Raw genomic sequence first — 72,089 nt, forward strand, 5'->3', positions numbered from 1 at the left:
CCTATGAAAAGATGAAAACTATATTTGGACACCCCATGAATGAAAAAGTGGAATCCACATCTCTTTTGCTCTCTTATCAAAACGAATCTATCAAAGAGATAAAAGCTAGCTTAGATGCAAATTTCCGCAACGTGCTTAATCTTTCTTCTACCATTAATAGTCACGTGCTTTATCAAAATAGAAAGATTAATTCCGTAGATAACAAGTTTGCCCTTTTCTTCCCTAAAACCAAAGATGGCAATACCTATATCTATCCATGCTTTCATGCCTAGCTAGGGGCGTTAAACGATAGCGCTTGTTGGGAGGTAACCCAATTTTATTTTTAGTTTTTTGCTTTTTACTTCTGTTTAGGAATAAATCTTTGATCTAGCCTCTGGTTAGATTTTCTTTTATGTTTTAATTAGTGTTTGTGCCAAGTTAAACCTATAGGATCTTCTTGGATGATAGTTATTTGATCTTGCTGAAAATTCCAGAAACTTTCTGTTCACGAAAACAATTGTTAAAAATCACCAGAACGTGATAAAATATTGATTCCAATTGCTGCTGATCAATAAACAAATTTTATAGGTCGTCCTATGTTGGCTGAATTTTTAGAGTTCCAGAAGTTTGCGTTAGTTACAGATTACTACAGACTGTTCTGTTTTTGACAGATTCTGTTTTTCGTGTGTTGTTTGCTTATTTTGATGAATCTATGGCTAGTAAAATAGTTTATAAACCATAGAGAAGTTGGAATACATTAGGTTTAACACAAATATAAATAAAGAATGAGTTCATTACAGTACCTTGAAGTCATGTTTTGTTTTCTTTCGTTAACGGAGCTCACGAGATTTTCTGCTAAGTTTTGTGTTGTGAAGTTTTCAAGTTTTGGGTAAAAGATTTGATGGATTATGGATCAAGGAGTGGCAAGAGTCTAAGCTTGGGGATTCCCATGGCACCCCAAGGTAATCTAAGGACACCAAAAAGTCAAAGCTTGGGGATGCCCCGGAAGGCATCCCCTCTTTCGTCTACTTTCATCGGTAACTTTACTTGGAGCTATATTTTTATTCACCACATGATATGTGTTTTGCTTGGAGCGTCTTGTATTATTTGAGTCTTTATTTTTTACTTTGCCACAATCATCCTTGCTCTACACAACGTTTATCAGTGTGGAACGACACCTATGGGATCAGAAGAATCCCTACTACGGTTGCCGGGGCGCAGGGTTGCGAGAAGAGCAGGATTAGTAACCAGCACGAGGATCGTTTACCCAGGTTCGGGCCGCGAGGATGCGTAAAACCCTAGTCCTGCTTTGGTGGGTGTATTTCAGAGAGTTCTTGAGCTCTCGAACTAGCTATGGTGAGTGCGCGGTTCGAAAGAGCCGAATCCTTCTCCAGTACGCCATGGGCCTCCTTTTATAGTCGAAAGGGGCTGCCACAGTGGCATACAGGAGGTGGAAAGGCGTACAGTATTGCGAGCTTTACAGGACAAGACGCATTTAATGCGCCGCTGAGGTGTCCCCTAGCTTTATCGGGGACGGGGGCGAGGCCCGTCCCGTCCATCGCCGCTCCTCCTCGCTTCGACACACGCCCCGGCCAGTGATGCATGCGGCGCCATGTAGGCAGGCAGGCAGCTGAGGTGGCGTGGTGGTGGAGCCTCCACGAAGATCTGCATGCCGCCACGCAGGTGCTTGACGAGTTGGCCCGGGAGCTGCTGTTAGGGAACATAGTAATTTCAAAATTTTCCTACGCACACGCAAGATCATGGTGATGCATAGCAACAAGAGGGAAGAGTGTTGTCCACGTACCCTCGTAGACCGAAAGCGGAAGCGTTAGCACAACGCGGTTGATGTAGTCGTACGTCTTCACGATCCGACCGATCAAGTACCGAACGTACGGCACCTCCGAGTTCAGCACACGATCAGCCCGATGACGTCCCTCGAACTCCGATCCAGCCGAGTGTTGAGGGAGAGTTTCGTCAGCACGACGGCGTGGTTACGATGATGATGTTCTACCGATGCAGGGCTTCGCCTAAGCACCGCTACAGTATTATCGAGGTGGACTATGGTGGAGGGGGGCACCGCACATGGCTAAAAGATCAACCGATCAATTGTTGTGTCTCTAGGGTGCCCCCTGCCCCCGTATATAAAGGAGCAATGGGGAGAGGTGTGGCCGGCCAGAAGGGGCGCGCCAGGAGGAGTCCTACTCCCACCGGGAGTAGGACTCCCTCCCTTTTCCTTGTTGGACTAGGAGTGGAGGGGGAAAGAGGAGGGAGAGAGGAAGGAAAGGGGGGACGCCCCCCTCTCCTTGTCCTATTCGGACTAGGGGGAGGGGCGCGCGGCCCTGCCCTAGCCGCCTCTCCTCTCTTCCACTAAGGCCCACTATGGCCCATTAAGCCCCCGGGGGGTTCCGGTAACCTCCCGGTACTCCGGTAAAATTCCGATTTCACCCGGAACACTTCCGATATCCAAACATAGTCTTCCAATATATCAATCTTCATGTATCGACCATTTCGAGACTCCTCGTCATGTCTGTGATCACATCTGGGACTCCGAACAACCTTCGGTACATCAAAACATATAAACTCATAATATAACTGTCATCGAAACTTTAAGCGTGCGGACCCTACGGGTTCGAGAACTATGTAGACATGACCGAGACACGTCTCCGGTCAATAACCAATAGCGGAACCTGGATGCTCATATTGGCTCCCACATATTCTACGAAGATCTTTATCGGTCAGACCGCATAACAACATACGTTGTTCCCTTTGTCATCGGTATGTTACTTGCCCGAGATTTGATCGTCGGTATCTCAATACCTAGTTCAATGTCGTTACCGGCAAGTCTCTTTACTCATTCTGTAATACATCATCCCGCAACAAACTCATTAGTTGCAATGCTTGCAAGGCTTAAGTGATGTGCATTACCAAGAGGGCCCAGAGATACCTCTCCGACAATCGGAGTGACAAATCCAAATCTCGAATATGCCAACCCAACAAGTACCTTCGGAGACACCTGTAGAGCACCTTTATAATCACCCAGTTACGTTGTGACGTTTGGTATCACACAAAGTGTTCCTCCGGTAAATGGGAGTTGCACAATCTCATAGTCATAGGAACATGTATAAGCCATGAAGAAAGCAATAGCAACATACTAAACGATCGAGTGCTAAGCTAACGGAATGGGTCAAGTCAATCACATCATTCTCCTAATGATGTGATCCCGTTAATCAAATGACAACTCATGTCTATGGCTAGGAAACATAACCATCTTTGATCAACGAGCAAGTCAAGTAGAGGCATACTAGTGACACTCTGTTTGTCTATGTATTCACACATGTATTATGTTTCCGGTTAATACAATTCTAGCATGAATAATAAACATTTATCATGATATAAGGAAATAAATAATAACTTTATTATTGCCTCTAGGGCATATTTCCTTCAGTCTCCCACTTGCACTAGAGTCAATAATCTAGATCACATCACCATGTGATTTAACATCAATAGTTCACATCACCATGTGATTAACACCCATAGTTCACATCATCATGTGACCAACACCCAAAGGGTTTACTAGAGTCAATAATCTAGTTCACATCGCTATGTGATTAACACCCAAAGAGTACCAAGGTGTGATCATGTTTTGCTTGTGAGAGAAGTTTAGTCAACGGGTCTGCCATATTCAGATCCGTATGTATTTTGCAAATTTCTATGTCTACAATGCTCTGCACGGAGCTACTTTAGCTAATTGCTCCCACTTTCAATATGTATCCAGATGAAGACTTAGTGTCATCTGGATCAGTGCCAAAACTTGTATCGACGTAACCCTTCTATGACGAACCTTTTGTCACCTCCATAATCGAGAAACATATCCTTATTCTACTAAGGATAATTTTGACCGCTGTCCAGTGATCTACTCCTAGATCACTATTGTACTCCCTTGCCAAAATCAGTGTAGGGTATACAATAGATCTGGTACATAGCATGGCATACTTTATAGAACCTATGGCCGAGGCATAGGGAATGACTTTCATTCTCTTTCTATCTTCTGCCGTGGTCGGGCTTTGAGTCTTACTCAATTTCACACCTTGTAACACAGGCAAGAACTCTTTCTTTGACTGTTCCATTTTGAACTACTTCAAAATCTTGTCAAGGTATGTACTCATTGAAAAAACTTATCAAGCGTCTTGATCTATCTCTATAGATCTTGATGCTGAATATGTAAGCAGCTTCACCGAAGTCTTTCTTCAAAAACTCCTTTCAAACACTCCTTCATGCTTTGCAGAATAATTCTACATTATTTCCGATCAACAATATGTCATTCACATATACTTATCAGAAATGTTGTAGTGCTCCCACTCACTTTCTTGTAAATACAGGCTTCACCGCAAGTCTGTATAAAACTATATGCTTTGATCAACACATCAAAGCGTATATTCCAACTCCGAGATGCTTGCACCAGTCCATAGATAGATCGCTGGAGCTTGCACATTTTGTTAGCACCTTTAGGATTGACAAAACCTTCTGGTTGCATCATATACAACTCTTCTTTAATAAATCCATTAAGGAATGCAGTTTTGTTTATCCATTTGCCAGATTTCATAAAATGCGGCAATTGCTAACATGATTCTGACAGACTTAAGCATAGATACGAGTGAGAAACTCTCATCGTAGTCAACACCTTGAACTTGTCGAAAACCTTTTTGCGACAATTCTAGCTTTGTAGATAGTAACACTACTATCAGCGTCCGTCTTCCTCTTGAAGATCCATTTAATCTCAATGGCTCACCAATCATCGGGGAAGTCAATCAAAGTCCATACTTTGTTCTCATACATGGATCCCATCTCAGATTTCATGGCCTCAAGCCATTTTGCGGAATCTGGGCTCATCATCGCTTCCTCATAGTTCGTAGGTTCGTCATGGTCAAGTAACATGACCTCCAGAACAGGATTACTGTACCACTCTGGTGCGGATCTTACTCTGGTTGACCTACGAGGTTCGGTAGTAACTTGATCTGAAGTTACATGATCATCATCATTAGCTTCCTCACTAGTTGGTGTAGTAGTCACAGGAACAGATTTCTGTGATGAACTATTTTCCAATAAGGGAGCAGGTACAGTTACCTCATCAAGTTCTACTTTCCTCCCACTCACTTCTTTCGAGAGAAACTCCTTCTCTAGAAAGGATCCATTCTTAGCAACGAATATCTTGCCTTCGGATCTGTGATAGAAGGTGTACCCAACTGTCTCCTTTGGGTATCCTATGAAGACACATTTCTCCGATTTGGGTTTTAGCTTATCAGCATGAAACCTTTTCTTATAAGCATCGCAAACCCAAACTTTAAGAAACGACAACTTTGGTTTCTTGCCAACCCACAGTTCATACGGTGTCGTCTCAACGGATTTAGATGGTGCCCTTTTTAACGTGAATGCAGCTGTCTCTAATGCATAACCCCAAAACTATAGTGGTAAATCAGTAAGAAACATCATAGATTGCACTATATCCAATAAAGTACGGTTATGACGTTCGGACACACCATTACGCTGTGGTGTTCCAGATGGCGTGAGTTGCGAATCTATTCTGCATTGTTTCAAATGAAGACCAAACTCGTAACTCAAATATTCTCCTCCATGATCAGATCGTAGAAACTTTATTTTCTTGTTACGATGATTTTCCACTTCACTCTGAAATTATATGAACTTTTCAAATGTTTCAGACTTTATGTTTCATCAAGTAGATATACCCATATCTTCTCAAAACATCTGTGAAGGTATGAAAAATAACGATACCTACCGCGAGCCTCAATATTCATTGGACCACATACATCAGTATGTATGATTTCCAACAAATCTGTTGCTCGCTCCATTGTTCCGGAGAACGGAGTCTTAGTCATCTTGCCCATGAGGCATGGTTCGCAAGCATCAAGTGATTCCAAAAACCCATCAGCATGGAGTTTCTTCTTGCGCTTTACACCAATATGACCTAAACGGCAGTGCCACAAATAAATTGCACTATCATTATTAACTTTGCATCTTTTGGCTTCAATATTATGAATATGTGTATCACTACGATCGAGATCCAACAAACCATTTTCGTTGGTGTGTATGACCATAGAAGGTTTTATTCATGTAAACAGAACAACAATTGTTCTCTAACTTAAATGAATAACCGTATTGCAATAAACATGATCAAATCATATTCATGCTCAACGCAAACACCAAATAACACTTATTTAGGTTCAACATTAATCCCTAAAGTATAGGGAGTGTGCGATGATGATCGTATCAATCTTGGAACCACTTCCAACACACATCGTCACTTCACCCTTAACTAGTCTCTGTTTATTCTGCAACTCCCGTTTCAAGTTACTAATCTTAGCAATTGAACTAGTATCAAATACTGAGGGGTTGCTATAAACACTAGTAAAGTACACATCAATAACATGTATATCGAATATACCTTTGTTCACTTTGCCATCCTTCTTATCCGCCAAATACTTGGGGCAGTTCCGCTTCCAGTGACCAGTCCCTTTGCAGTAGAAGCACTTAGTCTCAAGCTTAGGTCCAAACTTGGGTTTCTTCACTTGAGCAGCAACTCGCTTGCCGTTCTTCTTGAAGTTCCCCTTCTTCCCTTTGCCCTTTTCTTGAAACTAGTGGTCTTGTCAACCATCAACACTTGATGTTTTTCTTGATTTCTACCTTCGTCAATTTCAGCATCATGAAGAGCTTGGGAATCGTTTCCGTTATCCCTTGCATATTATAGTTAATCACGAAGTTCTAGTAACTTGGTGATAGTGACTAGAGAACTCTGTCAATCACTATCTTATCTGGAAGATTAACTCCCACTTGATTCAAGTGATTGTAGTACTCAGACATTCTGAGCACATGCTCACTAGCTGAGCAATTCTCCTCCATCTTGTAGGCAAAGTACTGTCAGAGGTCAAATACCTCTCGACACGGGCATGAGTATGAAATGCCAATTTCAACTCTTGGAACATCTTATATGCTCCGTGGCGTTTCAAAACATTTTTGAAGTCCCGGTTCTAAGCCGTAAAGCATGGTGCACTAAACTATCAAGTAGTCATCATACCGAGCTTTTGTCAAACGTTCATAACGTCTGCATATGCTCCTGCAATAGGTCTGTCACCTAGCGGTGCATCAAGGACATAATACTTCTGTGCAGCAATGAGGTTAATCCTCAGATCACGGACCAAGTCCGCATCATTGCTACTAACATCTTTCAACTTAGTTTTCTCTAGGAACATATCAAAATAAAACAGGGGAGAAAAACGCGAGCTATTGATCTACAACATAGATATGCTAATACTACCAAGACTAAGTTCATGATAAATTTAAGTTCAATTAATCATATTACTTAAGAACTCCCACTTAGATAGACATCCCTCTAATCCTCTAAGTGATCACGTGATCCAAATCAACTAAACCATGTCCGATCATCACGTGAGATGGAGTAGTTTCAATGGTGAACATCACTATGTTGATCATATCTACTATATGATTCACGCTCGACCTTTCGGTCTCAGTGTTTTGAGGCCATATCTGTTATATGCTAGGCTCGTCAAGTTTAACCTGAGTATTCCGCGTGTGCAACTGTTTTGCACCCGTTGTATTTGAACGTAGAGCCTATCACACCTGATCATCATGTGGTGTCTCAGCACGAAGAACTTTCGCAACGGTGCATACTCAGGGAGAACACTTATACCCTAATAATTTAGTGAGAGATCATCTTATAATGCTACCGTCGATCTAAGAAGAATAAGATGCATAAAAGATAAACATCACATGCAATCAATATAAGTGATATGATATGGCCATCATCATCTTGTGCTTGTGATCTCCATCTCTGAAGCACCGTCATGATCACCATCATCACCGGCGCGACACCTTGATCTCCATCGTAGCATCATTGTCGTCTCGCCAATCTTATGCTTCTATGACTATCGCTACCGCTTAGTGATAAAGTAAAGCATTACAGGGCGATTGCATTGCATACAATAAAGCGACAACCATATGGCTCCTGCCAGTTGCCGATAACTCGGTTACAAAACATGATCATCTCATACAATAAAATTTAGCATCATGTCTTTACCATATCACATCACAACATGCCCTGCAAAAACAAGTTAGATGTCCTCTACTTTGTTGTTGCAAGTTTTACGTGGCTGCTACGGGCTTAGCAAGAACCGTTCTCACCTACGCATCAAAACCACAACGATAGTTTGTCAAGTTGGTGTTGTTTTAACCTTCGCAAGGACCAGGCGTAGCCACACTCGGTTCAACTAAAGTTGGAGAAACTGACACCCGCCAGCCACCTCTGTGCAAAGCACGTCGGAAGAACCAGTCTCATGTAAGCGTACGCGTAATGTCGGTCCGGGCCGCTTCATCCAACAATACCGCCAAACCAAAGTATGACATGCTGGTAAGCAGTATGACTTATATCACCCACAACTCACTTGTGTTCTACTCGTGCATATAACATCAACGCATAAAACCAGGCTCGGATGCCACTGTTAGTGAACGTAGTAATTTCAAAATTTTCCTACGCACACGCAAGATCATGGTGATGCATAGCAACGAGAGGGAAGAGTGTTGTCCACGTACCCTCGTAGAGAGAAAGCGGAAGTGTTAGCACAACGCGGTTGATGTAGTCGTACGTCTTCACGATCCGACCGATCAAGTACCGAACGTACGGCACCTCCGAGTTCAGCACACGTTCAGCTCGATGACGTCCCTCGAACTCCTATCCAGCCGAGTGTTGAGGGAGAGTTTCGTCAGCACGACGGCGTGGTGACGATGATGATGTTCTACCGACGCAGGGCTTCGCCTAAGCACCGCTACAGTATTGTCGAGGTGGACTATGGTGGAGGGGGGCACCGCACGCGGCTAAAAGATCAAACGATCAATTGTTGTGTCTCTAGGGTGCCCCCTGCCCCCGTATATAAAGGAGCAAGGGGGAGAGGTGCGGCCGGCCAGAAGGGGCGCGCCAGGAGGAGTCCTAGGACTCCCTCCATTTTCCTTATTGGACTAGGAGTGGAGGGGGAAAGAGGAGGGACAGAGGAAGGAAAGGGGGGCGCCGCCCCCCTCTCCTTGTCCTATTCGGACTAGGGGGGAGGGGCGCGCGGCCCTGCCCTGGCCGCCTCTCATCTCTTCCACTAAGGCCCACTATGGCCCATTAAGCCCCCGGGGGGTTCCGGTAACCTCCCGGTACTCCGGTAAAATTCCGATTTCACCCGGAACACTTCCGATATCCAAACATAGGCTTCCAATATATCAATCTTCATGTCTCGACCATTTCGAGACTCCTTGTCATGTCCGTGATCACATCCGGGACTCCGAACAACCTTCGGTACATCAAAACATATAAACTCATAATATAACTGTCATCGAAACTTTAAGCGTGCGGACCCTACGGGTTCGAGAACTATGTATACATGACCGAGACACGTCTCCGGTCAATAACCAATAGCGGAACCTGGATGCTCATATTGGCTCCCACATATTCTACAAAGATCTTTATCGGTCAGACCGCATAACAACATACGTTGTTCCCTTTGTCATCGGTATGTTACTTGCCCGAGATTCGATCGTCGGTATCTCAATACCTAGTTCAATCTCGTTACCGGCAAGTCTCTTTACTCGTTCCATAATACATCATCCCGCAACAAACTCATTAGTTGCAATTCTTGCAAGGCTTAAGTGATGTGCATTACCGAGAGGGCCCAGAGATACCTCTCCGACAATCGGAGTGACAAATCCTAATCTCGAAATATGCCAACCCAACAAGTACCTTCGGAGACACCTGCAGAGCACCTTTATAATCACCCAGTTACGTTGTGACGTTTGGTAGCACACAAAGTGTTCCTCCGGTAAACGGGAGTTGCATAATCTCATAGTCATAGGAACATGTATAAGTCATGAAGAAAGCAATAGCAACATACTAAACGATCGAGTGCTAAGCTAACGGAATGGTTCAAGTCAATCACATCATTCTCCTAATGATGTGATCCCGTTAATCAAATGACAACTCATGTCTATGGCTAGGAAACATAACCATCTTTGATCAACGAGCTACTCAAGTAGAGGATACTAGTGACACTCTGTTTGTCTATGTATTCACACATGTATTATGTTTCCGGTTAATACAATTCTAGCATGAATAATAAACATTTATCATGATATAAGGAAATAAATAATAACTTTATTATTGCCTCTAGGGCCTATTTCCTTCAGCTGCATGTTGCCACGCAGGTGCCTGCCCAGCTAGTTGAGCTGGCAGCTGCATGCGAACGGCGGTGGAAACTTGGTTGGTGCGGGCCTGGCAGTGGCCCTGCTGGCGTCCTCGGTGAGAGCCTTGCCGGGTGGTCTTGCCATGGCGCGCTGCCGTCCCCGGCAAGGATCTTGCCGGGGGTCTGGTGGCCTTCCTCGGCAAGGATCTTGCCGAGGGTCATCGTCTTCTAATCCTCATCTGATCTTGAGTGTTCCTTGTCTTCACAAAGATCTGCATGCCACCACAGAGGTGCCTCCCGAGCCCTGGCCCAACGTGGTTAATGGTGTTGGGGACGTGGGCTCAAGGGTGGCTCGCTCTGTTGGTGTTTGGGCGTGCTGCCCCGGCAAGGGTCTTGCCGGGCTGCTGAGGCTGCCCTCGGCAAGGGTCTTGCCGGGGGAAACTGCTCCGCCCCTCTGCTCTTTGTGGTCTTGGTCTTGGCGTTGCTTTGGCTGCCTCGGTCTTCGGTTTTACCTTAGTTCACCTCCCCTGCTCTGCTTGGTGTGGCCGCGGGCGCGGCTCCGACTGCCCGTGCACAGGTAAAGGGGTACAAAGGTGTGCCCCTTCATTTGTACACCGACACCTTTTGAGAGAGACACACATGATTCGGAATTTATTAGAATACTCTATGTGCTTCACTTATATCTTTTGAGCTATATAGTTTTTGCTCTAGTGCTTCACTTATATCTTTTAGAGCACGGTGGTGGATTTGTTTTATAGAAACTATTGTTCTCTCATGCTTCACTTATATTATTTTGAGAGTCCTACAAAACAGCATGGTAATTTGCTTAAATTGAGAAAGTAGTCCTAAAGTAATAAGCATCCAAGATAAGTAAAAAAAAATCTTATGAGTGTGTTGAATACTATGAGAAGTTTGATGCTTGATAATTGTTTTGAGATATAAAGATGGTGATATTAGAGTCATGCTAGTTGAGTAGTTGTGGATTTTAGGAATTCTTGTGTTAAAGTTTGTGATTCCCGTAGCATGCACGTATGGTGAACCATTATGTGATGAAGTCGGAGCATGATTTATTTATTGATTGTCCTCCTTATGAGTGGCAGTCGGGGATGAGAGATGGTCTTTTCCTACCAATCTATCCCCCTAGGAGCATACGCGTAATACTTTGCTTTGATAACTTGTAGATTTTTGCAATAAATATATGAGTTCTTTATGACTAATGTTGAGTCCATGGATTATACGCACTCTCTTCCTTCCATCATTGCTAGCCTCTCTAATACCGCGCACTTTTCGCCGGTATCATACACCCACCATGTACCTTCCTCAAAACAGCCACCATACCTACCTATCATGGCATTTCCACAGCCATTCCGAGATATATTGCCATGCAACTTACCACCGTTCCGTTTACTATGACACGCTCCATCATTGTCATATTGCTTCGCATGATCATGTAGTTGACATCGTATTTGTGGCAAAGCCACCGTTCATAATTCTTTCATACATGTCATTCTTGATTCATTGCATATCCCCGGTACACCGCCGGAGGCATTCACATAGAGTCATATTTTGTTCTAAGTATTGAGTTGTAATTGTTGAGTTGTAAGTAAATAAAAGTGTGATGATCATCATTTTTAGAGCATTGTCCCAAGTGAGGAAAGGACGATGGAGATTATGATTCCCCCACAAGTCGGGATGAGACTCCGGACGAAAAAAAGAAAAAAAAGAGGCCAAAAAAAAGAGAGAGAAAAGGCCCAAATAAAAAATGAGAGAAAAAGAGAGAAGGGACAATGTTACTATCCTTTTACCACACTTGTGCTTCAAAGTAGCACCATGATCTTATGATAGGGAGTCTCCTATGATATCACTTTCATATACTAGTGGGAATTTTTCATTATAGAACTTGGCTTGTATATTCCAATGATGGGCTTCCTCAAAATGCCCTAGGTCTTCGTGAGCAAGCGAGTTGGATGCACACCCACTTAGTTTGTTTTGTTGAGCTTTCATATACTTATAGCTCTAGTGCATCAGTTGCATGGCAATCCCTACTCACTCACATTGATATCTATTAATGGGCATCTTCATAGCCCGTTGATACGCCTAGTTGATGTGAGACTATCTTCTCCCTTTTTGTCTTCTCCACAACCACCATTCTATTCCACATATAGTGCTATCTCCATGGCTCACGCTCATGTATTGCGTGAAGATTGAAAAAGTTTGAGAACACCAAAAGTATGAAACAATTGCTTGGCTTGTCATCGGGGTTGTGCATGATTTAAATATTTTGTGTGGTGAAGATAGAGCATATCCAGACTATATGATTTTGTAGGGATAATTTTCTTTGGCCATATTATTTTGAGAAGACATGATTGCTTAGTCAGTATTCTTGAAGTATTATTATTTTTATGTCAATATTAAACTTTTGTCTTGAATCTTTCGGATCTGAATATTCATACCACAATTAAGAGAATTATATTGAAAATTATGCCAAGTAGCATTCCGCATCAAAAATTCTGTTTTTATCATTTACCTACTCGAGGACGAGCAGGAATTAAGCTTGGGGATGCTTGATACGTCTCCAACGTATCTATAATTTTTGTTGGCTTCATGCTATATTATATTCTGTTTTGGATGATAATGGGCTTTAATATACACTTTTATATTATTTTTGGGACTAACCTATTAACCGGAGGCCCAGCCCAGAATTGCTGTTTTTTTTGCCTATTTCAGTGTTTTTTGCAGAAAAAGAATATCAAACGGAGTCCAAACGGAATGAAACCTTCGGGAACGTGATTTTCGGAACAAACGTGATCCAGAGGACTTGGACCCTACGTCAAGAAAGCAACCAGGAGGGCACGAGGTAGGGGGGCGCGCCTACCCCCCTGGGCGCGCCCTCCACCCTCGTGGGGCCCACGTTGCTCCACCGACGTACTTCTTCCTCCTATATATACCTACGTACCCCCAAACCAACAGAAGCATCCACGAAAACCTAATTCCACCGCCGCAACCTTCTGTACCCGTGAGATCCCATCTTGGGGCCTTTTCCGGCGTCCTGCCAGAGGGGGCATTGATCACGGAGGGCTTCTACATCGACACCATAGCCTCTCCGATGATGTGTGAGTAGTTTACCTCAGACCTTCGGGTCCATAGTTATTAGCTAGATGGCTTCTTCTCTCTTTTTGGATCTCAATACAATGTTCTCCCCCTCTCTCGTGGAGATCTATTCGATGTAATCTTCTTTTGTGGTGTGTTTGTTGAGACCGATGAATTGTGGGTTTATGATCAAGTTTATCTATGAACAATATTTGAATCTCCTCTGGATTCTTTTATGTATGATTGGTTATCTTTGCAAGTCTCTTCGAATTATTAGTTTGGTTTGGCCTACTAGATTGATCTTTCTTGCAATGGGAGAAGTGCTTAGTTTTGGGTTCAATCTTGCGGTGTCCTTTCCCAGTGACAGTAGGGGCAGCAAGGCACGTATTGTATTGTTGCCATCGAGGATAACAAGATGGGGTTTATATCATATTGCATGAGTTTATCCCTATACATCATGTCATCTTACTTAAACCATTACTCTGTTCTTATGAACTTAATACTCTAGATGCATGCTGGATAGCGGTCGATGTGTGGAGTAATAGTAGTAGATGCAGGCAGAGTCGGTCTACTTATCACGGACGTGATGCCTATATACATGATCATACCTAGATATTCTCATAACTATGCTCAATTCTATCAATTGCTCAACAGTAGTTTGTTCACCCACCGTAATACTCATGCTCTCGAGAGAAGCCACTAGTGAAACCTATGGCCCCCGGGTCTATTTTCCATCATATTAATCTTCCAACACTTAGTTATTTTTATTGCCTTTTATTTTACTTTGCATCTTTATCATAAAAATACCAAAAAAATTATCTTATCATATCTATCAGATCTCACTTTCGTAAGTGACCGTGAAGGGATTGACAACCCCTTTATTGCATCGGTTGCGAGGTTTTTATTTGTTTGTGTAGGTGCGAGGAACTTGTGCGTGTCCTCCTACTGGATTGATACCTTGGTTCTCAAAAACTAAGGGAAATACGTACGCTGCTTTACTGCATCACCCTTTCCTCTTCAAGGGAAAACCAACGCAGTGGTCAAGAGGTAGCACCTTCTTATCTGCTAAGTACTTGGGGCAGTTCCGCTTCCAGTGACCATTTCCCTTGCAATAAAAGCACTGAGTCTCGGTCCATTCTTTGTCTTCTTCCCGGCAACTGGCTTACCGGGGGCGGCAACTCCCTTGCCGTCCTTCTTGAAGTTCTTCTTACCCTTGCCTTTCTTGAAACTAGTGGTTTTATTGACCATCAACACTTGATGTTCCTTTTTTATCTCCACCTCCGCTGATTTCAGCATTGAATATACCTCAGGAATGGTTTTCTCCATCCCCTGCATATTGAAATTCATCACAAAGCTCTTGTAGCTAGGTGGAAGGGACTGAAGGATTCTGTCAACGACCGCGTCATCTGGGAGATTAACTCCCAGCTGAGACAAGCGGTTGTGCAACCGAGACATTTTGAGTATGTGCTCGCTGACAGAACTATTCTCCTCCATCTTACAACTGTAGAACTTGTCGGAGACTTCATATCTCTCGACCCGGGCATGAGCTTGGAAAACCATTTTCAGCTCTTGGAACATCTCATATGCTCTGTGTTGCTCAAAACGCTTTTGGAGCCCCGGTTCTAAGCTGTAAAGCATGCCGCACTGAACCAGGGAGTAATCATCACTACGCGACTGCCATGCGTTCATAACGTCTTGAGTTGCTGGGAAAACAGGTGCTTCACCTAGCGGTGCATCAAGGACATATGCTTTCTTGGCAGCTATGAGGTTGATCCTCAAGTTACGGACCCAGTCCGTATAGTTGCTACCATTGTCTTTCAGCTTGGTTTTCTCTAGGAATGCGTTGAAGTTGAGGGCAACATTAGCGTGGGCCATTTGATCTACAAGACATATTGTAAAGATATTTAGACTAAGTTCATGAAAATTAAGTTCATCTAATCAAATTATTTAATGAACTCCCACTCAGATAGACATCCCTCTAGTCATCTAAGTGATATATGATCCGAATCGACTAGGCCGTGTCCGATCATCATGTGAGACGGACTAGTCATCAACGGTGAACATCTCCATGTTGATCGTATCTACTATACGACTCATGTTCGACCTTTCGGTCTCTTGTGTTCCGAGGCCATGTGTGTACATGCTAGGCTCGTCAAGTCAACCTAAGTGTTTTTGCATGTGTAAATCTGGCTTACACCCGTTGTATTCGAACGTTAGAATCTATCACACCCGATCATCACGTGGTGCTTCGAAACAACGAACCTTCGCAACGGTGCACAGTTAGGGGGAACACTTTCTTGAAATTTTAACGAGGGATCATCTTATTTAAGCTACCGTCGTTCTAAGCAAATAAGATGTAAAACATGATAAACATCACATGCAATCAAATAGCGACATGATATGGCCAATATAATTTTGCTCCTTTTGATCTCCATCTTCGGGGCGCCATGATCATCATCGTCACCGGCATGACACCATGATCTCCATCATCATGATCTCCATCATCGTGTCTTCATGAAGTTGTCCCACCAACTATTACTTCTACTACTATAGCTAACAGTTAGCAATAAAGTAAAGTAATTACATGGCGTTTTCATTGACACGCAGGTCATACAATAAATTAAGACAACTCCTATGGCTCCTGCCGGTTGTCATACTCATCGACATGCAAGTCGTGATTCCTATTACAAGAACATGATCAATCTCATACATCACGTATATCATTCATCACATCCTTTTGGCCATATCACATCACACGGCATATGCTGCAAGAACAAGTTAGACGTCCTCTAATTGTTGTTGCAAATTTTTACGTGGCTGCTATAGGTTTCTAGCAAGAACGTTTCTTACCTACGCCAAAACCACAATGTGATATGCCAATTTCTATTTACCCTTCATAAGGACCCTTTTCATCGAATCCGATCCGACTAAAGTGGGAGAGACAGACACCCGCTAGCCACCTTATGCAACTAGTGCATGTCAGTCGGTGGAACCTGTCTCACGTAAGCGTACGTCTAAGGTCGGTCTGGGCCGCTTCATCCCACGATGCCGCCGAATCAAGATAAGACTAGTAACGGCAAGTAAATTGACAAAATCGATGCCCACAACAACTTGTGTTCTACTCGTGCATAGAAACTACGCATAGACCTAGCTCATGATGCCACTGTTGGGGATCGGTGCAGAAATTAAAATTTTCTACGCATCACCAAGATCAATCTATGTAGAGACTAGCAACGAGGGAGAGGAGAGTGCATCTTCATACCCTTGAAGATCGTGATGCGGAAGCGTTACAAGAACGCGGATGAAGGAGTCGTACTCGTAGCGATTCAGATCGCAGTTGATTTCGATCTAAGCGCCGAACAACGGCGCCTCCACGTTCAACACACGTGCAACCCGGTGACGTCTCCCACGCCTTGATCCAGCAAGGAGAGAGGGAGAGGTTGGGGAAGACAACTCCAGCAGCAGCACGACGGCGTGGTGGTGTTGGAGCAGCGTGGTACTCTGGCAGGGCTTCGCCAAGCACCGCGGAAGGAGGAGGAGGTGTTGGAGAGGGGGAGGGCTGAGCCTTGGATGTGGTGCGGCTGCCCTCCCACCTCCCCTACCCTATAGGGGCAAGGGAGAGGGGGGCCGGCCCCCTCCAGATGGATCTAGAGGGGGGGCGGCGGCCAAGGGGGTTAGGCTTGCCCCCCAAACCAAGGGGGGCGCCCCCTTTAGGGTTTCCCCCCAACCCTAGGCGCATGGGCCCTAGGGGGTTTTGGTGCCCAGCCCACCTAGGGGCTAGTTCCCCTCCATATTCAGCCCATAGGGCCCTCCGGGGCAGGTGGACCCTCCCGGTAGACCCCCGGAACCCTTTCGGTGGTCCCGGTACAATACCGATAAACCCCCGAACACTTCCGGCGACCGAATAAGGACTTCCCATATATAAATCTTTATCCCCGGACAATTCCGGAACTCCTCGTGATGTCCGGGATCTCATCCGGGACTCGGAACAACATTCGGTAACCACGAACAAACTTTTCCTATAACCCTAGCGTCATCGAACCTTAAGTGTGTAGACCCTACGGGTTCGGGAGGCATGTAGACATGACCGAGATATCTCTCCGGCCAATAACCAACAACAGGATCTGGATACCCATGTTGGCTCCCACATATTCCACGATGATCTCATTGGATGAACCATGATGTCGGGGATTCAATCAATCCCGTACTCAATTCCCTTTGTCTACCGGTATGATACTTGCCCGAGATTCGATCGTCAGTATCCCTATACCTTGTTCAATCTCGTTACCGGCAAGTCTCTTTACTCGTTCGTAACACATCATCCCGTGATCAACTCCTTGGTCACATTGAGCTCATTATGATGATGTCCTACCGAGTGGGCCTAGAGATACCTCTCCGTCACACGGAGTGACAAATTACAGTCTCGATTCGTGTCAACCCAACAGACACTTTCACTACTAGAAAAACGGCTATAGCTAATATGGACATTAATGGCGCACCATGTATGTGGTGCTCCACTGCTATATAGCAGTGGCGCACCAGATACAGGTACGCCATTATTGACATATTACTAATGGCGCACCTGGTGTGTGGTGCGCCATTACTAGTTTTGGAAAAAAATTGTTAGCAGTAGCGCACCAGGGGACAGTGCGCCATTACTAGTTGACATACTAATGGCACACCTGTACAAAGTGCGCCATTACTATGTGTATGACTGGGTCAAACATTGGTCAAACTTAGTAATGGCGCACTTTGCATAGGTGCGCCATTACTATGTCAAACTTAGTAATGGCGCACATATACAAAGTGCGCCATTACTAACTTTGACCAAGGTTTGACCAAGTCATACACATAGTAATGGCGCACTTTGTGAAGGTGCGCCATTACTAACTTTCTTTGCACCCCCCCTATGGACCGCCTTTTCAGTTCAAAAAAAATAAAATAAAATGATGGAAATGTCAAAAAAATAAAAGAAAATAAGTTTCCCATGTGATATGTGGTCTAGTTGTTGGGAAAATTTACAAATATGAATTTCAACTTTATTTGCAAAATTTCTCTGGAATTTAATAAAATGGGCATAACTTTTGCATACGAACTCGGATTAAAAAGTTTTTTATATGAAAAACCATCTACTCGAAAAGTTACATCCGAATTCAACTGGGGGAACCCCATTGAAGATTTTCAGAATCCCCAAAAACCTAACAGAACGAAAGATATGGGGCTTTTAAGATCTAGAGGGGGGAAAATGGAAAAAGTTTCAAACTCAGTAATGGCGCACCATTTGCTAGGTGTGCCACTAGTAACAAAAAAAATTGGTTTCAAAATTTTTTTTTTGGAATTTTTTTTTCAAAATATGATACGTAATATAACCGGGAAGTTTGAAATATTTTTCAAAATTTCATCACACTCATGAACATGAACAAAGTCCTAGACATCAACAAGGTTTAATAGGATTGATATGATGATATATCAACAATTGCCTGTTAAGTGAGGTGGTGCTGGGGTTGCATAGAACTGCGAAGTTAAGCGTGCTCGGGCTGGAGTAGTGTGAGGATGGGTGACTTTTCGGGAAGTTTGACCACGGAGTGCGATTTGACTTGAGATTAAGCATATTGACCCGAGATTAAGCCATAGTGACCCGAGATTAAGAAAAAAATTGAAAAAAAAATTCTGAATTTTTTTTGAAAAAAAATGTTAATAATGGCGCACTTCTATGTGGTGCGTCATTACTAAGTCAGAAGTAATGGCGCACTTCTAGACATAGTAATGGCGCACCAAATGTGCGCCATTACTATTTGTTAATAGTAGCGCACCTATAGTGCGCCATTAATGGCAAAAATAGGTGCGCCACTAACAGGCCTAGCATTCCTACGGTATCCGGGAGTTGCACAATCTCATGGTCTAAGGAAATGATACTTGACATTAGAAAAGCTTTAGCAGATGAACTACATGATCTTGTGATATACTTAGGATTGGGTCTTGTCCATCACACCATTTTATTATTGCCTCTAGGGCATATTTCCAACACCCCTTAGTTGGCTGGTATGTCCCCTCCTATGGCCCATAAGGCCCATACACTTGCCGGGGGTGTCCGGAACCCCTTCCGGTGAACTGATGACTACCCGGTGCACTCTAAAACTATTCCGGTGTCCGAATACCATCGTCTTATATATCAATCTTTACCTCTCGATCATTTCGAGACTCCTCGTCATGTTCGTGATTTCATCCGGGACTCCAAACAACATTCGGTCACCAAATCATATAACTCATATAACACTATATCGTCAACGAACGTTAAGCGTGCGGACCCTACGGGTTCGAGAACTATGTAGACATGACCGAGACACCTCTCCGGTCAATAAACAATAGCGGAACCTGGATGCCCATATTGGTTCCTACATTTTCTACGAAGATCTTTATCGGTCGAACCGTTATGACAACATACGTAATTCCCTTTGTCCATCGGTATGTTACTTGCCCGAGATTCGATCGTTGGTATCTCTATACCTAGTTCAGTCTCGTTACCGGCAAGTCTCTTTACTCGTTCTGTAATACATCATCTCGTAACTAACTCATTAGTCATTTGCTTGCAAGGATTCTTATGATGTGTATTACCAAGAGGACCCAGAGATACCTCTCCGATACTCGAAGTGACAAATCATAATGCGATCTATGCCAACTCAACAAACACCTTCGAAGATACCTCTAGAGCATCTTTATGATCACCCAGTTACGTTGTGACGTTTGATAGCACACAAGGTGTTCCTCCGGTATTCGGGAGTTGCATAATCTCATAGTCGAAGGAATATGTATTTGACATGAAGAAAGCAATAGCAATAAACTGAATGGTCATTATGCTAATTAAGCTAACGGATGGGTCTTGTCCATCACATTATTCTCCTAATGATGTGATCCCGTTATTAAATGACAACACATGTCTATGGTTAGGAAACCTTAACCATCTTTGATTAACGAGCTAGTCTAGTAAAGGCTTACTAGGGACACTGTATTTGTTTATGTATTCACACATGTATTTAAGTTTTCGATCAATACAATTCCAGCATGAATAATAAACCTTTATCATGAATAAGGAAATAACAACTTTATTATTGCCTCTAGGGCATATTTCCTTTACCTTATGCTTGGCAAGGGCAGTATAGGGGCCATGTCAGGGCTTGCACTGTGATACTTGAGGCCATGGCCTCACAAGATCTCTGGATCTGGCACTCTTTCTTTGGCATGACCGGATCGCACAATGATATCAATGTGCTTCAACGCTCGCTGGTGTTTGCAAGGCTTGCCGAAGGCAACAATCCGCCAGTCAATGTTAACATCAACGGCCACAACTACAACAAAGGATATTACCTTGCTGACGGTATCTATCCTCAGTGGACCCCTATTGTGAAGACAATCCCCAACCCTGTTGGAGAGAAGAGGAAAAGATTTGCCCAATATTAAGAGAGTGGTAGGAAGGATGTCAAGCGTGCCTTTGGTATTCTACAATCTCGATGGAGCATCATTCAGCATCCTGCTAGAACTTGAAGCACCAAGAAGTTGTGGGAGGTGATGACTGCTTGTGTGATCATGCACAACATGATTGTAGAGGATGAGCGTCCGGAACATATCTACGATCAAGGTTTTAGTTTCGGGGTGACATTGTTGTGCCTGAGCACGGAGGAGGAGCGGCAACTTTTGCACAGTTCACTCAATGTCATTATTAAATGCGTGATTGGGAAACTCACATTTAGCTGCAAGATGATTTGGTTGAGCATATGTGGGCTCATGTTCTGACAACCAATAGATATATCTTCTTTTAAAATGTATTTGGGACAATTTATTTTTTATTCGGATTGTAAACTATGATATATTTATTTGGGTTGTGGAACTATGCTACTTTTTGTTTGCTTGGGAAACTATGCAAAATGTGTGTATATTTGTGGAAAACGGTGACAAGCCGGCCATACGGGCAAATATGGGTCGGCGCGTCGGGCGCACTGCCGACCAAAATCAAAAAAGACAGACGGCCGATCAAAACAAACAAAAAAGGGACAAAGCATGCGTCCGTTCGGGTCGGCGCCTTGGAGTTTGCTCTTATCTCTCAATGGGCCACCGAGAAGTACCCCAGTTCCTTTCATTTTCATCGGAGAACGAAACGACGTGGGCCGGTCCGCCGGCGACGGTGCGGCGCAGCGACTTGCCCACGACACGGACACGTCGTCGCAGCACCGCCGTGACTCCGTGTGGCGTACACTGCCATGCTGCTGCCTGTCGAGGCAAACAGCAGCAGGCAGCGGGAGGCGCGCCCGCGCGGGCGATGATAATGGCCCCCACACAGTACCCATCCCATTCGGCCTTGGAAAGCTCGGCGCCTGTTTCTTCTGCCATCGTCTCGGGGCCACCCACCCCCATCGCCCTCCTTCCTTTGCTCCCAGTCCACCACGCCCAGGGGCTGGGGCTCCGGGCCTCGTAAAAAGTTGGCTCTGCGCTGTGCTGCGCTGCTCTGCTCTGTCTGCCGCCTCGGCTGCCACGGCCGCGGCACGGCGGGGAGGAAGCAGCCGAAGCCCCAGCGCGGAAGGCGGGCAGGACCATGGCCGAAAAGGCGAACAGCAACAGGACACGGCGCAAACGCCCGCCCGCGGCCTGCGGGCGCGCGACCCCGATGATGGTGATGGGCCGGTGATTCAAACGCCTTGTTGTTGCCTCGTCGTTCCGCGCGCGTGCATCAATCACGCGGCATCATCGAGATGCCTGCGTGCTTGCTTGCTTGCCTGACGCCGGCGTGTACGGTGCCCGGAACCCCCCGACGAGTCCGTGCGATACTCGTACTCCACTCGAGAGCTACGTGCGTGCGTGCGTGCGTACAAACGAGGGCGCTACTCTACAAAGCAGCTGGTGGGCGCGAGGTGAGGCGTCTTCTTCGGGGGAAAAGAAGGCGTACTTATACGAATCCAATCAACCAAATACGGCATTTTCCTCCTTCTGGAAGACAGTGAGCGCACCGATAAGTACATTGCAAATACTAGTAGGTGGCAGCGGTAGTGCTGCTCTTTTGCAAGCACATCTGAAAATGAGAGCACCGCGTACCCTTTTTCTTATTATTTTTTTAAAACTTCTAATTTATTTATCTTTAATCATGGTAGTACAACGAACACTAGAAATAATAAAAATTACATCCAGATCCGTAGATCATCTAGCGACGACTACAAGCACTGAAGCGAGCCGAAGGCGTGCCGCTGTCATTGTCCCTCCCTCGCTGGAGCCGGACAAACGTTGTTGTAGTAGACAGTCGGGAAGTCGTCGTGCTAAGGCCCCATAGAACCAACGCACCAGAATAGCAATCACCGCAGATGAAGAGTGTAGATCAAAAGGATCCAACCTGAAGACATACGAACGAAGATGAACGGCGAACAGATCCGATCAAATCCACCAAAGACAGATCCGCCGGAGACACGCCTCCACATGCCCACCGATGATGCTAGACGCATCATTGGAACAGGGGCTAGCGAGGAGACCTTTATTCCATCTTCAGGGATCCGCCGCCGTCTCTCCTCCCTGAGTAGGACATAAACTCTAATAAAGCTTGAAAAAAGATCTAAACACGGACCCCTCCCACCGGCAAGGGCCGAGATCCGCTCCGCCTCCATAGCCCTAAGGCCACTGGAGACACGACGGACCGGCGCCGTCGCCGGCGGGAGACAGAGGACCTTAGTTTTTTGGAGGCGGCGGTTGGCTAGGTCAAGTGCCCAGACCCTTGTAGCGTCACAAAGATTAGGACGTATCATTTTTCTTCACATGAAGAGAGCAGTATGTCTAACTTTTTTAACGTCTTACATTTGTTTACGGAGGGAGGGACGGTGTGTTGCAATTGCAATGGATCATAGATAAATGTTAAGTTAGATTAGCCCATGATTCACATGCCTATATTAGCGTGATCGCGTAAAAATAGAATTTAATTTCATTAGAACTTTTTTGACTTAGTATATAACAAGGAAAAATTTATTCGGCAAGTCAGTATGAGGTGGGCCAGTTGAGACGGTTTTTAGAAAGAAAGAAAAAATCGATGAAAAAACCAAAAATGGGAGGGCAGAAAATCAAAACCATGATTGAAAGAAGGGTGGGCGGACGACAAAACCTTTTTCTTATTATTAGTTTGATTTTTGATTTTTTGATTGTTTCTTCATGCTGCCACGGTGAGCCTTTTTTTTTGTGTGTGTGATGGAGCTGCCACCTTTTGATTCACCTCCGATCCTCCTCCTCTCTCGGCGCCGTTAATCCAACAACCAACCCCTCCTCCCCTCGCTGTCTCCCCTCTCCTCTCCTATCCGCTACGATACAAAAGCTCAAGAACCCACGCACGCGCGCACCCCCACCCACCCCACCACGCCTCGCTCGCTCCCTCGCTCTCCCCCTCCCTCCCCACGCAGCGCCGGTGGGGCACGGTTGCCGGCGACCGGACGCGACCACTGCCGCCGCCGTCGTCGCCCTCGCCGCCGCACCGCCCTCTCCACACTGCCGAACCGGTACGCACGCCCTCTGCTCCTCTCGCCTCGCTGGCTCCTTCTTCTCCCTGGCACGCTTGATCCGGCCGGCCCCTCCGCGGGTTGGTTGCTCGCCGTTGCGGAATTGCGGCGGAATTGGCGCCAAGGAGGGCGGGATCTCGCCGTCCCGGCCCCCTTTTCGTCTCGTCTCGTCTCGTCCTCCTTTTTTACTGCCTTTTCTGCGCTGTTGCTCGTACTATTCCCGGCCACGAGCAGCAGGGCAGGGCGCGCCCGCAGCCGCACGGCCTCCTCGTCGTTCAAACTATCTTCTCCTTCCCCACGGTTTTAGCTCGGGCGTCAGCTTCTAATCCGCCAGAAAATCTCCATTTCCGCGGCCTCTGTTTGCTCGCTTGATTTTGATTTTATTTTTTTACATGTCGCGGTTTCTCATATTTCGTGACTTGTTTTCACTTCCTGCTCGTCTTCTTCTCCAGGCACACTGGCCGTAATCTGCTTGGAGGCGATTTTCCCTGCAGCTAGCTGGTGCTGGTGGCGGTGGGTTGGAGGAATAAAGAAATGATCAATCTGTTCGATTTGAGCGCTGGAGCCAGCGCCAGGGTCGCCACCAGAGATGGTAACGTCATGCAACGACCCAACTGACCATGATTTTTTCGGATACATGATTGGTTAACTCCGCGATGATTTTTCGTGGCGAAGAGAAGACCTCTTGTATGATTGTTCTTCGGTTAGTGGAAGGTGTGTGAACTGGGTGTCCTAATTATGGATCTCCTCCTTCCTGGCAGGTTCTCCGGTGAGAGGAACACAGTCGGACCGGAAGGAGTACGCCGATCTCAAGTCGACGGTAAGCACATATATTTTTCGTATTGGCTTGAGATCAGTGTCAAACTGTCAAATCTCAACTTTTTACAGTCTGCTTATCACTGCATGATCCATGTGTGGCGCAGGTGACTGGCAGCATGAGGAGGAGCTCGTCGGACAGATCCGGCGGTACGCCCATGAAAACGCTGATAGCGCAGGAGATGGCAAAGGAGGGGGACACAAATCAGAAGAACACTAATGTTATAGCAAGGCTGATGGGTCTCGACGAAGGTGTGGCCTTTCCCAAGCCTGTTCAACCTTCCAGCAGGAGGAGATCTCCAGAGTGCCATTTATCAACCACGATGGCAAGGGTCAACAACCAAATGTCATTCGACAAGCATGCGAGCTCTGTTGAAAATGTGGAATATAAGGATGTCTATGAGGTGGGATACCAGCCACAAAGGTGTGAGCATTTGAGCGACGATTCTTCACACGGAGGGAGGCCACATGAAGATCATGACAAGAAAAGAATGGATCTCGTCCGGCAGAAGTTTGTTGAAGCAAAGCAGCTAGCCTCACATGAGAATCTTCTCCAATCGAAAGAATTCCATGATGCTCTGGAGACTTTGAATTCAAACAGGGACTTGTTTCTCAAGTTCCTCGAAGAACCCAACTCGCTCTTTGCAAAGCAATCTGGTGAATTCTATTCCACGCCAACGTCACCACAGAGGAAGCAAATAACCGTGTTGAAGCCTGCTAGATCAGTGGAGCTGAAGAGTGAAAATGCACTTAAAAGGCAGCAAAACCATGCAGTTCAAGGGAGTAGAACAGAGAAAAGCAATCTTTGTAGGAAGCCCAATGCTGGTCATGCCAGAGCAGAAAGGCGTCCACAGCACACCCGGATAGTGGTCTTAAAACCTACCTCCGCAATCACAACAGCAGAGCAGTTTCAACAAAATGGTCATGGTAACTCTGATGATTCTGATGCTCCTGATGTATCAAGGCATGTGAGTGATGAGATACACTGGTCAGCACACGGCATGTGTCACCAGCATGATGAGTGTTTGCAGGGTAGCGTACAGTCAAATATGGTCGGGCGAGATAGATCATATTATGATCGCGCTGAAGAAGGACGGAGTAGCTTCAGTGGCTCGGAGCTTGGAAGTCCAACATCATGCCATTCTTGGGATTACATCTACCGGTTTAGCAATCCTTATTTTGGCTCATCTTTAAGCCATGCTTCTTGTTCTCCTGAGGCACATGTAGCTAGGGAGGGTAAGAAGCATACCTCTGATAGGTGGCCAAGTGCATCTTCCAATGAGATTATCCGAGAAAACGTGCCGATGCGAAGGAGCTTGAGCACGCTTGGTGAAATGCTTGCCATGTCTGATATGAAGAAAGAAGATGTTGTTGATCAGGTGGCCACTAATGCCAGCAGCCAGTTGTGTGGCAACGAACCAAGAGTCGCCGTACCATCTAATTGTTCTGTTGATGGTGCGGAAGGAGAAAGCTCAAGCAATAAAATTTCAAGGTCAAAATCTGTTCCAGTCTCTTCATCAGCCTTTGGCAGCCTGCGTTTAGATGCTAGATCTTCAGATTCTCAACATAGAGAAGCCACAACCCCGAAGGAGGCGGCCAAGCCTAGGAGTGGGAAGTCATCTCTCAAGGGAAAGATTTCGAGCTTCTTCTCAATGCGTAGGAAAGCCGGAAAAGAGAAGCTCATCACATCTCCCTCGGGTAGCCTGAATGGCAGAGTTCCTGTGGACAGTGATGTAGTAGTTGGTGTATCACAGTCGGCCTGTACTGGCCTACAAGACGATGTTGCTTCAGAGAATTTAGAAGATAAGTATCAGTATGCAACAATAGTACTTCCGGTCAAGGAATCAGAGGCACTTTCTTCTTCTAAGGTACAGTACTTACTTTTCTACATTTTTGTTTACCTAGATGTAAATATAGCTATATTTTAACACATAAAAGTGGTAGATTTGTTAACTTGGACGGATAATTTTGCAGGCACTAATTTCTTTTGAGAAAGCACACTCATTTGAGATTCGGAATTCACACTTTGATGAGCCCAGTCCTACATCAGTTCTCGATGCGCTGTTTGAGGATAGGAATGAAAAGTCTGCCAGTTCATCAGAAAGTGCAATTACCGCTAAACAAGGTAACACTTTACTATGTCTGTCGTGTAATAATTTTCTGGCAATGTGGCATGTTAACTTTTCTGCTTCATAACTAACCATTATATAGACATAAAAGGCTATAGTGGTAGGGTAGTAGTCTAGTAAGTACCAATAAAGTGTACTTAATCTTTCTGGGCAGGCCATGAAAGATAATAAAGTATAATTAACTTTTGTGCTTCATAATTAACCATTATTGGCACCACTCTAGGCTTTTATTGTGGGACATAAAATTAGGCTATAGCAGTAAGTAGCCATGATGTGTACTTAATAATCTTTTTTGGCTAGGCCACAGTAGATAGCCCCTTCTCTGAATCTCAACATTTATCTTGCTTGCAGAACCTTTATCGAGATGTCTTCCGATCGGATCGGTTGCGCGGACGTTATCATGGGATGATTCCTCCGAAGAAGAGGCCGCGCCGTGCTCTAGCAAAGAAGAAGATTCCCACGAGCAAGAGCAGTACGAATTCGTCGAGAAGATCCTATCATCCGCCGGCCTCTGCAACGGGGCGACCAGCAACGTCTTCGCCCGGTGGCACTCGCTCGACAGCCCTCTGGCCCCAAACGTGCCCGACCAGTTCCTGGAGCGCAAGGTGGAGGACGCCAAGTGCAGAGAGCGGCGGTCGAGCCAGAGGCTCCTCATCGACTCCGTCAACGCCGCGCTGCTTGACATCGGCCAGAGCAAGCTCTGGGGCGCATACCCTTGCACCGCAGGGCCGATCATCATCAACGTATCGCAGCGAGACGAACCGGTGGGCGACGCGGCATGGAGGCTGGTGAAAGGCTGGCTGTCGGACGACGAGGCGGGCAACGGGCTGCCGGACAATGTGGGCGCCGCGGCGGACCGGGTCGTCGGCGAGGAGATCGGGGGCAGGGGGTGGTCCGAGATGCTGCGGCTGGAGGTGGACGACATGACCAAGGAGATATGCGGGGGTGTCCTGGGCGAGGTCGTTGAGGAGGCGCTGTCAGAGCTCGCCGGGCGCCGTTGATGGATGCTCCTCTTCATTTTTTGCACTGGTTGTTGTGGTGTCCACCGGTGGCTTTTATTTTCCGATCTGGTGGAGACCGTTTGATGAGGCCCCGGCGCCTGGCTCCTTGTGTGTGTGTGTGTGTGTGTGTGTAGTCCCTCTTGACTGTCCTGTATGCTCCAGTCAAGTGTGCGTGCGTGCCCACTCCCTCTCTCTGTCACGCCACATGCCGTTACAGTTGATACATTCTATTCTACAGTAATAATGATCATGAATGATACGAATGAGTGAATGAGTACAGCTGCGTTTCAGAATCCTTGGCCACGAGTTGGTATCATCTTTTTGTGTAAAGACAGGAGAGAAATGGAGGCGCTGGAGATGATGACAGCTCTGAGAACTCTGTGCAGGCTTGTTCATGGAGAAAGATGGGCTTATATTCACTAGCTCCCAAGCAAGAAGTAGTACTGTATTAGTGTATTATGCTTACAAGTGCTGCTGCTACTACTGTTAACAACTGTGTGAGAGTCCATGTGCTTCCTTCCTTGAAAGGCTACAACAGTCCAAGGCACCACCTTTTGTTCCACTTTGTTTACTGCTCACCTTGTCCTCCATCCACCAACTCAACTTGCACCTGCACTGCACTGAATCTGAGGAGGAGGTTGAGTTAAAAATGGGCACGCAAGCACCAAAGTGCATTGACATTCCTGGGGAATAACAGCTTTTTCTTCTTCTTCTTGAGGTGATGATGATAGGCATCCCTGACTTCTTTTGTGGATCCAACGCCAAAGTGCTCAACCTCCCAATGTGTGCTAGTACTGCGTGCCTTTCATCAGTAAGATAAGAGGCTTTGCTCCTTGCTAATTATACTGCTGCTGCTGCTGCTGCTGACTTGTGTGTGTGTGCCAGCTTTGCACACGATGATGCAGTGGTCCTTTGAGACGAGATGAACTGCAGAAATGACCTGTCTGTCTGTCTGCGCGTCCACCTCCGGCCGCCGGGCCTCCTCGCGCTCGCGGTCCATGCATGCCATCCATGCATGATGAATCAGGATTCAGAAGCCACGGAGCTTCCTTCCTTTCTTCGTTGCTGGTCAACTTGTCTGCATCTTTTAGGTGCAACGACATCCCAAAACAAATCTTTTAGGTGCAACCAGCCGGCAACTAACCATGCATCATTAGTGCCCTGGTGCGTGGTTAACCGTCCCTCTGCGCTGCTGCTGCTGCTGCTGCAAAAATAGTCGCAGCAAGCTACCGATTAGCTTCTCTCTAGTGCATGAAGCTCTCTCACATGCTATGCTCTCTTCCTGCTTCTTGGAAAGTTGCGGGCGAAGCCTACCTGACTTGGCCTGTAGTTTTCGATAACTACAGAGGAGAGAGGAGCGTCCTCTCTGTCAGTCAGTCAGTCAGCCCGCCTCTTCCGCCGGTGGCCCGGTGCAACATGCATCCCTTTAATTAGTTTTTCTTCTTCCCGGGCTGCATCGCGGTTCAGTTAGAAGAAGAAAAAAAAGGTTGCTTGCTTTGGCAGGTTCGCCTCCATTACTTGCCTTGATCTCAAGGCACCTCCGCTAATTAACTGGCCCGCACTTGTCTTCTCTATGCAGGGAACTCTCGCTCCTGCTGCTCGATCTCTTGGTTCTTGGAAGCTTTGCCTCCTGCCCTGCATGGCCTGTTATTTCCGATGACTAGTGATGTCTTCCTATTTTTCTAGTAAAGTGCACCCTTCCTCCCCATCGGCATGTGGTTGTAAAATAAAATCAAAAACAATAAACGTCGGTAAAAGGGCGCCCCTGTTCCTAAATATTTGTCTTCCTAGAGATTTCAACAAGTGTCTACTTACGGAGCAAAATGAGTGAATCTATCCTCTAAAATATGTCTATCCATCCGTATGTGATGGTCCATTTAAAATCTGTAAAAAGAAAAATAGTATTTAGAAACGGAGGGAGTATATGCTTTTATATTTGTTTACGGAGGGAGTACTAGCTGGTTCTACTGCTGTATAAGCTTTCAGGCAGTTGCGAGTACAGGGCGTTCATGCTAGTTACTGTATGTTTCGGGCCGTTGGGTCATGCATGCATGCCACTCCCGTGAAGTGGCTTAATGGGGGTGGAGCACTTATTAATGCATGATGATCATTGATCCATACGTGGAAGCATACGTATGTACGTACGTACAGTATAGTACTTCTTTACCGTAGTATCTACTCCCTCCGTTCCTAAATATTTGTCTTTCTAGAGATTTCAAATGGTTACCACATACGGAGTAACCATTTGAAACCTCTAGAAAGACAAATATTTAGAAACGGAGGGAGTATCTAGTTACTAAGCTAGTAAGCTCCCATGATTTCGTGGCCTCTGGCGGCTTGGGGGTTGTGGACGGCATTTCTAAGCCCGTTCGTGTTTGTACCTTTTTTTCACTTGAAACTAATGGCATGATGTGCAACAGCTTTGCAATGCCCTTTACCACTATACCACATGCTGCATAGTCAATAATTAACAGATCACTTGCCACATGCTGTACAGTCAATAATTAACAACTCAATTACTACATGCAATAGTTAATGCTCCAATTAATGCTTAACTAAATAGAAAAAACAGCAGATTATGTGATGCTTATGAGCCAATTAGTGATATACATGCGTACTATACCAGTAAGATTGTGACTTGTGCCTTTAGAGCATCTCCAATAAAAGATGTAAATGAAAAAATAACTAACTTTTTCATCTTTTAGGTTCAAAAAGCCATCTCCAGCAGGTGATGTAGATATAAAAAAAATTACATCCCCTGGCCTAAGTGATGTAAAATACAATATCTGGAGAGGTTGCATCTCCACCTCCAAGTCATGTAAAACAGCTGGTCGCTCGCCAACCGTTGTTCATTTCTCCCTCCGATCGCACGTCTTCTTCCTCCTGCCGCCCGCCCGCCCACCCACCGCACCATGCCGTCATCGCCCCGCGCTAGATCTGGCTGCCAACCACCTCCGTTGCCGGTTCCGCGACTCCGCCGCCGTCGCCACCCGATTCTCCACCGCCCCCTCCCCAAGCCCCCACCCCACCGCCGCCTGCCACCAACCCCCCGCACCGAGCCCCCACGCCAGCGCCGCCTCCCGATTCGCCAACGCTGCCACCGCCCGATTCTCCACCGCCGCCGCCCGATTCACCGCTGCGAAGCCCCCGCCCCGAGCCCCCACCCCAGCGGCTCTCGCCACCAAGCCCACGCACCGAGCCGCCACCCCGCCGCCGCCTCCCGATTCGCCAACGCCGCCACCACCAGATTCTCCACTACCGCCACCTAATTCGACGCCACGAAGCCCCCGCCCCGAGCCCCCACCCCACCGCCTCGCACGGCCAAGCCCCGCCCCAATCCCTCAACCCACCACCGCCGCCCTGCCGTCACCATGCCGCAGCAGATGACCCCGAAGAGCAAGACGAGTTTCTTCAGCATGCGGGCGAAGTCGTCCGGCAACTTCGGCATGGAATTCTACGATGAGGGACACCTCTTCTGGCTCGGCACGTGCTCCACCGCTGACGAGGCCGCGCGTGCTTACATTGGAAGCAAGGAGTCGATGAGAAACATGCAAAAGGTTAGCAATTTACTCTCTTGCATCCAACCAGAGTGTAACTATGATTATAGATTTACCATTATATTCTTTCATTTCTCTAATATTCCTTGTAATAACCATTGAGCAAGAAATTAAGCTCGGACGTATTGAACGAAGCTCACACAATAATTGTTCATTAATTTCGTTAGACGGATACTTTTATAAAAATGTTTAAACATGATCGCCATTACTATATAGCACAACTAAATGACAATTACACACAGCGAGCCAACCAATTGGGATAGACCGTATACAAAATAAACATAGGGGACTTAACCCACGACCGAAGAATAGGCGCGGCAAAGCGCGCGTCATGCTCTAGTACTTCCTACTGCCCCTGCACTTGCTATGATAATATTTCGTTAATAAAGCTCCAAATTTCGATGCAAAGAAAAAAATGAGGTTCAGCTGCCCGCCAGGAAAAAAAATTGAGGTTCAATTATTAACCGTTTCGTGTGTCCCGGGGAGCAAAGCCGCGTGGATTACCGATCCCCCGAAGATTTCGAGAGCTCTCCCACTCCTCCCCGTACGTGTAGCTCGTAGAGCAAGTATAATAAGATACATTCAGCGGGCTGTAAGGATTAAAATATTATATTTTTACTGAGTTGGATAAGAGAGAATAGGAGAGAGAAGAGAAGCAGGCTGCAGATTAACAGTCGGCTGTAGCACAGGCTCCAACATACAATGTGAGGATGTAAAATGGGTCATGTATTAATAAAGTACTATTCCCTCCATCTCAAAATAAATGACTCAAGTTTGTACTAACTTTAGTACAAAGTTGAGTCACTTATTTTGAGACAGAGAGAGTACTTCTTAATAACTTGCTACTATACGTGTTGGCTATTAGATCGACTATATATGACATGGCAACTCCATATAGCCGATAGTTGGCTATACTATTAACCATGCTCGTATACGTCGCTCTCGCCTGTGGTCCTCGCGGTCTTCTTCTTCTTCTTCGGGTGAGCGGCTCAACTGCTCGGTCCGATCGTTTTGCCCCGCGACCTCTCGTGCTCGACTGCTCGGCAGTTCTCGGCGACCGCCCGTGTTGTCCCGTCCTCCGTCCGCACCTGCACGGATGCCGTTGCGTTGGACTCCAGGCAGACACGTACGTACGCACGCAGCGCCTTGTCCCTTTGTCGATACGCGTCGGTACCGGCACATGCACGGTGGGGCTTCGTCTCCCTCGGAGTCGGAGGATCGACGAGCGTCGGTACGGGTTTTTTGGCCGGGACCGATGGAGCTCGGCTGGGCTGGATCGCCGTACGCGCAGCAGCCGTTGCGCCGGTCTCCCTCCGGGCTGGACCTGGCCCCCGACCGGATCTGCGCAGCACGAGCGAAAGCCGCATGGATCGGCAGCGACAAATTCTCCAGGCGCAGTGGAAAAACGGGGCGAGAGAAACTACCAACGATCGTACCGTTCTAGTTATATCCCGCGGTTTTTTTTCTGTTCTACGCGAGAAATTAACCTTTCAGCTCTAGCTTTTGCTTGGCGCAGCTATAGCTAGCGCACAGCCGTATACATCGCTTGCTTCTCAAAACAAAAAAAGTTATACTCTACTACGAAAACTACTATAGATCGTTTGGTCGACACTAGACCACACGGGAAAAAGTCCAAAATAAACCTTGAACTTGTAGACGGAACTTAAATCAAATCCTGAACTTGCAATCTCGGAAATTAGCACACCGAACTTTTTGATCCCGGTCTATTTTAAACCTTGAGGGTGTTTAGTTGGGATTCGCTGACGTGGCAAGCATCGTTGACTGTTTTTTTTTTGAGAAAAGAATCGTTGACTGGTTGGCTGGACATTAGGACGAATTGGGCTGGCCCATAAATGCAGTCGCTCGCGCGCTCTCTTAGTTTTTTTTCATTTTCATTTTTTTCATTTCCGTAATGATAATAACTTCTTTCAAATTTTCGTAATGAAAGCAAACATTTTTTTATGTACCCACTTGTGTTCTACCAGCCAACCACAACTCAAGTAACGAAACGGCTACGCTAATTTTCGGGCTGAAACGTTTAGTGCCCAAGATTATAGGAAGGAGGGAGTATTAGGATTTAGGAGCGACAAAATTAGAAGCAGCCACAATAAAATAGGCTTGATACTACTCGAACTCAGGACGTCGCACTCGCAGAGGACTGACCTAGCCAATCGCCCTGAAGTCTCCTAATAATTATATTTAGCGTGTAGTAGTATATAAGAACAGATATAATTGTGCCGGCCCTGTCGCGACCGCTCTCAACGATCTCTTTAGGTATTTTCACTTTGCGTTTGCGAAAAAAAACTTTTCCCGTCTGTTGGGCCGGCCCAGTCTCGACTGCCGTCGACAATCCGGGATTCGACGTGCGAGGTCGGTACTTCCTGTTTGAGAATACTCTCGAGGTTTAAAATAGACCGGGATCAGAAAGTTCGCCATGCTGATTTTCGGAATTGCAAGTTCAGGGTTTGATTTAGCTTTCGTCTACGAGTTAAAGGTTCATTTTGAACTTTTTCCGACCACACGAGCTACACCGGGCAGCCGGGCAGGGGTACGCACGTTATGCAACCTGTTGGCTGTGGCGGTGTCTCATCGATGGCCAAATAATGGGCGCACGCACGAATGTTGGCTGTGGCTTTGTGTCGCGATGGCAACGTACGTCTCCTAGCTCCCGCATTGTCCCGTCCTCTGCCCGCACCTGCACCACGCGCCGTTGAAGATTCCGCCTTGTCCATACGCGTCGGCACCGGCACCGGCACGGTCGTCTTCTTCTGCTCCGAGACGGTCGGTACGGTCCTGGCAAGGGGGCGCGCTGGACCGACGGATGGATCGCCGTACGTGCGGTCGTTGCGCTTGCGCCTGTTCATCTCTCCCCGGACTGGACCGGCACCCGACCGGATCTGCACGCACGAGCGAAAACCGCAGTCTGGTTATCGCTTTCTCTGGGCGACAAGTCAATCCAGTGATCCGCATGCATGGAGCTAGCTAGCTGTTTTGTGCCAGCGAACGAGTGCTTGACTAGGAGCAGAAGTACAGAACACGGCGAGTACGTGCTAATAACCTTATAACTTTCGTCCCGGTTTATTAGCCCCACTCGTATTTAGGGTCACATTTTGAGCATGGTTTTAACTAATAAAACATACTCCCTCCGTCCTAAATTACTCGTCGCTGAAATGGATGTATATAGAACTAAAATACATCTAGATACATCCATACATGCGACAAGTAATTCGGTACGGAGGGAGTAGACTATGTATAGCAAAAACAATATAGTTGAAAACTATGTTCAAATCTGAATCCAACGGTATAATTTTTTGTTAAATACATCAACATTTTGTTAGCTAAATCTATTATCGGAATTTGGCACAAAGTATGAAAAATGACCAATAATCCAGGATGGATGTGGGACTAGCAATAAACTTTGGGCCGTGATAAGTGCAAGACGTGTGGCAGGACCACACATGACAACTCCGAACGTTTTTTATGACAAGTTTAGTGACGCGAGGACGGCAGCTTTAGTTGTCAAGCATGACAACTTTTTTTTTACGGCGACTTTCAGTTTCTTTGGGGGGTTGGTTTTTCTTTTCAGATGACAATTTTAACTGTAAAAACCATTAGAACTGGAGTGCTTCGTGTGACAGGTGTGACATTTATCATTTGGGTAAACTTTACTATGTACCGATCGATCGTGTGATTTCGCCTACCTATTACTCCATCTGTCCGGAAATACTTGTCGTCCATTCTTTCGACAAGTATTTTCGGATGAAGGGAGTAACTCCGAATTAGTTAAAGCTTGGAAGCATGTGTCGAGGGCTAGCTAGCATACAGGACTACGCTACCCTACACGGCAGGACGCGTCGATCGGGAGTAGTGCGGTACCATCGATTGGCGAATCATGGGCCGGAGCCTGGACCTGCATCGCACGCAGGTGCAGATCGCCTTTTACAGTCGAACCGGCGTGAGTCGAGCAGTCCTTGCGGCGTCGTGATGCACAAGCAGAACGCGCGGGCCATGGCAGCGATTCACCGATCGAAGCAGTCTCACATGCGCGCTGCCCAGACCGTGTCCGGCATCACTGCACTGCGCTGCACGCACATCGATCAATAGGCTTGCTAGGATGCAGCGACAGGGGAGTACGTGGCCAGGCATAACATAACTGCAGCTTTTCCTTCTTCCGCGGCTGCAGCCTGCAGGCCAGGCCAGAGGGTCTGTAAAAAGTGATGTTTAACGCATTCTTTTGGTGCTACCTGACCAGCTTTTTCTTGTGTGAAGAGAAAAACTTGAGCATATAACTAACCAGGCAGGCGTGCGTGATGAGCGTAAAGTAGGAGTACTACTCCTATTGTTTTTTTTTTCCTATTCAGATTCAGACAATCTGTTCATTTGTTCAGACTTCAGACGAGCACCTCTGCTCGTTTTTCTTTTGAGTAACAGTCTGCTCGTAAATCGGGTCCTGGATTTCCGTCGGAGCTCCATCTCGCCGCTACTGGGCCGGTCCATTAATGTGGCTGTGGCGCCAAGTTTTTCCTCTGCAGTTTTCTTATCGGGTTTTCATCGTTCCTACATAAAATACAATTTTGCTTGTCTTATGACCTATTTTTTTTGTTTCTTATGCCAAATTTACGTAATGAATCAATATGAATGTAATTATTTCTATTCTAAATGTAATTTATTTATCAAACGATCGTAAGATTACCACGGGTGAAGAATAAATTATTCTGCACCCTGGATGATGAATAATATAATATAATATATTATTATACATATATATATATATATATGATACATGTTAAACATTTTTTAAAATGTACCATACATTTCTTGAAACCCAGGAACATTTTTAAATGTCACAAAAAAATTAATGGTATCAACATTTTTTAAAATTACACTAACATTTTTTTACATTGTGTTAATATTTTTCCAATTTGAGGTAAATTTTTTGAAAAACTGAAGTACATTTTTTTGGAATATATGTATTTGAATTTTTTCACAAATATAAAAATAAAGAAATAAAACAAGTAGCAAAAACCATAAAAAAAACTACGATAGAAACACTACTCCCTGTGTACCTTATAACTGGTCACGGGTGACTTTAATTATGCCGCTAACGAACCGCTTCGCTCCTGGAACCGCTCCACACAGACGATACATGAAGCAATCTTCTTGCTTTCCTCGACACCGGCAACGCTGGGTCCTTGTCCGTCTCCGTCTGCCGCTCCAGCCAGGGCCGGTCCTGAGATTTTGGGGGCCCGGGGCGAGACTAAAATTTGGGGCCCTTAATACAGACATCATAACAATAAAAATGAATATAAGTATATATGAAATATCTCTACTCCTAATGTCTCAGTTGGTAGAATAGCCTTCGCGGTTTTTTTCGTCCCACCACTTTCGTCCATATTTTTTTGTTGGTTTTTTTTCATCCCTTCCCTCACTCCACCGGTTTATTTTCTTCTTCACTATTTCCTTGTAAACTAACACTTTCCTACCGTACAAAAAGTCACAGATCCAACTTTTCTAGTTTACCCTAATCAACCGATCCATCTCATCAATGCAATTTGCTTTAGTAAACAAATAACGGATTTTAAGGAAACAAATAAAAGGCTTTAAGGGAAAATCCAATTGACTAATCGACAAATATGTATCTGAACCTTCCTTCTTCAAAACTCCACTGCGGTCGTGATGGTAGGTATCGACATTGTTTCGTTCGTCCGCTCGTACTCCTTGAGTAGCTCCTCCTGCAAACATGTAAAAAAGGAAACTCCTCCCGCAAAATAGCCACGATTCACGGACGCGAGATCATTCCCCACCACGATTCCCATCCCTCCCCAAATCTACACGTCGACACTTTCCCATTCAGATTCAGGCGTGCGTGATGAGCGTATGTAGAGAAAAACTTGAGCATAACTAAGCAGGCAGGCGTGCGTGATGAGCGTATGTAGTACTCCTATTGTTCTTTTTTCTATTTAGATTCAGGCAAGCTGTTCACTTGTTCAGACTTCACACGAGCACATGCACCTCTGCTCGTAAAATCGGGCTCTGGATTTCCGCCGGAGCCCCATCTCGCAGCTACTGGGCCGGTCCATTACTGTGGCTGCGGCGTGAGTTTTTCCTCTGCAGTTTTCTTATCGGGGTTTCACCGTTTGCAACGGTTTCATTTGTTTTGTCTTCTTCTGTTTTTTGTGGTTTTCTTCCTTTTTTATTTTTATTTTTATTTTATTTTTAACACCTGTTTACATTCGAACACATTGTACATTTTCCAGATATATGATTAATAATTTTGTATACACGCTTAATTTTTCAAACACATGATCAATTTTTTCAAATATTTGTTTTGATGTCTACTTTGTATTTTTTTACATACACAATGTGCATTTATGGTATATATATGAAATATTTTTTACAAATGTTAAACATTTTTTAAATGTAACATATATATTTTTGAAACCCAAGAACATTTCATCGCTTGGCGCCGCCGCTTCCCCCCTCCACCACTTGAGCCGGATTAGCCTCCTCGCTGCGGTCATACCACCTTGTTTTTCAATTTTCAGGGCTTGTTGAGCTGTGCCCTCGGCAGAACCCTTTTATACTATTTGTTGTGCTACTTCTCTCTGTGTGTGTGGACCTATGTTCAACTTTGTGGCTGTGGTGGTTTGATTTATATATAAAGCGGGGCGAACGCCTTCTTCGGAAACCCACAAACATTTTTAGATGTCATGAATTTTTATTCAATGCTATCAAAATTTTGTTGAATTACACTATTTTTTTACATTGTATTAATATTTTTCCAATTCGAGGTTAATTTTTTGAAAAATTGAAGTAGATATTTTTTGGAATATATTTATTTATATTTTTTCGAAAATATAAACAAAAATTAATAAATAAAAAAGTAGCAAAACCCAGAAAAAACCCTACGATAATAACACAGCAGGCCTAATCTCCCCTAAAAAAGCACGGCCCAATCTGCAGAACTGGGCTCAAAGTAGCGACAGCCCAGTCAGCTCCACCGGACTGGATGGACCGCTGGTCCACGACGCGGCGGAATCATTTCGTTCGTTCACTCGGTAACTCGTCGTAACGGACGAACGCCGTGCCGTCGTCCTCTCTCTCCACTTTCACTTCGAGTACACTCCACGCCTTCTCTCTCCGTTCACCCCTCTTTACTCCACCGTCCGTCCCCACGGCGTACGTCGTCAGTCGTCACAGCTCAGCCCACGGTCCGACACGAGCTGGTGGTGCATCTCCTCTCCCTTCCCACTACTTCGCCACTTCGCTCCCACCCACTCCGGCCCACCGCCGCGCACCCCTCCTCCCCGGCGCCCCGCCCGCGTCCGCATCCGCCGGCGGTGCGGCGCCATGGCCATCCCCGTCGAGGAGGCCATCGCCGCCCTCTCCACCTTCTCCCTCGAGGTAAAACCCCCGTCCAGGCCCGCTCCTCCCCATCCCCCCGTTCCCAGCTGGCGCCCGATCTGCTCCTCGGGCCCGGGCCAGCAGAAGCGCTGCGCGGGGAAATGCGGTGCTCTGCAGGGGCTTTCCGCTTTCGGCGCTGCGAATTTGACGGTGGTAGCCTCAGCGCTGGCCGTCCTGCTGCTTCAGTTGAACCCCACTAGAGGAGTGTAGAGGCATGCTTTGCTGCCGCAGTTCAACTGTAGTCGAGTGCTGGTCTGCTGTTAGGTGCCCTTTAATTTAGGCTAGGTTGAGTTTCCTTCCAGTTCTATGTAGTTCAAATGTTGGATGAAGTGACTGCTATTTGAGCTGCTTTACATGTGAGTCACTTGTCAACTATTGTTCTTATCGAGCTCATTGTCAGCCTAGTTCCCAGGTTAAGGTAATCTAGTGTCAGTTCCATTGTTTTCGTAGTTCGCGGGTTTGCAATGGCTTGAATTGTGATATGTAGAAGTTCAGTTTGATGGGTTATTGGGAGGCTGTTGTGGACTCTGCATAACCATTTTTGACTTAGGTTAGGCAGTCTGCCAATGTGGCTATTCACTTTACATAGGTAGGAATATGTTGTTGCAGGGTGCAAACTTCAGATTCTTGTGTAATCAATTATGATCTTTTTTGTAGTAATGTCTGCCCTGCTCTGCTCGACCCTGAGTTTCTATTAATTAGTTATGTTTTAAATTTCAGGACGAGCAGCCAGATGTGCAGGGATTAGCCGTGCTCCTGTCAAGTGAAAGATACGCAACTAGTAGTCCTATCGGTATGTGAACGCGATAAATGTCTTTCATCTCATGGATGCTTTGAAGTACATTGTTATGCACAATTGTTGTGCTGATGCCTGATAGGCAGATGCCACTCACAGCCACATCCACAAGACATGAATCTACCCATCCCATTGCATGCCTTGTGATTAATTTTCCATGTTTTCCTGCTCCCAAAAGAATCGTTGAACTATCCAACAAAAAACTCCAGTATTTCAATTAATGTTAAATTGAGTATTGTAATAGAAAATTGCACTTTTATGTTCAGAGTACAGCGATGTTGCTGCTTATCGTCTATCATTAGGGGAAGATACAAAAGCAATCAACCAGCTGGTATGTAACTGCTAGTTTCTTTGCTGTTGCATTGTGCACGATCTTCTCTTTCTGATCAATATATATTCGCTCCCTTTTGGTTGCCAATTATTTTTCTTAAAGTGATGTCCCTGCGAATATCTAATAACTATGCCATCTTTTGATCTATAACTATTTAGTTCCTTTTTTTGGGGGAAATTCTTGTATTTAGGTGAGGTGCATCTGAATAACTGATATATGTACCATTTTACTGCTACTGATCTATATGAAGTATAAAATTTTAACTTAAGAAGCAACCTCAGTCATTTAGTTCTATACTCTTGCTGCCTAGCCAAAACATCCCCTCTTTACATGGACGTGCACTCAAACATGTGCATACATACTTTTTTTCATGGCACCATCATCATACTTGATTCATCGTAGGTATATGCTAGTGTATATACTATCTACCTTTGTCTCATCATGACTACTGTCAACTTTCCATTTACCTGCTATTTTCTCACCACTATACTGATCAACACTATATCACCACAAGTCCTCGATCACTATCTTCTCTATTACCACTATTATTAACAATAACTGCACTTTCTTTTGTTCCTATTTATTATTGAAAATAATAATAATCACGTAGCCAAGATTCCTGAGTTAAAGGGGTCTCAGCTCTGTACTTAGTCCTAGCAACTGTTGTAGTAATGGTTTAGGTGAATGTACCCTTAATATAATATAAATCACGAGAAAAAAACTTGTAGTTTTAAGGAGCAAAATGGATCTGGAAAGGATTGTATATTTTGGTAATATCGTAGCTCAGTTATTCTAATCCCATTTCCCCTCTTTTGTTCCTTTCTCCTATCTATCTTCTTACTGTAAATACGTTTCTGCATGTTGCCTTAACTGGAAAATGCTTACTTACTTTCTCTTTTTCACTGTCTTGTGGATGAACATGAACTGCAGAATACTCTGATTCAAGAGGGAAAGGAAATGGCTTCTTTGCTGTACACATACCGTAGCTGTGTTAAGGCGCTACCTCAGGTTAACTTCTCCTTACTCTGTCCATCCATTTATTTCCATCTAAATAATCGCCACATTATACCATAATGCTGTGGATGTCTCAAAAGAAATTTTGCATTATTCTTTTTCTCTTCCAATTCCACAACATATGGATATTAAAATCACCGGTAATTCTGCAATGTTACTGACAACGTCTGTAACTAATGTTTCTCCTTTGAATCACTGGTAGTTCTGTCATTAATTTGTAAATTTAATCTGCTAGCACACAGCTACTCCCTTTTTCCACTTTCCACGACGGTCAATCAAGATATATGCAAACTTCTGTTAGTTGTTATGTTGATCGAACCACATCCTCACTGCACCTGGCTCTGATTTGAGCTGATTAGTTTTCTGAAGTTTCATCTTGTGGATTCTGAACCCAAATATCTACCACTGCACTAATAGCCCGTCGCGCGCTCCTCCCAGAGTATTGATTCTTTCCCAATAAATGTAGACTTTTTTTCTGTAAATACTGCGTATTTGATTCCATCCATAAATCGACTTTCCCTCCTATACTCCGAGTTCCAGTATCGATAAAAATATCATAGGCACGGACACTTCCTTTAAGAAAGCCGTACTCTCATCAGCTTTCAAGTAGATAAAGAAGTTAAGGCTAGTGACATCAGCTGTCGGCTATTGGCCTTTGTGAAAGCTTCTGTTCAATATGTTTTATGCTTTCTCACTTTTTGATTAGCTTATCTGGTACTTGTGCATTGAGTCTTTTCTCTAATGTTGATATAATAGTGCATAATTCTCTTAGTGCTGTATAAATTCTCTACCATGAAGTACATAATTCTCTACTGTAGTCTTCACTGAGTATCATGGACTGTCGAACACTGAATGCAGCTGCCAGATTCAATGAAGCATAGCCAGGCAGATTTGTACCTAGAAACATATCAAGTTCTTGACTTGGAAATGAGTCGTTTACGTGAAATTCAGAGGTGGCAAGCATCTGCTGCTTCAAAGGTAGGACCCCCAATGTGTCTAGCAATTTAGTTTCTTCATCATACTTGTCTCTTATAGAGTACCTGCTTCCATACGGCACTGATGGCTACTTTTCACCAAAGATTCTTATATGCTATTGTTAATGCAAAATTGAGTAAAACCTGTCTGACAACCCCTGGAACTTTCTTGAAATTGAAGTACATATGATGTTTTACATTAGGACAAGTGTCCTGTCATCTTTGCTACCAATCAACTAGGGTTTGGATCTGTGTCATCGTCACCATTTTTCTTGTGGTACCATAGTAATGTTTAGCATTTGCCAGCAGTGCAAGACCTTCAGAAATATTTCAGCATCATTGCAGATTTTAACAGCATTTTGTTATCTGGTGCAGCTGGCAGCTGATATGCAGAGGTTTTCTAGGCCCGAGAGACTGGTTAATGGACCCACAGTCACTCATTTTTGGTTTGTTCTTTTGCCCTGGTGTCTGTTCTTTAGCTTTCTTTTCAAGAAATACTATGATGTCTATGATTACGATTTCACAAATTGAATATCAACTGGACATTCGTTTACTACTCGAAATAGTAAAACTAGCTGGTTCTAATTGTCAACCAACGAAACAATACATCTAAACCAGAGGAAAAGCATTCTGGTAACAGTTTCCAGAACTCTGTCTCTGGAGTATCCACTTATTGGTTAGCAGACATGGACATAGATATTCGATGCTACAATTGTGCTGCTATAAATGGGATCTATTTCATCATTCTGGTTCCAGATGAATCGGTGTATGTTTGACTTCTGATTACTTCGTCAGCCTGTAGAGGGAAAATAGAGCTTCCAAACTTAACCTAATTTTGTTAATCTATTTCTTAGAGTAGCATTGTTAAGTCCATGTATTTTCAATTGAGAATCTAGTTTATGGTTTTATTTTGATTTTAATGCAGGTCTATGCTGAAATTGCTTGATGTCCTACTACAGCTTGATCATCTTAAGAATGCAAAAGCAAGTATACCTAATGATTTTTCATGGTACAAGAGGTATATGGTCATGCCTTAACTTTTAATTCCCAGACCACGTACCACAAAATGAAGAAATGCGTTGATGAAGTAAAATTGGTTGGTTGCCAATTGATTTTCTCACTATTCAATAGCTGTGAACAAAACTCTCTTTTTGGTAGGGACATAGGCATGTAGGGTAACTAGCAGCAATGAATCATGGATTGTAGTCCACATTCACCTTCAGTTAATTATTCGCTACTTGCTTCCAATAAGTAATTAGTACTACATGCTAACGTTTCCATGTTTTGCATGTATGCTTTAAGGTGAGGTATGTATTCGCTAGTTTAGAGATCAAATACTCACCCGATTCTAAGGGAGTTCTACTAACCTACCGAAGAATAGTGAGCAGATTGCACGAATGGTTGGGACTGCTTGCTTTGAGTGGCGTGTGTAACTGAGTAACTCTTGCAACTTCCAACAGGCTGCAGTTACTGTACCTATATATATTAGCATATCACAAATTTATGATTCTACTCTCAACATAGTTTGGTGCATGCTGTAGTTATTACTGATTAAAAAGAAACCATTTATTAGATCTGCATTAGTTACTTAGGATCAGCCTACCATGGCCAATTTACTATTTAAAGATTAAACTACTTTGCTACCTACCTATAAGAGCATAAACATGTACCAATATTTGCAGAAATTGAATATTTTATGGTACATGCTTTTTTGTTATGATTTATGGCTTTGAAGGTGCATCCATGTTAGTCTTGGTCCACATAGATGCTCCGAGAATTTATTAGTCCTTACACTTTGATGCAGAACATTTACTCAAGTAAGCACCCAGTGGCAGGACACCGACACTATGAGAGAAGAGCTGGATGATCTTCAGGTTGCTGATTTGTCATATCATTGAAAATCTAAGTCACCATGATCATGGTCATTTCTGCATTATATTATAACATTTCAAGTATTGCTTCGAGAATGGACACTCTTCCACTTTTAGTTAGGAATGGACTCTGAGGCCAATACCTCTCATTGAGTTGTTTGCCATAAAATCTATAATGGTGTAACCATGCATTTAATTTGATTTTTGCTACTATTTGCAGATTTTTCTGAGCACCAGATGGGCCATCTTGTTAAATTTGCATGCTGAGATGTTTCGGACAAATACGTATCCTACTATCCTGTTTTCTTTCTTAGACATGACTATGCATGCTCAGCAGTAGGAAAATAATGCGCGTTCAAAATATATAGTATCTTTGATACATCTACCAGATCACCACAAGAATTTTGCTGCCCATAGTACAAAGATTTTCGAGCCATAGGAAAAAGTAGAGTCTGCCCATTCAAAAAATATATAGGATCCGACTGAGGGAAAATATGTCACCTTGGTTAGAAGATTGTGGGGATGCAGTTCGGCATTTGACGTCGTTGTTTATAAATCATGCACTTGAACAATTTTCTGTTGATGTCTGATGGTCATGTACAATTTTAGATGGCTTCTAAATCTGCTTATTATTATGTACCTACTACAACTACTGTTCTTGCGTGTTGCTGTTATTTTCTTTGTCCATGGCAGTTATGATTCCCTTGACTCAAAGAATAGTGTTGAGGACATTCTACAGGTCCTTATAGTATTCTGCGTGGAGTCATTGGAATTAGACTTTGCTCTTCTTTTCCCTGAGCGTCACACCCTACTTCGTGTTCTCCCAGTTTTGGTTGTTCTAGCAACCTCATCGGAGAAAGAGAGCGAGTCACTCTATAAGAGAGTCAAGATAAACCGTCTTCTCAATATTTTTAAGGTATGATTATCATCTTCTAGCTGTTCTGTTAACCTATTTTTTTAGAAAAAGTTTAATCTATCTATTTGTGCTATTTAGGTTATATTTACCATTTATTTACTATTACTCGCACCTATTTTGCAGAATGATCCAGTTATTCCGGCATTTCCAGATCTGCATTTATCCCCTGCTGCAATGTTGAAGGAATTGTCATCATATTTTCAAAATTTCTCCAGTCAAATTCGTCTTCTTACTCTTCCAGCTCCCCATGAAATTCCTCCTCGTGAGCTACAAGAATATCCTTTCTGCCAAGTCTTCTAATCATGTTTTTGTCAACGGGGCAGGTTGAGGATGCAACAAATGTTGGCTACTACCCAAACAGATGTGACTATTGTCTAAGCAAATCAATATTCCAATTAAAGAATGATATAAAATCAAACAGATTTTTCTTGGGGATGATAAACATCATGAATTAACAAGCTATATAAAGTGGTTAAAAAAATGAGCTATATATATATATATTTACATATGGAAAGTACTATCGTGCTTTAAATTCCTTAACTGAACCACTTATCAGAGACATTACCTGATTCTGAACCACATGGGAACTATAAGAGCTGAGCATGATGATTTCTCTATACGTTTTGCCTCTGCAATGAACCAGGTGATGTTATTATCATTTTGAGTTACCAAAGTAATCACTGTCACAAACATTGTCTCAATCGTTTCTGCTAATTGTACTCATTGAGCTTAAATTGATGCAGCACATGTGGTTATTCCTGGAGATCTAAATTAGCAATTTTTTTTTGGAAAAGAGACTTAATTTCTCTAAGCTAATGAAGCTTATTTTAATTTGGTAGGCTGTGAGCTGCATTGATATTGACCTGTACTGTACTTTCAGATGATAACATTGAAGTCATCAGATGGTGCAGATAATGATTGGTCTAGGGATATTAAGGGGAACATGTATGATACTGTTGTGGAAGGCTTCCAGCTTCTTAGTCGATGGACTGGCAGGATCTGGGAACAGTGTGCTTGGAAATTTTCACGCCCTTGCAAAGAGCCACCTATTTCAGATTCTCAACAAGATTCAGCGACATTTTTTGACTACGAAAAGGTCTACCTTTTTGCTTTGCAAGAAGTATTTGTAGCATCCATTTTCTTCTTGTTTGTTTATGCAATATACAACACTCAATTGCATTATTATCATTTAAGTGAGGGGCATTGAAGTGGCCATGTTGGAAAAAGTTGACTCACCTTGTGAATGACGTACTTGACTGAGTGCTGTTCTATCTCGTGTATCCACTTTGTCCGGCCCTTTTAACATCCTGAATGCATTTCAAACAGAGCATCCTAAATGTCTTCAGTGCTTAATTTCATTTAATTGGGCTTAGTAATTTGAAGATGCATGTTCTAGTGCAGACAACAGTTTTCATCTATTCACCGCTTTCATTTTGTAAATGCTGACCAAATTGGTCTTGATGCAGCTATGTGCATGAGCCCCTATCCCTGAACCCTTGACTTGCCTGTGCATTTTAATTGAGTTTGAGACATGTGGGCTCACAAATGTTTCCTCTCCCAGTTCGTCATTCTGGAACTAACTGATTAAGTGTTTCTGAGCATGTGCTACGTTTTGTCTTCTCAGCCTTAGGGTGGCTATTAACTGTCGTGTTCTCTCTCAAACAGATAATATTAGCGGAAATCTTTTGCTATCCATGTTTGTAAAATGATCTCTGTATTTCATAAGCTGTAAGACTGATTTGATTTTTTTTTGTGTTCATAACTTATATTTAGTGACTATTTTGCAACTTGCATGCAGGTAGTACGTTGGAACTATACTGCAGAAGAAAGAAGGGCCCTGCTTGAATTAATCGGTTATATAAAGAGTATTGGATTGATGATGCAACATTGTGACACCTTGGTGTCTGAAGCTTTGTGGGAAACAATACATATGGAGGTCCAGGATTTTGTACAGGATAAACTAGATACAATGCTTCGCACAACATTTCGGAAGAAGAAGGACCTTTCTCGGTAATTTGTTCTGCCTCAGCCATCCTTGTATTTACTTTATACTGAGATTTACCCTCCATAGCTCCAATGGTCTCAGATAGGTTGGTATATCGCTCGCTATGTCGTTGGCAACACATAGTAATTTATTCAGTTTGAGATTGACACATTTTCTCAATGTGATGTTGTCTTTGTCATCTATATTTATTTTTGTGAAATCGTTCTTTCTGAAATGTGACAATACATTAAGGGGAACTTTATAATGTTTTGTTCATTTTTCTTTGCTATTCTTTCAGGATTCTCTCTGATATGCGAACCCTCTCCGCAGATTGGATGGCCAACACCAGCAAGGCAGATCCAGAGCAGCATTCGCTACACCAAGAAACTGAGGAAATGAGGCAAAGCACATTTTACCCGAGACCAGTTGCACCAACAGCTGCACAGGTTTTACAAGCGTTTTAAACATAAAAAGCAATTATTTGTTAATTGTATGCTTAGCCCCCCACCTTGTTTACAGTAATAAAGGCTAAATGGTTTAAATTCTCATTCAGTAGGCTAACGGTCTAGCACTTAAGCTGCATTATCATATATAGCAGCGTATTTTGAGCATCTACCATATCTGAAACAGAACTCCGCCTATGTTGTCTCAACATAGCCGGTCCCAAGCCCGGGTAAAGGAGGAGGGTTGTGATAGGCTTGGCGAGCCAACGTAAAAACTCAGCCACTCTTATGGAGATGAAACCCAAAGATTTTCGTTGGGGCGTAACCCTCTCAGTGACGCGCCACATCGGTGGCAAATATCACCAAAGAACTAGCTCCGGACAGGGGTGCGTGGAAGCTTGCTATCCATGTGGCAGAGCCATGAGTTGGTCGCGAGATCTTATGGGTTTCACCTCTAGCCTACCCCAACTTGTTTGGGACTAAAGGCTTTGTTGTTGTTGTTGTTGTACCATATCTGAAACAGTTTAAGGACATGACTAAATACAGCCTATTCAATGTTCTGTGGTTTCTAACATGTGACTCCAGCAGCTCAAATTCAAACAATCCCAGATTTGAAGCTTGTAAGTTGTAACTATAGGTGGCTAGGTGGCATTGATTTTATTGAACAACATTATTCTACTCTTTTTTTTTTTGAGAAAACGCAAAAGACTTTTGCGTTTCATTGTATTGAAAAGAAGGAGTTTGGTACAATCCTCCTAGGAGGCTAGTTTACAAGGTGAGCACAGGCACACTAGTGGACATCCCATATTCTACTCATTTTCATTAGTCTAAAATGGCTAGGCAATCCACATATACACTTCAACACCCCCTCTCACGTGTGACACGGGAAGTCAACACGTGAATAGACTCAAGAGTATGGCTCAAGAGGCCTATACCTGGACACAGAGGGGGGCAGCAGCAACTTTTTGGATAACTGCGAAAGTCAGGACTTGAACTCAAGACCTTAGGCTCTGATACCATGTTAAGCTTCATGCACTAGCTAACGCAACCAAAAGTCCGAACTGATGGAAATGGCTAGGCAATCCACATATACACTTCAACAATAATAATGTAATAACCGTTAAGCTTCATGCACTAGCCAACGCAACCAAAAGTCCGAACTGATGGAAATGGCTAGGCAATCCACATATACACTTCAACAATAATAATGTAATAACCGTTAAGCTTCATGCACTAGCCAACGCAACCAAAAGTCCGAACTGATGGAAAGGGCTAGGCAATCCACATACACACTTCAATACCCCTCTCACGTGTGACGCGGAAAGTCAACACGTGGATAGGCTCAGAGGTATGGCTCAAGACGCCTATACGTGGCCAAACGGGGGCAGCAGCAATCTTTGGATAAATTGCGAAAGCCAAGACTTGAACTCAAAACCTTGCTCCGATACCATGTTAAGCTTCATGCACTAGCGAACGCAACAAAAAGTCCGAACTGATGGAAAGGGCTAGGCAATCCACGTACACACTTCAACAATAACACCAAATCTGCTGACTGAGTCACCGGGGTGCTATTTTTTCTAACCAGTTCACTGGAACTTTGAGTTTTCTGGTAACACATGCTAGTTTTTTTTTGTGCTACATACTGTTCTCATAAGGAGATAAAGGGCCAGAATTATAGTTGAAATGTATGTTCATGTATCACTTATCATCATCTCAAAAATCTCAAATCATTTCTAGGCAACATATGGAGTTAGCAAACACTGTGTTCTAATTTCTGAAGGTTCTTGTGAATATCTAGAGCTGACAGAGGATTGCATATTTAATTTAAGAGCTTCTTTAGAACATCTAGAGTTGACTGAGTCTTTTTGAAAGATGATTTTGATTTTGTAAAGCTCTCTTCACTTCACTGTAAAACTATGCATATTTGATTTTGCACTAACACAAAAGTTATATATAAATGGTTGGCTCTGTTTATTTTTGTACTTCTGTTTCTGATGATTCTGATGTGCAATTTCCAAGTATATGGAATGGGAATCGATTAGAACCCCATTAAAATAAATATAAAATGTTACATTTAGGTTTTTAATTTTCTAATTTTACATCTTGCTGTAAATAGTAATTTTTGTTATGTGTTCTAGTTACGAATATTTTGTTCACTCTGCATTTGATTTCTAACTTCTACTTCTGTTATCAAACTTCATACAGATCCATTGTTTGCAATTTCTCATCTGTGAGCTTGTATCTGGTGGTAATCTGAGAAAACCTGGAGGGCTATTTGGGAATAGTAGCTCTGGAATACCTGTGGAAGATCTTAAACAGCTAGAGACGTTTTTCTACAAGCTCAGTTTTTTCTTGCATATTTTGGACTTTACAGGTACCTCTGCGGTCTCAAAATAAGGAATAACAATTCTCATATGCATGCACTTGCTGGTTGCTGCTGTATGTGCATTTCTTGCGCTCAATACCTAATCTATTTTTAATCATCTATGTTGTACTCATGGGGAAATGCATTCAGTTTATTCTAATTCGTTCTATTATTAAAGAGTGCCAATCTAAATTCGGAAATTTTGTATTTAGTATTTTCAACTTTATTTTCCTTTGGATAATGTAATTAACTGTCAACTTTTGTGGACACATGCAGCAACGATTGGTACACTAACTGATCTTGGATTTCTTTGGTTTCGAGAGTTCTACCTGGAATCTTCCCGTGTTATCCAGGTGCATCATTTCACATTGCTTAGTGAAGTACAATGAAATTCAAGATGATAACAACTATTAATAAGAATTTAGATATAGCTTTGAAGTGTCCTGGTGTTAGGATTGCCACATCAAATCTCTTTAAGTGGCAAGTTTATCATTCCTTTTTGTTTCTTTTTCATTGTTTACACCCAAATTAGTTCTGCAAGTTATGTTTGTTTCATGACCAGAATTCTAATTTAATTTGGACATATGTAACTTGGAGAAGCATGGTGAATACTCAACATATGCAAAAAGTCGAGGACACTTAATGTAGGATATCGTATGATACACTTGTAACTGTGTTATTTGAGATCACACATATAAGATTCATTACAAATGAGGTAGCAATGCATTGATCTTTGTTCATAAATTCTACTCCCTCCATTCCATAATTTTTGTCATGGTTTAAGTTCAAATTGAACTAAAAAGACGACAAGACTTATGGAATGGAGGGAGTACTAATTACAGGATTGAAGATGGTACCGTACCACTTCCAGTAGAGTTTTAGGGGGGGGGGGGTTGGTTGGTTAGGCTTAACTTTGGCTTCTAGATTTTGGCTTACAAGCTAAAAGATGACCTATTCGCAAAAAAAAGCTAAAAGATCACCTATTTATGTGCTTTTGTCTTTGTCTTTTGGCTCTTGACTGTGCTGTGTTCTTCGTGCTCTAGTTTGCCTTCTGAGGATAATACTATCCTGTCTGTCGGGAAATACTATGAAAGCGTTTCGGTCCATATTAACTCTACATACTAAATCATGTTTAACTAGTTGCAGCTAGCCGAGTTGCCACTCCACAATTTTATTTATACAGCTTATGGTCATGCACTGTTTATACTAACTTTGGTGTTGATGACAGTTTCCAATCGAATGTTCCCTCCCTTGGATGCTGGTGGATCATGTCATTGAATCTCAAGATGCTGGCCTTCTTGAAAGCATTTTGATACCACTTGACCTCTACAATGACTCTGCTCAACATGCACTAACTTATCTCAAACAGAGATTTCTCTATGACGAAATTGAAGCTGAGGTGAGCAATTACAATTATGGCGTTAGCCCTTTTTCAGTTTGCGTTGCTATGCCGAGTGTTGGTTGTTTTTCATCTCTTGACTGAATATCAGCGTCTTCAACTCCTGTCATTGCATTCATGCTTTTTGATGGAGGGTAGAGGAGCTGAAGAATCTGTGCTGTTTTACCCCTTTGTTTAATAACCATTTGAAGACGGTTTCAAATTTCTGCTATCACATCTTGTCCCTTCTCATTGCTCTCTTCCTCCCTTCTCACAACATCTATCTATAAAAAAGTCTACTAAGGCAAACTCATGATTCTTATATGGTGCTGTTATCTATACTGGATTACGTGCTAATATTTTATATGGTGTTATGAACATGTTTGCTTATGTTGCCAGCCATTTGAGATATTCTCATTTACCACAAGGATTTCTTGTCTTTTACCAGTCTATTCACAAGTGCACTGTCATTCTTACAAAGTTTGTGGAATGAGCTAAATTGGTTATATGTTGTTCTCGTTATCATTTGCTGGTGTAACTATTTGGACACACATTGTGTAATTATGTCATGTCCATTCCTCAGAAACAACTATAGTGTTTCTACTGCATTTTAATTTTCAGTAATTTTACTGCGAAAATACCAAAGGTGAATATGGTTCCACGCGCACACACATGAATAGTAAAACGAAAAAAGTAGGAAAAAATCTTGAGGTATCAAACTTGGTTGACTGGTCTACTCACACGTGAATTTTTGTGAAGAAATGACACATGGTATTCTCAGCGAAGAAAACGAAATCGGATCTTACTGTTACTTCAAACAGCAATATTTTTTATAGCATTGATTTTGACTTTTTTGCCTAGAATACCACGGATGCCATTTCTTCGTGAAAATTCACGTGTGAGTAGGCCAGTCGACCAAGTTTGATACCCTAAAATTTCAGAATTTTTAGATTTCTTCTAGTTTTTTCTCTTCTGATTTTACTGTTCATAACCGGTGCACATGGAACTATGTTCCAAAAATTCCTGTCCATTATTGCTTCAAATTATAAAATCACTGCATGCATGAGTGTATGTTCGCCATTGGTGTAATACCAGAGCCCATTTCGGTTCATCTTCGAGCTGCTTGCTTATACAGTTATGAACTCTGGGAAATTGACATGTTTAGGCAAAAGGTTGTTGCTATGGGCTGGAAGTTCCTGAAACATTATAATTAATCTTCCTGTTTTGCATTTGTAAGCATCTTACTGGTGTTTCTTTTGCACTGATTTGCAGGTCGATCTTTCCTTTGATCTTCTTGTCCAGAAGCTTAATGAGGTCATCTTTACATATTATAAGAGTTGTGCAGCAAGGTATGAACCTTCTCTTTTCAGTTTTACCTGTGCACTGATTTACCTGGAATGCTTTTTTTTGTCTGCGCTGATCCATCTCCCTCCCTCATATGCAGTACTCTTCTTGATAGTTCATTTACCTATGCATGTGATGATGGTGAGAAGTACTTTGTCAAACCCTTGAGATTTGATGCAATTTTCAAGCTAAGAAGAGTCATGGTAAGGGTTTTTTTGATATGGTTTATGTTGAGGCTTTTCGGTATCTATTGATCAATAGCAGCTGTTCATGTAATCATTAGCATTTATGAACCACATACCTTTCTTTCCGTCTTCTAAATGTTGGATCCTTGATTTCAAGTCAGTTAATTAGAACAGTTTTTAATACTAACAAACTGTGCAGAAATATACTTTTCTACATTTTGAGAGCCACATCAATATCTCCTTGTTTTCAAGTTTGTGTTTTACACTGGTAGTATACACTCATGAGAGAAACTGCACATACTATATGGGTACTAGTGCCAAGGGTGCTGTGTTAAATGCCATACGGAGTTTTTTGTTTTATCATATTTGGTACGCCTGCCACACTATCTATATTGTGATTTCTTGAATTTGCATGCACAATCAAGATTTGGTGGGGTTACCTTTCAGTTACCCTTTACAGCTGTGCTTTCAGCTTCTAAACTAGCATTTGGTGTTTGATTTTTGGTTCGTCCTTTGACTTTGAGACATGAACGCAAAACCATCTGGTTTCATGCTCAGTTCATCTGCCTACATGTCAATCTCTATTCATTTCAGGCTACTATCCATACCAAATCTTTCTTTACTGTGTTCCAGTGTTGCTGAAACAATTCATTTCACGTCTCAGATCTTAGGGAGGACAATTGACTTAAGAAGTCTAATTACTCAGAGAATGAACAAACTGTTCCGAGAAAATATCGATTTCCTACTGGAGCGCTTCGAATATGGAGATCTATGCGGTGTTGTAGTAAGATTCTTTTATCGTTATGTTCAGACAATCTATCATGTGTTCAATTATATTTTCTTAAGCAATTTACATGTTTATTCTGGCCAATCACTGTTTGGAACTTTGGCTTGTTTGTCTTCTCAATTAGGAACTACAACAACTACTGGATATTTTGGAGCTTACACATCAGTCAATATCAAGATTTCTTGAACTGGATTCTTACTCTCTTATGATTAGTGAAATGCAAGAGAACCTTTCACTGGTTTCTTATTCGAGTCGCATCTCTTCTCAGGTTTGGGCCTGTACTTCCATGCTTATTCTGATGTGTAATATGACTTAGTAATGAGATTGAATCTCAATATGCCTGGTAGTCATGATCTGTATTTCCTTTTCTTGTATTAGCTTGTTCTTTCTCTGGTTGGAGAATTCACTAGTTTCTATTGTGTAATCTTCGTCTGTGCAACTAGTGAACAATGTATTATTGCGGGCAGTTGCACATGAAAGACAAAACCTTTATGCTTTTGCTGGGAAGTCACAGTATCAGTAGTGATGCTACAATATGATATATTGATATGCATCTCTATGTCTATTCCTGCAAAAAACCGCTTGTTCATTTATCCAGTTAAAATTTTATCTAAATTTGACAAATTTTCTGATCGACCCAGATATGGAATGAGATGCAAACAGATTTCTTGCCCAATTTCATCCTGTGTAATACTACACAACGGTTTGTGAGGTCATTAAAAGGAGCTCATCACTCTTCTCAGAGATCAGATGCTTCTACTGGGAAACCTTACTTCTACTGTGGATCGCATGTAAGCACCTGCTATTAATCTGCCACGTGCGATTCCCAGTACTTGTTACTGAATATGCCACTTGTCATTTCCAGTATTTTTTACTTATGAATATGCAAGTGCTACACATAGTTAAATCTTGGAGTTATATAACATGAAGTTCTGATGGAAAAATGAAAGCATCATGGACTAATGAGCAACTCTGGAAGTAAGGCAGATTTAAAGTTACTAGCGGATACCCCATGCGTTGCTGCAGAAATTGGTTGATAAAAATTTGGGTTGGTAACATGAGAACAAAAAATTTAAATAGATAGGAGTTATTATATTTTATTATGTATGATTGTAACAATATTTGTTGAATATAAATAGAATAATTTGATGGAAAATATTTTCCCATGCATGGTTAAATGTTAAATGTTGTGGTGGGTCTTTTCCCATGCATGATTGCATGTTGAAGTGGGCCTTATCCCATTCATAGTTGTATGGTGAGGTGGCATACTTGCATGTTGAGATAAATAAGTTAGTGGGGATGACTCTCTTAGATATATAGGATTTGGATAGCTGGGATGTTGGTATATATGACAGTACAATTTGCAAGATGACATCATTGCATCTCATACTTCATGATGTTTTCCTTTTCACTCATCCAAAATGGGTTACCATGTTTACCTCAACATGATATCCACCAGAGACCTTATTCTCTATTGCTGCACTCTCATTGTCTTTGTAGGATTTGACAATGGCATACCAGGGTCTTGCTGGTCTGTACCGTGACTTCTTTGGGATCCCTCACATGTTTGCAGTTGTTAGACTTCTTGGTTCCAGATCATTACCTGGTATTATCCGTGCTTTACTGGATCATATATCAAGTAAGGTGAGTGTATAACTGTTAGCTAACTTTAAGGTAACATGTCCTCAAGGCACAGTATCCTAATAAGCCAAAGTAAAATTACTGTATAGAAATATGCTTGAGTGCTTGGCTGCGTCTCTGATAACTGAAATACGTCTGCTAGATACATCCGTTTCAGCGACAACTAATATGGAACGGAGGGAGTACTATTTTTTTGGACTTGATACTAAGTGACTAATAATTTGCTCTTCCTGTTCAGATAACAGCTATGGTGCCAAAAGTAACAGGATTGCAAGAAGCACTGCCAAAGTCTATTGGACTTCTTTCGTTTGATGGTGGTATAGCAGGTAACATGTTAGCTGGTGGCAATCAGAGTTCCAAATCCCAACAGGAATGGGCTCCCATGATGGCTTTCTGCAAATACCTGCATGAAACATAACATAGTGGGTGCTGCATAATTTATGTACAGTTGCCCAATCTGTTCTGCTTGAGCTTATCTTACGAGGGAAACTAAGTTTCTGTAGAAGTTCCATTTTAGATGATGTACTTATCGTATCTCCTAAAGAACAGAGGACTACATAAGCGAACAGAGGACTACCTAAACAGCATAGTTTTTCGTGCTGCTAATTTGGTACATTGTCAGTGTGGTTCTAAAGTGGCAGAATCAAATTCTAACTTATAAGTCCATATTGTTTTCTTTAGCATTGGATGACTCTGGACCATACAAGTTTTGGCAGGTTCCTTAATTAGTCAAACTCTTTTTATTTATGAATAGCATGCTGCATGTATTGTAGGCTGCCAGAAGATAATTCATGAAATATTGACATGGGAAGCGAAATCAGATGTGAAAGTTGAAGTTCTTCATGATCTTAAGGAAATTGGAAGTGCTTTGTATTGGATGAGCCTTCTGGACATTGTTTTGGTGAGCTTATTTCCATAGGCATTTTTTTTAAATTTTCCATGATTGTCAAATTGTAAGTTTACTATTCTGCGTTATGCTTTCATTGTCCTGCTTGAGCTTTTACACTGCCTATGCATGTTAATATTCTTTGTCCATTCCACTATCTGTTAAGTTGTTTGGTTTATATAAACACATCGGTCTGCATTCTTTCTATTGTAAGCAGATGTCATTCAGTTGTGGTTATTTTTTTGTCACTTTTTCTGTCCCGCCTGTTTTATAATGTTGTAAAATATTCCATTTATCTTACTGGTCCATATTTGTTTCTCCAACAGAGACAAATCGACACTACACAGTTCATGCAATCAGCTCCATGGTTGGGATTGGTACCAGGAAATGACGGGCAAGTGAAGCATGCCTACTCTGATAATACTCCATTTACCACACTGCTCAGTGCTGCCACCAGTGCAGTTGCATCGAGTCCTGCATGCGCAAATCCATCTTCATATCTTGTCATGTCAAAGCAGGCTGAAGCTGCTAGTAAGTCCATATTAAATGACGTTTTTTTGCTTGTTATCTTTCAGAAAAAACGATAAAGTTTGTGGACGCTTACCCTCCAGATTAGGCATCTCAATTAGTAGAGCTGGTGTTTCTTGTAATGAAATCAATAGTGCTAGTTAGGCCTTCGCTTGGATGGGTTCAGAACAGGTGGGGTCTCACCCTAATCCTATCTGAAAACTAAAATTTGGTTTAAATCAAACCCCTCCCGCCCCATCCAAGTGGAGCCTTAAAGCATGCGAATCTGTGTTTTTCTTATCTACTGCTTTTACCATGTTACGAGTTTGGATTAAACTTCTCTTTGCAATAGGCCTATTGTACAAGTCAAATCTCAACTCAGGGAGCGTGCTGGAGTATGCTCTTGCTTTCACAAGTGCTGCCCTGGATAGACATTACAGCAAATGGAGTGCAACTCCAAAGACAGGTTTCATTGACATAACCACATCGAAGGACTTCTATCGTGTTTTTAGTGGTCTTCAGTATGTAAGTAAACTCTGTTGTGCCCATCATCTACAGCTTTTTAGCTGCAGCTTCTGAATGTTTATTCCACCTATTTAAAAAATAACTGCATAGATAACAAATCATTTCTCTCCGTAGCCTCTACCTTGTACCGATTGCTCTTTTTTCTGGCTTTAGCAGTTCTACTCCCTCTGCCATGGCATAAAACTTCAGAGCTATTGATGAATTTCTTTCATGATTGCAGCATAGTTTTAGTGCCTCATCCTTTTGCAGTGACTGAACAAGTAGATTTTTGCTTCTTATCTTATCCAGAGCTACTTGGAAGATAGCATGACCAATCCTTCAAAGAAACGAGAAATGTTGGGCGACTCTGTAGCATGGGCTGGCTGTACAATCATGTACTTGCTGGGGCAGCAGCTACATTTCGAGCTATTCGATTTCTCCTACCAATTTCTCAATGTGGCAGAAATAGAAACCGCGACAGTTTCACTTTATCAACCCGCGGATAGGAGCAAAAGCCCAAATATCTTCCAGGTGAGATCACTTCCTACTTTCCCAGCCTGAAGTTAAAGACACTCTCAATATTTTATATCTCAGTCGATTTTGGAGATTCACATTGCTTTTGCGTATGGTGTTTGCGAGAAGGGCTACGAGGTCATCCTTGAAGCGATGAGGAAGGCTAGGAGGCTGAACAACCACGTGTTCTCCATGTTGAGAGCGCGGTGCCCCCTCGAGGACAAGGTTGCGTGTGCCATCAAGCCGAGTGGGGCGCCCCTTCACCGTATGAAGTTTAGCAACACAGTTTCTGCATTCGAGACATTGCCACAGAGAGCGAACTCGTAGTTACCAGGCGGATGTGTGTTTTTTTTTCCTTTCGGGTCTTATCTCGTATGTATGTGAGCTCATGTATTTGTGTCGTTATGGACCTAATGTATATATACTTCTATGTAACTGTAGTCATTAACGCTGAACCCAGACAATTTAGTAAATAGTGTATCTTATGGATCTAGATTGCAATTTGAGCCTAATAATAGCTGTTGATATCCTAATATGACATGCGACCAATATGTTATTACTGCTATATCTGTAATAGTAATTTAACCCATAGCTGCAAGCATATGTTCTAAAGTGGCAATTAAATACGAAAGCAGCAGAGGCGCGCCGCTCGCTGATCACCCACGGCCAGCAGACTTGCATGAGGTTGTTGATTAGCATCCAAAAGAACGTTCATATGCATGGTGGTGGTTTTGTATGCCATAATCCACAAATGAATTAATGTAGAGTATCAGCCAAAGTCTTGTCTTAACCCGTCAAAGTATGCCCTACATCTTGAAACAGATTGGAGTACAGATATTAGTATTTCCAAACTCGTACTAAATCAGCGACATTTAGGCCATGTTTGGAATCTCTCCACTCCCCTCAACAATGCGGAGCTCGGTTTGAGCTGCTCCTTAAGAGGCTGCAGCAGCCTGCTCCGCTCCAGGAGCTGAGTCGCGGGAGCGAAGAGAAATCGAACAAGCTCTTGTTTTGCGAGTGGAGGGAGTATGATGTACTACTGTAAATACAGTATCTGTATGTAGCAAACATGACACGTATAGCAGGAATTAGTACGTCATCTCAATGACTGGGAGCTGCCTCCAAACCTAAACCTAAACAGACACTCCCACATGCATCTGCAAGAACATCACGAGACACGAGTTCATGCGCACGCATTCTCCGCCTGTATCAGCAACTTTTGCCTGTCCAATCAATAATGGTGATCAGCACATAGCTAGCATCGGCATATATTGGATTCCGGAGCTAGCAGCTCAGTTTATTACTAATAATATAACAGCGTAGTACTCCCCCCGTTCGGAATTACTTGTCGTAGAAATGGATGTATCTAGACGTATTTTAGTTCTAGATACATCCATTTTCGCGACAAGTAATTCCGAACGGAGGGAGTACTACGCACTAGCTTTTGGAGCTGTTTCTGTCAGCCTAAAAAGTCTGAAAAGGAGTGTGTCTGCTGTTAGCGCATGAGTTCGCTACAAGAAACACCTGACCGCGTCATTCTATCAGAAAGAGGACACAGAAAATAATAGTACTATAATGAAGGGAACCCTAAAGTTACTTTGTGGACGTCCCCGGTGTGACCTTCAGCACCACATACGCCATCGATTCCGAGGAATCATTCATGTGATCGAGCAGGCATATGTATGTGCATGCCTGTGGGTAGTACTAGTTGATAAAGATATCGTACTGCTCTAGTTGATAAAGATAATGCGAGATAAATAAAGAAGTCTAGTGCAGTACCACCAACGAAAAGTTCTTCACACGACAATAATGTAGCTTGCTTCGTTCGGTACTCCATCTTGGATAAAGTTGAAAAAAGAGGAAATTCTGTCCTTCGATTATAATTGAGATTTTTATTCATGGTAATACGTGTCTCATCAATATCATAGTATAAGTTATGTAGACATCGACATTGACAAAACTAAAAAGATAGAACCCTTTGCATTAAGGACCACCATCCAACAAGGAAAACTAGAATCAAAACTGAAGAATCCCGTGAGCTTGACACCTACCTGCCTCCGGCGCCACCACAACAGGCACCAATGGAAAATATGACGGATCATCTCCTCACCTGAGCTCGACACGGCTCCATTGCTGATATGCAGCTTTGCGGACCTTCAAGGTGGCTCACCAAAGGCGAAGCCATTGCCGTTGAATGAATCAGACCGGAAAAACACTCCAGAAATGCCATCGAACTCTAGATCTGGCACCCCCACTCGAAGAAAACGTTAGAGGAGGAAACCATACCTGCCAACCGCCAACCACGACCCCATCACACGATCCGATGTCTTTCAGATGCCGCCAACGCAAACCACAATCTGCATCCGCTCCTGGACTACCTCCCAAACTCCGCGTCGACGCTGGAGTAGACACCGCGGTGGAGCCCGCGGACACAAGTCCACCGCAAGGATACCGCCATCGCCACGGCATCCCCTCTTGAAGAGACTAGTTTCCAAGTCCATCACCAACTATAGAGGCGATCGCCTTGCCGGGGAAGGATCTGGTGATTCTTTATTCAGCGTCGCCGTCGCCGCTGCTGCTGTCGAAGCCAAGACCTCAAACAACCCAAAACCTAAGCTACTAGGGCCCTAAAACCTAAAGCTAGGACAATCCACGCGCACGGGATCCGACGACCCCCCTCACCACCGACAACCGAGAGGTCATCGACGGAGGGGAGCCGTCGGAAGACGCCCGAAAGGCTAGGCTCTCTTGGCGGCGGCTAGGGTTTCTAGTCGCTTGTCTCCAGAGGGAAAAACAACTCGAAAGAGGGTCTTTCCAATCGAGATTCACGGCTAGTTCTAATGGATCGTGTGTTGATTGTGGGTATTTTTTTCCAACAATACGTTGTATATACCCGCTGTTAGACTCTGTATATACTGGGCCCCATGTGTAATTGTATTGTACATTGTTATGTACCTCTCTATATAATGAAAAGGTCACCCCACGTTGGAGGTGAGCCACAAACCCTAAAACCCTTGTCTAATATGGTATCTGACCTAACGATCTAATGTCTTCCGCTCCGCCTCTGCCGCCAGCCGCCGCCGTCGCGTCAAGCGCCGCCGACACCGCGGCTTCCTTCCCCGCCCTTCTGCCGCCGGCCTCGGTCTGCATGGATCACTCGTTCCTCCCGCCGTCCCTCGCGCGTCTCCTCAATGGCGGGACTGCGCCCTACACGGCGGATGGATCGCTCGCCCCTGCAGACCCAATCGGCGGGGTCCCTCTTCGCCGGCCCGGTGTCATCGTTGTACGCTGGCGTATCGTCCTCATCGCCCGCTGCTTCGGCCCGGTCCCAGCCACCGCCGCCGCCTCCGCCTGCCACGCACTCCCTGGTGCCCGCGCCGCCGCCACCGACTGCATGCACCCGATGGTGCGTGCGGTCGCACCTGCTCCGGCTGCCTCCATCTACACCGCAGCCGGCCCTGTCGTTGCCGACGTCGCCCATGTGAATCATGGCGGCTCTGGTGGCTACCGTACGCCCCGCCGCCACCCGCGCGTCCTTCCTACGGCGCGTACCCTGGCCAGGGCTCGTATCCGGCTCCGCCGCCTTATGGTGCATCCTACGCATACGGTGCCCAACACATGTACGCACCGCCCGCGGCTCCGTCTGCACCGATGCCCTCTCCCGTGCCATATGTGGATGTTGAAGCTGCTCTGGCCGCGATCTCCTCGCCGCCGTTTTTGTTCTCGCACCTCCTTCCAGTGAAACTTAAATCGGACAATTATTTGTACTGGCATGCTCAGGTGCTACCTCTCCTTCGCAGCCATTATTTGGAGGGGTTCGTCAATGGCACCTTGCCGTGTCCGCCGCCACAACATCCGATGTTCTGTGTGTGGATCGCTCAGGACCAAGCCATCCTCTCAGCCATCCAGTCTTCCCTGGGTGAGGGTGTGGCCGGACTCGTCCTCTTTGCTGCATCTTCTCACGAGGTGTGGGACATCCTGGAGTCGAGTTTTTTGTCTCAGTCTACTGCTCAGTCTATGGCCATCCGTGCCAAGCTTGGTGAGACTCGCAAGGACAATGGTACGGTGACCGCCTTCTACAACAAAGTCAAGAAGTTGGCCGACACCCTTGCTTCCATTGGAGAGCCCCTTCATGACAGCGAGTTCACGTCCTTCATCCTCGCCGGCCTCGACAGCGACTACGACTCGCTTGCCGAGGTGATTAATGAACGCAAGGAGCCTATTCGTCCTCAGGAGCTCTACAACCGTCTCCTGCCTACGGAGCAACGGCTCAATGCGCTCCGCCCCGACGTCTCCATCGACTCCTCCGTTAACGCCGTGTACCGCGGCAAAGGCGGCAGCCGTGGCTCCTCTACAGCCTCGTCCTCGGGAGGAGGGGGCAAGTCCGGTGGCGCGTCCCCTGCCCAGCCGCAGGCCCCGCGTCCTGGCGCCTCGGTGGTAGTTGTCGACGGCCGCGCTTGCGCCTGCTGTACCGCTTGTGGTGCGGCTCAGCCATGTTAGTTCTGTGGCCTACCTCGCCATGTCGCCTCCCGCTGTCATCGCCGGTTCAAGACTGACTTCCTCGGCCTCGGCAATAATGGCAAGGGCAACGAGCGTCAAGTTAACATGGCGCAACAGGGTCACACTCCCTCTTATCCTGTCGATCCTTCTTGGTACATGGACACTGGAGCCACAACTCACGTCACGAACGAGCTGGGCAAGCTAACTGTTCAGTAGCCTTACCGCGGGCATGACAAGGTTCACACAGCTAATGGGGCAGGTATGCACATTTCACATGTTGGTCAGGCATCACTTCTCACAAACACCTCTAGGACATTGCATCTTAGGAATGTTCTTCGTGTTCCCACAGTCGCACGTAACTTACTCTCTGTTCCTAAACTTACACAGGATAATAATGTTTTCTGTGAATTTCACCCGTTTCATATCTTTGTTAAGGATCATGCTACGAGGAACATACTTCTTAGAGGTCGTTACCGGCGTGGTTTATATGCTCTTGATGCGCCCACCGACGTTCCTGCTCTTGCTCCTGCGTTCCAAGTCTTCAGTGGCGTTCGTGTGTCTCCTTCACCATGGCACTCTCGCCTTGGTCATCCAGCGTCACCCATTGTTCGCCATGTCCTCCATCATCATGAGCTACCGTCAGAGTCTAGTAATAAAGCTGCCGCTGTCTTTGATGCCTGTCAGCAAGGCAAGAGTCATCAGTTACCTTTTTCTGTTTCTACACATATAGTCAAAACTCCTCTTGAGCTTGTGTTTTCAGATGTATGGGGTCCTGCCCAGCTGTCCGTTAGTGGACACGAATATTATGTCAGTTTCATTGATGCTTATAGTCGCTTTACCTAGATTTATCTTCTTAAGCATAAGTCTGATGTGTTTAATGTGTTTTTAAAATTTCAAGCACATGTTGAGCGTCTCCTTAATCATAAAATCATTCATGTCCAGTCGGATTTGGGGGGAGGGGGGGTGAGTACCGCAATCTTAGTACTTTCTTTGAAAAACTTGGAATTGCTCATCGTGTCTTTGCCCACATACACATCAGCAGAATGGTTCAGCTGAACGTAAGCACCGTCATATTGTTGAAACTGGGTTAAACTTGCTCGCTCATGCATCTGTTCCGTTTCGGTTTTGGAGTGATGCCTTCACTACAACCTGTTTTCATATAAATAGGCTTCCTTCAAGGCTCCTTCACATGAAAACTCCACTTGAACTCTTGCTTGGTCAGATTCCTGATTACACGTTTCTTAAAGTGTTCGGTTGTGCGTGTTGGCCGCATCTCTGTCCGTATAATAATCGCAAGCTTGAGTTCCGCTCAAAGAAATGTGTCTTTCTTGGGTATAGTTCCGTTCACAGAGGGTATAAGTGCCTTCATGTCCCGTCTAATTGTGTGTATATCTCACGAGATGTTGTTTTTGATGAGCATGTTTTTCCCTTTTCTGCTCTCCCCCACCTGACACGAGTTCCACACCGCCAGTGCACCCATCCACTATATTGCCTAATCAATTTGTAGATGCTGCACATTCGCCCTCTTTGTTGTCTAACCATGGTGCAGGTATTGGGATATGTGCACAGCTGGAACTCCTGGACGAGGGTGACTCTCCGGCTCCCTCATCCCCGACCGCTCTGTCGTCCTCGCCCGATCACGTCGATCGGTTGCCTCCTTGCATGTCCCATGCAACGAGCATGCCTATGCCCGCGACCGCGGCCTCTGCGTCGCGCGCCAGCGCTCCGGCCCAGCCGCCGCTTCTGCTGACCGATGGGTCGGCCCAGTGGGCCGTCTCGTCTTCACCGGTGTCCCCGACACTGCCGCCTGGGCCGTCCTCTGCACCGACGCCTGGACCGTCCCCGCCTGGGAGCCCACCGCCGTCCACGTCGCTTGCGCGGTCCTCGCCCAGCTCGCTTGGACCGGAGTCGCCCTCCAGTGGGTCGGCGTCCCCTGCTGTGTCTACATCGTCACCGCCTTCGACTACATCGACATCTGTCATGATGGATGCCGCGCCCTCATCTCCGTCAGTTTCGCCACCCGCTCTGCCCCCTGTGTTGCGTCCCCATACACGTAACAAAAGTGGGGTGGTTCGTCCTAAGAAACGCACGGATGGCACGGTTGCCTGGCTTGCGACTTGCATGGCGCAGGCCTAGTCAGACCCTACTGTTGAGCCACGACATTTTCAGGCTGCCCTGAGTATCCCTCACTGGCGCACTGCGATGGAACAAGAATACCACGCTCTTCTCAAGAATGACACGTGGCGTTTGGTTCCTCCCAAGGCTGGTGTCAACATCATTGATTCCAAGTGGGTCTTCAAGGTAAAGAAACATGCTAATGGCTCTATCGAGAGATACAAGGCTAGACTGGTTGCTAAAGGATTCAAACAGCGCCATGGCCTTGATTATGAGGACACCTTCAGTCCGGTGGTCAAACCTACCACTATCCGGCTTCTGCTCTCCCTGGCTATTACTCGTGGATGGTCTCTTCGTCAGCTTGATGTTCAGAATGCTTTCCTTCATGGTTTCCTTGAGGAGGAGGTTTACATGCGCCAGCCTCCTGGTTTTGTTGATCCAGCTCGTCCGCAGCATCTGTGTCGTCTTGTTAAGGCGCTCTATGGTCTGAAGCAGGCTCCGTGTGCTTGGCATGCACGTCTTGGCACCACTCTTCGGGCTCATGGGTTTGTTCCCTCTACGGCTGATACCTCGTTATTTCTTCTTCAGCGACCTACAGTTACTATGTATCTACTGGTCTATGTTGATGATATCATCCTCGTCAGCTCCTCGGACTATGCTGCGGATCGCTTGGTTTCTGCTTTGAGCGCTGATTTTGCCGTTAAGGATCTTGGGCAGCTTCACTAGTTCCTTGGGCTGGAAGTTTTGTCCTCTGGCTCTGGCTTGACACTTACTCAGCAGAAGTACTCTCTTGATATTCTTCGACGGGCTGGTATGCTCCAGTGCAAGCCAGCTACTACGCCTATGTCCTCTACTGACTGACTATCTGCTCTTGATGGTTCTCTTCTCTTTGCTGATGAGGCTACTTAGTATTACAGTATTGTTGGTGGCTTGCAGTACTTGACTACCACCCGTCCTGATGTCTCCTATGCTGTTAATCGTGTCTGCCAGTTTCTTCATGCTCCTCGAGACTCTCACCGGACTGAGGTTAAGCGCATACTGCGCTATATCCGGTTCACTTCTTCTTATGGCTTGCATCTGCAACCGGCCCCCTTTGGAGTTCTCTCTGCGTTCTCTGATGCAGACTGGCCTGGGAGTCCGGATGACAGACGATCAACGAGGGGATATGCAGTGTTCTTTGGTTCTAACTTGATCGCCTGGAGTGCTCGTAAACAAGCAATAGTGTCCCACAGTGACACTGAAGCTGAGTACAAAGCAGTTGCAAATGCCACAACTGAGCTTATTTGGATACAGTCTTTGCTCAGAGAGCTGAAGATCCCTCAGAAGCAGCCGCCGGTACTTTGGTGTGATAACATTGGTGCAACATATTTGTCTTCAAATCCAGTCTTTCATGCTCGCACCAAACACATCGAAGTTGATTATCATTTTGTCAGGGAACGTGTTGCCCAGAAACTGCTTCTTATCAAGTTCATCTCCTCCAAAGATCAACTTGCTGACATCTTCACAAAGCCGCTGCCTCTTCCTCAGTTTGAAGGCTGTAGGCGCAATCTCAACCTGGTGAATTCTTCTGAGCACGGTTAAGATTGAGGGAGGGTGTTAGACTCTGTATATACTAGGCCCCACGTGTAATTGTATTGTACATTGTTATGTACCTCTTTATATAATGAAAAGGTCACCCCACATTGGAGGTGAGCCACAAACCCTAAAACCCTTGTCTAATACCCGCAAAAAAGATGATGTATAACTAGTCCAATACAGAGTATTTAGGGAGGTGTACCGATCTAATCAATTATAGTGACCTCTTAAGATTTTGTGAATCAAACATTTCTAAGTTTGGTTATATATATAGAAAAATTACTTGCATTGTAAACATTAGAAACTATTTATATAGAAGAATTACTAGAAAGTATGAAATAACATGTTTGCATAGAAAATAATGGTCAAAGTACCATCTTAAAAACTGTATCACAAAGACAATTTCTCGTGCATTTGCCTGATCCAAAGTGATATATTACATTGTTCCTCTCTTAACATTTGGGGTGACCAAAAGTTTCGGGTGGCTATGGACAACAGTCCATATAAAAAACGACTACCATGCCCTTCGGGCCTGCCTTGTCGCCCATTATAGTGAGAGACTACTATTTTGTGAGATCTTCTATGCATGGGCTGAAGCTTTACAATTTGTATGTAATCACATGGTTTGTAAGGGCGCCATGATCCGATGATCAGAACAGCTAAGTGGACGAATAAAAAGCTTGACTCCTACCAACTTTTATATATAATGATTGTGCACTAAAAGGCCCACAAATGAGTGACCACCATCCTCTAGATCGTCACAACTTGGCTTATACATCTTCCATTTTGTATCCTAGTTCTCATGCATCCAACCATGCATGGTGACAGACAAATCAGCCATAGCATATCAGGTCATTACACCTACTTTTTTGAAAAGGAGGAAAAAACCCGACCTCTGCATTAATTGATGGCCGTTGCACGTATATATGTACATATGACATACATATAAATTATGTCTATGTATCCAAATCCTTCTTCTTGATTTTCAAATCTTAATAATTGTTGCTGCCACTGCTGTTGTTGCTGCTATGTTGGTACAGTGCAGAGTTGAGTCTTTCTACAATCTCCTCTGTGTTGACGGTAAAGCCCTCTTCCACCTGAACGGTAAAGTTAGTCGATCCACGTAAATTTAAAGCCATAGCCTAACAGATGTAGCTGGTCATGTTTAGTTCTCATGTATGTAGATATGTATATAACATTATAACATCCACAATTAGAAAATACCAGTACAATGTTTTCTGTTGTTGCTATGAAGAGATTGATGCTTACAACCACATGCCTCCAGACTGAAGTTTAACCCTTTTTACAACTGTGTCCGCCAAACATTTATAAAGTTTGATTATCCAAAAAGAAAGAATTAATATCTAAATCTTTAAATCAACAATACTAGATTTATAATGAAGTATATCTTAAAAGTGCATAGTTTTTGTAATGTTAGGCAACATGTTCGTGCATAAATTGGTGGTCGAATTACCATCTTGAAGAATGTGCCACGTCCTAATTAGATTTTGTATCGGAGAAAGTACTATTTGAATATTAGGAAACCTTAAATCCACTACAGTTAATTCTAAGTGAAACAATCCAAAGTCTTTTGAGTGTCAGGGAGATTTTGAGTTGCTACTTAACAGTTACTTTGTCTTACTATCTTATACTTTGCATGTGTGCATGCTATAGATTGGTAAACTTGTATATTTATGTATTTATTAAAAAAAAACTAGAGTGGACACGGAGGATAGTGAAAATAAAGATGTATCCACCCGTTGTAGAAAATGCATTTTACATTACCAACGTCGTCGTCAACATATTGCTATTTCTAAGTCATTGCTAAGAATCATGTGATCTAAGTTCAAGATTCATACATGTAAAAAAAGGTTGATAACATTTGATGCTATCAACAATGTCGATTGACTATTTCTAAGTTGATATAGTCCCCTAAAAGACACTCCGGCAGCACCCGAGAGAGAGAGAGAGAGAGAGAGAGAGAGAGAGAGAGAGAGAGAGAGAGAGAGAGAGAGAGAGAGAGAGAGAGAGAGAGAGATGCCGGTAGTGTGTGTGTTGGCCGGGGTGGGGGGGGGGGGGGTTGTGTGTGTGCGTGTATATACTACATATTCTATTAGGACTCTTGCACTCTCTCTACAAGAAACTATTTGATCATTTATTTCTAACAATATAATGAAATACTAGATAATATAAATAGTTCCAATCAACATGGTGTAACACTTCTGTGTTCCTAGATACTTGACACAACTAATGAATTGTAAAATATCGCAAATTGAACTTTTGAAACACAACGGTGGCTTGCAGAAATCAATGGGTAGTGTACAACAGAATCTAACTAGTTGACTACTCCCACACACAAAAACTTGTTTTGACTACATTAGCAATATGATTGGCATTAACAGAGAATGTATGGTACCTAGTAAATGAAAGTAAGGTTTAACTCTTATTTCTAGAAATAACCACTTAAGGTATCCAAAAAGGTACTCCCTCTGTACTCTAATATAAGATATTTCAGATCACTAATCTGTAAACTAATATAAGATCTTTTAGATCACTACTCTTCTTTCCCTTCACATCACCTAGAGTCGACAATAAACAAATTTATATGATAAGGTCTTAGTTGGATCGACTGTTTGTATAGCAGGAAATTGAACACGTAGGACTGAGATGACATGCATTGAGAATTCCTACAGGATTACAAAACACATGAATTTCATTAGAGATGCCTTTAGATGGTGCATAGGAGAAAACACATGTATTTTGGAGGATTGAGAGAGGGAGAGGGTAGAGAGAGAAAGAGTGCAGGTGCATTGGACTTCTCGAAGGAAAAATAAAATGAGGTTTGAACTCATGTTGAGATTCCTATGGAATGAAGGGCATAGGAATGGATTCCATACGAATTTGGCAACCTCAATCCTATGAACCAAAGGGTTTCCGTAGGAAAATTCCTATTGATCAGAATCTTTCAAAATTTCTATGTTTATCCTTCAATCCAAAGAGAGTGCGAGTGTGTGACTCTTAATTAGCCTGACTCTTGAGAGTATAAACTTTTAACTAGGGGTGCTGACTGAGGGCAAACTGTATGAGTGGGGTGGGTGGGGGGGGGGGGTGATGGGGCATTTTGTATTTGTATAAATACATAGAGTTTTAGCACTTGCATTCTAAAAGTACAGAGAAATTTTATCGGAATCTCATATTTTGAGTGGGGTCCTACTCCCACTCCCCTTAAGCGTCTGCTCCTGTCGTCTTAACAACAACTATCCTACGTGGTGAGATTGAGTCAGCCGTTGTAGGCGACACCCTTACCTAGCCACGTCCTTGTGTATATGAGAGAGAAGAAATTAACTATGTTTTTTAGGCGTGAGATGCATACGTCCACAACATTTTTACTACTATTAGTTTGAGCTGTAGACATGTTCTAACAATGGCACACCCCTTCAATTATTTCACGGTACTAGCCTAGTAGCTAGGTTTGAATTTTCTACAGGGTACAAATTAATGAAGCTAACGATTCCAATTGAGCATGCGTGCATACGTGGATAACGTACGCGCACCAGCTAGTATTACTGATGATAACTTGCCTTTGCCATGGTGGTGATAATCACGGTGGACGCCGTGAACGGCATCACATCGTTGTGGACGATGCGGAGGTGGAGCTCCTCGACCTCCGTGAGAACCCTGGAGACCAGACCCTTTCCATTCATTTCACAGTGGATCCTCACCATGACGTTGTCCTCCGAGAGCTTTGCCTCGATCTCCGGCAGCTGGTTTCCAGTTGCTGGCGTCCCGGCCGCCAAGAGGAACCGTGCGGAGCCCTCGCCGTCGTCTGGCGCGACAGGGCGGCACGGCTTCCTCACGAGCACCACGGTCTCGACGCTCCTATGGTTGCCGCCGGCAGCCTCCAGTGACCTCACCCTCTCCTGGAGCTCCTTCACGTATCTCGTCGCGTCGGTAAGAATCGTCCCCTTGTCCATCTGATCGAACGGAAATAACGTAACCAAATCAATTAAGCATTTCCCGACAGGGGATTCGACATATTCAAAGACCTTGAGGCCGGGAATGAGAGCGGAGAGCTCGATGAAGCGCTGGTTGATCTTCTCCCGGCGCTTCCGCTCCGCCATGACGTGGTCTTGCGCGTGCGGCGGGCCCTTTGTGGGGGCCCTCCTCATCAACTGTGACACGCCGGAAAGAAGCGGCGCTCGCGTGCCCCCGCCCCCGCTGCCAGCCGGCTGCGGCGGCAAGACAGCGCCAAAGTTCCAGCTTGTAGACAGGGCGTCGCTGCTGCCGGTGCTGCTGGACGCGAACGGCCCGCCCGAGGTCGGGGACGACGTGGACCAACTGCCTTGGTGCACAGCCGCATCAGAGGCTGGGCTGATGATTCCCCCACAGCCGCCGGTGTCGTCGCCGGAGCTCAGACTGTTCTGTGCTTCCGCCAGCTCCGAGGAATCGCGGAGCGCCTGGAGACACAGGAAGCCGGCGCTCTTCTGGCCGCCGCCGGCGGCTCCTGGATCCTGCTGCTCCAGTGTGCTCACCGCCCACTGCATGAACAGGCGAGAGTCGTCCATGTCGTCCATGAGGATCGACCGATCCGTACGTCGTTGCCACTGACCTAGCTCGTGCAACATCAAGACAGAAATGATAGAGTAGTTAAGCACACGTGACACCGCAGAACTAATCACATGCATCGTACTAGTACACCAGAGCACATGGATGCTACTAATTGTTTACCTCGGTGTGAACGATCCAATCCCCGCAGATTTGGTATGGAACCCTGGCCTAGAATCTTGGAGTTTATAACCGAGCGTGCGTCCGCTCTGCTAATTAAGCTCCCGTCACTATTCCTCCAAAAGAAAAAGCTCCCTCTCTAGCCTAAAACAAATGGGCCAACCCTAAACAGTTAACAATCATACTTGTTGGATCCTGGCTATCTCTTGCCTGGATCCAGTGAAAATGATATGCTAGACCACGGAAAAGGTGCATGCATGTGGTGGGGCAAAAATACCAAATTTCATGATGCGTATGTTTGACTCTCCTATTGTCCAAATTGGGGCCATGTCAGCTGGATTAGCGGATCCACATGCCCTCTGTCTCAAAATGTAAGTATCTTCTAAAATACAAAGGTTTTAATAGCTACTTCCTTCGTTCCAAAATAAGTGTTGTGGTTAACCGAGGGAGTACATATAAATGTGTCATAGCTTTTTTGGTCCCCAAAACACTATGCTAGCAACTAGCCTTATGTAAACAATAGCTATAACATTTTGAACAAATTTCTGGTCTGAAAATTAATTTTCACGAGAGTGATATTTATTGTCTAATTGAAGTATAAGTGATGGGGAAAAAATACAATGAGATTTACACAAACTCTGTTGGGTAGCTACCTATGCAATACTTGAGGATACCAATAGACATGAAAAGGGTTAGTAACTCCTAGTGGGGGCTAGTTGAAGATAAGATTGAGAAGAAGAAGACACATTGGAAAGGAAACATCTTGTCTATTGGGGATAGGGTGACCCTGATTAATTCCCGTCTCATTAGTTTCCTTTATATATGATGTCCTTCCTGAACATGCCAAAAGGGGTGCTAGAGAAAATGAATTCATGCAGAGCCAAAATGGTATGGCCTGAGATGAATAGTAAAAGGAAATACCACCAGGTCAACTGACATGTGGTGTGCATGCCAAAATACTATGGTGGCCTAGGGGTTCTTGATCTAAAAGCCATCAATCAAAGCCTACTATACAACAGACTTTGGAAATTGGAGAACACTGAAGGTACCTGCCAGCAATGGTTGTCCAGAAAATACCTTCAGAAACAAACCCTACCAATGATTAGGGCTGTGACTGAGGGATCTCATTTTTGGTAGAGTCAGATGAATGTGAACCATATTTTCCAGAGTTTACTAAGAGGTTGTTAGGTTATGGGGCAAAACTATGTTTTTTTACCATGGCCAAAACTCTGGTTTAGGGGGATATTTGGATTGGTGATACACCTTTAGGAGAGAAATTCCCTAGACTTTATAGCATCACCTTCTCAAAGAAGATTATAGTTCATAATGTTTAAGTTGAGGGATGGGAGTGCAAAACAGTGGGAAGCTTTAAAGTTCTTAGTGGATGAACAAACTTTATATGAAGAGAAAGCTAGAGTGGAGTGGACAATTGGAAATAAACAACAAATTATTGTGGGAGATATATAACTCTACCGAAAAATGCTTTCGCCCCACTTTATATATAAAGCAACGAGATATATAACTCTAGCTCTCGAGATACCCCTCAAGATCAAGATTTTCATGTGGTTGATGCTTAAAATTAACATCCAGACCAAGTATGACCTGATCAAGAGGGGATGGACGGGGAATGATCAATGCCACTCCCGTAGATAGGGAGATAGTTGATCACAAGTTATTTAATTCTGTGCTAGGCTGCTAGCCATGCTTGTATGCCATGATCAATATGTATGCTTTGGGTATGTCTAGGGCCCTTGAGTCTCATATGATATGGTTGAGGGTGGCTTAACACTTTCTTGATAGCAAAGAGATTTTTTTTTGCTTTGTGGGGGAGTAGAGATGTGCGAGACTATGTGGAAAACTCGAAATGCGGCTTGTTTTCCTAAAAAAATAAGTCATGGTGATAAAACTATTGTGACCTACTGCTGGGAAACATAGTAGAAAACAAAAAATTTCGCCCTACGGTCACCCAGGAACAATATAAAGATGCATAAC

The 72,089-nt window shown here is 44.2% G+C and overlaps 3 protein-coding genes across 3 annotated transcripts; 2 read left to right on the forward strand and 1 right to left on the reverse strand.

Annotated features, from left to right (window-relative positions):
* Window positions 1–23,628: 23,628 nt before the first annotated feature.
* Window positions 23,629–28,048, forward strand: LOC123098750 (uncharacterized). The gene is made up of 6 exons (XM_044520820.1): window positions 23,629–23,836; window positions 24,289–24,428; window positions 24,598–24,656; window positions 24,760–26,520; window positions 26,627–26,777; window positions 27,133–28,048. The coding sequence occupies exons 2-6, from the start codon at window positions 24,371–24,373 to the stop codon at window positions 27,780–27,782; spliced, it is 2,679 nt and encodes an 892-aa protein (XP_044376755.1). The 5' UTR covers window positions 23,629–23,836; window positions 24,289–24,370; the 3' UTR covers window positions 27,783–28,048.
* Window positions 28,049–38,448: 10,400 nt separating this feature from the next.
* LOC123098751 (protein PIR) lies at window positions 38,449–57,717 on the forward strand. Its single transcript, XM_044520821.1, has 30 exons — window positions 38,449–38,743; window positions 39,464–39,536; window positions 39,806–39,870; window positions 40,801–40,878; window positions 41,743–41,862; window positions 42,234–42,304; window positions 42,784–42,876; window positions 43,663–43,732; window positions 43,950–44,014; window positions 44,450–44,645; window positions 44,769–44,920; window positions 45,195–45,288; window positions 45,526–45,741; window positions 46,444–46,655; window positions 46,928–47,075; window positions 49,278–49,446; window positions 49,714–49,790; window positions 50,666–50,836; window positions 52,088–52,164; window positions 52,260–52,362; window positions 53,009–53,128; window positions 53,256–53,399; window positions 53,773–53,922; window positions 54,632–54,775; window positions 55,011–55,098; window positions 55,546–55,673; window positions 55,985–56,189; window positions 56,518–56,690; window positions 56,979–57,200; window positions 57,312–57,717. Exons 1-30 carry the CDS (start codon window positions 38,690–38,692, stop codon window positions 57,507–57,509), a joined length of 3,876 nt encoding a protein of 1,291 aa, XP_044376756.1. The 5' UTR covers window positions 38,449–38,689; the 3' UTR covers window positions 57,510–57,717.
* Window positions 57,718–68,911: 11,194 nt separating this feature from the next.
* On the reverse strand, window positions 68,912–69,973 carry LOC123100387 (transcription factor NAI1). The gene is made up of 2 exons (XM_044522324.1): window positions 69,419–69,973; window positions 68,912–69,346 (listed from the first exon to the last, which is right to left on the reverse strand). Exons 1-2 carry the CDS (start codon window positions 69,944–69,946, stop codon window positions 68,936–68,938), a joined length of 939 nt encoding a protein of 312 aa, XP_044378259.1. The 5' UTR covers window positions 69,947–69,973; the 3' UTR covers window positions 68,912–68,935.
* Between the last annotated feature and the right edge of the window lie 2,116 nt (window positions 69,974–72,089).

This window comes from Triticum aestivum, chromosome 4D (assembly GCF_018294505.1).
Source record: "Triticum aestivum cultivar Chinese Spring chromosome 4D, IWGSC CS RefSeq v2.1, whole genome shotgun sequence".
Classification (NCBI taxonomy): Eukaryota; Viridiplantae; Streptophyta; class Magnoliopsida; order Poales; family Poaceae; genus Triticum; species Triticum aestivum.

What these genes read in the sequence shown, in the direction of transcription:
- LOC123098750 (XM_044520820.1), top strand. Translation starts at nt 24,371, where the DNA reads ATGATCAATCTGTTCGATTTGAGCGCTGGAGCCAGCGCCAGGGTCGCC. An exon ending in AGGCACTTTCTTCTTCTAAG is followed by an intron (nt 26,521 to 26,626) that starts GTACAGTACTTA and finishes ATAATTTTGCAG; the next exon opens with GCACTAATTTCTTTTGAGAA. An exon ending in TGCAATTACCGCTAAACAAG is followed by an intron (nt 26,778 to 27,132) that starts GTAACACTTTAC and finishes TCTTGCTTGCAG; the next exon opens with AACCTTTATCGAGATGTCTT.
- LOC123098751 (XM_044520821.1), top strand. Translation starts at nt 38,690, where the DNA reads ATGGCCATCCCCGTCGAGGAGGCCATCGCCGCCCTCTCCACCTTCTCC. An exon ending in GATTTTTCATGGTACAAGAG is followed by an intron (nt 42,877 to 43,662) that starts GTATATGGTCAT and finishes ACTTTGATGCAG; the next exon opens with AACATTTACTCAAGTAAGCA. An exon ending in GTCTTCTCAATATTTTTAAG is followed by an intron (nt 44,646 to 44,768) that starts GTATGATTATCA and finishes CCTATTTTGCAG; the next exon opens with AATGATCCAGTTATTCCGGC.
- LOC123100387 (XM_044522324.1), bottom strand. Translation starts at nt 69,946, where the DNA reads ATGGACGACATGGACGACTCTCGCCTGTTCATGCAGTGGGCGGTGAGC. An exon ending in CTCTCATTCCCGGCCTCAAG is followed by an intron (nt 69,347 to 69,418) that starts GTCTTTGAATAT and finishes CCGTTCGATCAG; the next exon opens with ATGGACAAGGGGACGATTCT.